The sequence below is a fragment of the Cucumis melo genome, chromosome 4 (genome assembly GCF_025177605.1).
Source record: "Cucumis melo cultivar AY chromosome 4, USDA_Cmelo_AY_1.0, whole genome shotgun sequence".
Classification (NCBI taxonomy): domain Eukaryota; kingdom Viridiplantae; phylum Streptophyta; class Magnoliopsida; order Cucurbitales; family Cucurbitaceae; genus Cucumis; species Cucumis melo.
This window is the reverse complement of record NC_066860.1, coordinates 6,351,027-6,411,974: the sequence shown is the minus strand read 5'-3', so window position 1 is coordinate 6,411,974 and position 60,948 is coordinate 6,351,027. Positions and strand designations below refer to the sequence as shown.

The 60,948-nt window shown below is 33.0% G+C and overlaps 4 protein-coding genes and 2 non-coding genes across 13 annotated transcripts; 3 read left to right on the top strand and 3 right to left on the bottom strand.

Moving 5' to 3' along the window:
* Positions 1–243: 243 nt before the first annotated feature.
* On the top strand, positions 244–2,019 carry LOC103503989 (uncharacterized). The gene is made up of 5 exons (XM_008468412.3): positions 244–487; positions 572–632; positions 718–1,053; positions 1,212–1,552; positions 1,636–2,019. The coding sequence occupies exons 1-5, from the start codon at positions 407–409 to the stop codon at positions 1,852–1,854; spliced, it is 1,038 nt and encodes a 345-aa protein (XP_008466634.2). The 5' UTR covers positions 244–406; the 3' UTR covers positions 1,855–2,019.
* Positions 2,020–17,315: 15,296 nt separating this feature from the next.
* On the top strand, positions 17,316–17,401 carry LOC127149202 (small nucleolar RNA SNOR75). Its single transcript, XR_007820606.1, has one exon. It is a non-coding gene; the product is annotated as a small nucleolar RNA SNOR75 (small nucleolar RNA).
* Positions 17,402–17,900: 499 nt separating this feature from the next.
* On the top strand, positions 17,901–17,985 carry LOC127149203 (small nucleolar RNA SNOR75). Its single transcript, XR_007820607.1, has one exon. It is a non-coding gene; the product is annotated as a small nucleolar RNA SNOR75 (small nucleolar RNA).
* Positions 17,986–18,918: 933 nt separating this feature from the next.
* LOC103503987 (exocyst complex component SEC3A) lies at positions 18,919–29,906 on the bottom strand. 5 transcript variants are annotated; one of them, XM_008468411.3, is made up of 26 exons: positions 29,792–29,906; positions 29,490–29,689; positions 28,439–28,509; positions 28,152–28,232; positions 27,893–27,960; positions 27,578–27,680; positions 26,837–26,982; positions 26,529–26,646; positions 25,551–25,655; positions 24,865–24,966; positions 24,652–24,789; positions 24,197–24,325; positions 24,034–24,114; positions 23,871–23,945; positions 22,906–23,079; positions 22,681–22,822; positions 22,472–22,536; positions 21,857–22,027; positions 21,686–21,765; positions 20,584–20,665; positions 20,254–20,351; positions 20,058–20,166; positions 19,897–19,965; positions 19,640–19,705; positions 19,467–19,556; positions 18,919–19,370 (listed from the first exon to the last, which is right to left on the bottom strand). In XM_008468411.3, exons 2-26 carry the CDS (start codon positions 29,665–29,667, stop codon positions 19,260–19,262), a joined length of 2,652 nt encoding a protein of 883 aa, XP_008466633.1. In that variant the 5' UTR covers positions 29,668–29,689; positions 29,792–29,906; the 3' UTR covers positions 18,919–19,259. The 5 variants fall into 5 exon arrangements, 2 of the variants coding, with proteins under 2 accessions (XP_008466633.1, XP_050939182.1); XR_540909.3 differs by lacking the exons at positions 18,919–19,370; positions 19,467–19,556; positions 19,640–19,705; positions 29,792–29,906 and having other exon boundaries at positions 19,926–19,965; positions 20,254–20,346; positions 29,490–29,785; XR_007819984.1 differs by lacking the exons at positions 18,919–19,370; positions 19,467–19,556; positions 19,640–19,705; positions 19,897–19,965; positions 29,792–29,906 and adding an exon at positions 21,500–21,572 and having other exon boundaries at positions 20,110–20,166; positions 20,254–20,346; positions 29,490–29,785.
* An 8,143-nt stretch (positions 29,907–38,049) lies between these two features.
* Positions 38,050–41,896, bottom strand: LOC103503985 (probable hexosyltransferase MUCI70). 4 transcript variants are annotated; one of them, XM_008468408.3, is made up of 7 exons: positions 41,311–41,843; positions 41,026–41,188; positions 40,510–40,727; positions 40,162–40,380; positions 39,891–40,046; positions 38,848–39,124; positions 38,050–38,361 (listed from the first exon to the last, which is right to left on the bottom strand). In XM_008468408.3, the coding sequence occupies exons 1-7, from the start codon at positions 41,368–41,370 to the stop codon at positions 38,117–38,119; spliced, it is 1,338 nt and encodes a 445-aa protein (XP_008466630.2). In that variant the 5' UTR covers positions 41,371–41,843; the 3' UTR covers positions 38,050–38,116. The 4 variants fall into 4 exon arrangements, with proteins under 4 accessions (XP_008466630.2, XP_050939181.1, XP_008466628.2 ...); XM_051083224.1 differs by having other exon boundaries at positions 40,162–40,338; positions 41,311–41,838; XM_008468406.3 differs by having other exon boundaries at positions 40,162–40,338; positions 41,026–41,896.
* A 3,359-nt stretch (positions 41,897–45,255) lies between these two features.
* LOC103503984 (30S ribosomal protein S9, chloroplastic) lies at positions 45,256–47,412 on the bottom strand. Its single transcript, XM_008468403.3, has 2 exons — positions 46,949–47,412; positions 45,256–45,698 (listed from the first exon to the last, which is right to left on the bottom strand). The coding sequence occupies exons 1-2, from the start codon at positions 47,273–47,275 to the stop codon at positions 45,411–45,413; spliced, it is 615 nt and encodes a 204-aa protein (XP_008466625.1). The 5' UTR covers positions 47,276–47,412; the 3' UTR covers positions 45,256–45,410.
* Between the last annotated feature and the right edge of the window lie 13,536 nt (positions 47,413–60,948).

The following is a 60,948-nucleotide window of genomic DNA, read 5'->3' as shown; positions in this document are numbered from 1 at the left end:
GTAATAATTTGGACCAAACTTCTGTGTAAAAAATTAGCCTACTTAAAACCTTTGTATAATATGTTAACAAATTAAGTCCACCGTGTAAATTAATAGGGCAAATTAGGCTATTTGAGTTAAACACCTATTTTTTTTTATTTGTTTTGCCACCTTGAAAAAAAAAAACAGTTTGATGGCAAGTTGGGAATTTCATTCATGTTTTTGTAAGGCCATGAAAGAAATTGAGTCCATTGAACCGAAGTCGGCCCACTAAGAAGGGGCAATTTGGTCTTTCAAAGAATGAGGAATTGGGACGATAATCATAATCCCCAGCACTCTCACTGTCTTCTTCGGTCTAAAACTTAGAACCATTCTCCGCGGGCTCAGGGTTTAAGGACAAATTTCTCTTCTCTAAAACCCTAAAATTATGCCCTCTCAATCCTTCTCTCGTGGCCTTACCTCCCCACTTCTCGGATTACAAGATGCCCGTTCTCGTTTTCATCAAATGGTTTGTACTTACCAATACTTAATTTTACGATTGTTCTCTCATTCATTACTAACCTCATAGTTTTGTTCTTAATTTCTTCTCCAGCAATTGGGAAACCCAGTTTCGCCAAGGAGACCACGAGTGCAGCTTGAATTCTCATCCAAGTGTACGTTTTCAATTATTTTTTAATTTTCACCATGTTAATAGTAGTTAATATTGAGTGAGAGCTGTCTGCTCCAATAATTTGGCAGGTAATGTGTTGAAGAGGAAGAGATGGGCGTTCGTGTGTGTGGCTAATTCTAACAAAAGCCCTCAGCTGGAATCATCTGGAGAGGAAAATCATGTTCTGTATGTTAGTAGATTGAATGGAGTGGAGCCCTTTCATGGGAAATGTGGTTCTGTCTCATTTCATGGTCTGTCTCACCAGTTGGTAGAAGAGGGTAAATTGATGTCATCTCCTTTTAGAGAAGAAAAGGGCTCTATCCTTTGGGTACTGGCTCCTGCTGCGTTTATCTCTTCTTTGATTCTGCCTCAAGTTTTCCTTGGCGGTCTAATTGAGGCTTTCTTCAAGAATGGAATTCTCGTAGGTATTTAATATTCAACTTAGTTCATTTCTATATTGTGGTTTCTGGGGTTTCCTTATATCTGGTGTCTGTTTCATATCACTCTGTGCGGTATTATTGGCAGCAGAATTTATAATTGTTATCTAAACTACTAACAAAATACAATTGCATGGTTCAAGCAGAAATTGTGAGTTCATTGGTGTTTGAAGTCTTGTTTTATGTTGGAGTCGCGACATTCCTGCTCGTTACAGATCGTGTTCAAAGACCATACTTACAATTCAGCTCGAAGAGATGGAGCCTCATTACAGGCCTTAGAGGATACTTGTCAACAGCTTTCTTCATTGCTGGCTTTAAGGTTGTAGCTCCACTATTTGCTGTCTATGTAACTTGGCCGATGATTGGGCTGCCTGCGCTTGTTGCAGTGTTCCCTTTTCTGGTTGGTTGTATCGTTCAGTTAGCATTTGAAACCCATCTTGATAGGCGTGGCTCCGCTTCTTGGCCACTTGTTCCAATCATTTTTGAGGTAGTTCCCTTATAGTTATTAACTCATTCCTCATTTCTTCCGAAAAGGAAACAATATATTTAACAAATTGAATCAACTTGCAGGTATATAGGCTTTACCAGTTGACGAAAGCTGCCCATTTTATGGAGAGCTTGATGTTCCAAATGAGAGGGCTTCCGACGTCTCCAGAGTTGTTGGAAAAAAGTGGAGCTCTTTTCGCTATGATGATAACCTTTCAAATCTTAGGGGTGGTATGTCTCTGGTCGTTGATGACTTTCCTTTTGAGGCTTTTTCCTTCCAGACCCGTGGCAGAGAATTACTAGTGTTAACTTGTTACATTGTGTACATTTTGTTACAAGTAGTTGTTGAACGTTTATCATAATTTGTTGTTCAATGAGCTCCATATTGTTGTATCCCCATCAATTGATATCGACAACCTTTCTGATCTCAAGCTGAAGGAAAGATAGGACTTGACGTCCTGTTTCACATGAGTAAATTTTCTTCAGTTGCAAGTATATATTACTTCTCTTCTATACAATGATTTTCTTTGATCCGTCAGTATTATATCCTTTTACCCCTTCTTGTTGATTTAGTTCGGGCAGAAGGTGATACTGGAGAGCCAAGATCTCCATGCTGCTGATTTCATTTAACAATCCTTACTCAGTGATACTCTCTGGGTTCCACAAGGCTCTTGGACACCCAGAAAAGCAGGGCCATGCAGGTTCCCTATTTCAGCATTTTGTCCATCATTTAACCGTCTTAAGTCTTTAAAAAACCACTGATTTAAGGTGGTATTTATCGATCTTTAGTCAAAATTGGTATAATCGTAATAGAATTACATTAATTGATCAATTGTATATAGCGACAAATGTCATAGAATTTCTTACCATGCTTATTTACAATTATGAACTAATAGACACCGAAACTAGTTTGAGTAATTTTATATGCCTCTCGTCAACCTTTCGGTTTGATAGCATCAATTAAAGTATCACTTTGAAAATTTTCATAAAAATTATAAGACACCTGCACATGAATCATTTCTCTTAATCTTAAAAAGATGCTCTCAACAATATTTTGAACCCTTGTAAACCTGAGGCGACTATTATGGTTTTAAAAATCAAGTAATTTTAGAATAGATCCATTATATATTGATGATCTATAAATTAGTTAGATAAAAAAAAAATTGATTTGCAATTTTTCCCAGCCCAAAAGCAAAATGAAACCTCTAAAAAATTTATTCCTCCCCTCTACCTTCAAAAGTTTGAAATAGTTTTTTTTTTTTTTTGTTTAAACTCTATTAACTATTTAGTTTCTAACACTTTATATCTTATTTTATTTTGGTCATTTGCACTTTTAAAAACTTTTGTTTTAGTTCGTGAACTTTAAAAAAATTACTTTGATTTATGTTGTTAAGATTTTGTTAAAGAACAATGACTTATATATTTAGATGATTAAACTTTAGATTCATTATATTTATTAAATTGACAAATAATCAAGAAATATTGTTATTTTATTCTATAAATCTTTTATTGTAACACAGTAAACATAATCAATACACTTGAATCAAATAACTTCAAATTTAAAATTACATTTATTCTTTTTTCTCCAAAACTCAAGTTTCTTACATCTCCTAATCTTCGACTCTCCCATTCTCTATTTAATTATTTTTTTTTAAATTGGAATTTTGAAACAAATCAGAAGAACATTGAATAGAATAAAAATAAAATAAAATAGAAATGGTATATTGCCGTTAACATCCATCATAAGGTATAAGATAAAATAAGTACAACACATTATAAAATAAACTCCACAAAATTGCAAATAAATATTTCACAGTGAATCACAAAACTCGAAAAAAGAAGAACAAATAACCGTGAGGAAGATAAAAAATAAATAAATAAATAAAAGTAGCTTAATGAATTACAAAATATTTCAAATTTGAGGTACTAAAAAATTTGTACGTGGATTAAATTGCAATTAGCATATGTAGAATGTCATTGTACCAAAATAATGACCATTAAAATTTTGAAGACAAAGTGACTTTTTTAGTTCTCCGATAAAATATCAATTTACCATCTAGTCTTTAATTAAAAATTAAAATCCAAGATTTTTAATAGTGGTGGTCATCCTAGAAATCATCTCATCCTTCCGTTAAAGAATTAATGGAACCCTAACGACTGGGACAAAAATTTGTTCTTTTTAAAAGTTGAGAAACTAAAATAAACATTTTTAAAAGTTTGGGAACCAAAATAGAATTTAAACCTAGTTTTTCTTTAAGTGATAAAAGAGGAACAAATTATCCAACAAGCCTTTACTTGTTAAAGTGAGACCAGCTTCGGTTTAATTGTATAAATGACCCATTTTAAAATTCCAAAATGGCAAATGACCTAGTTTTTGAAAAAAAATTGTGAAATACCTCTTTGTTGTCATGATCGCGTGAAGTTACGGTATTGTTCTTTTTTTTTCTTTTCTTCACCATTGCACGTTCTCTCCCTTTTTTTCTTCTTCTACGTTTTCTTCTCCAGCAAAACAAGCCTACATGAGCAACTCTAAGACGACCAACTCCAGCGAACATAGAGTTGTAATGAATGAGAGAGAGATAGCTAGTGAGAGTGAGAGATTGTGAGAGCGAGTAAGTAAGAGTGAGAATGTGAGAGAGTGAAAGATAACGAGAGAGTATGAGAGAGAGAGAGTGAGATACATCGAGAGAGAGAGCGATACCGATAGGTGAGACAAGTGACACTAAGTTTGAGCGAAAGTGACACCAATTTAATTTTGATTGAGAGTAAGCTAGAGCAACATCAATTTTGGAGAGTGAAACTTATTTTGTATGTGACACGAGCGAGAGCAAGATTTCTTTTCTACATGTGCATGAATATAATTTAGTAATTTCATTCGAATTTGACGTCAGCAAAGGGTCATTCAACATTTTTTTAAAAAAATTTGGTCATTTGATGTTTTCTCCCAATTTTTAAATCATTCATTCGACAGAGTCATTATTATTGTGGCACTAATCCTTTTTCCCGCAAACTACCGTAGTAAAAAAAGGGTCTTCTACATCAATAGCCTGGTGAAATAGATTTAATTACACATATGGTCTACAACTACCAACTTTTTTTCAATAGTAACTTAATGGGTCATAATACTTCATAAAAATCAAGTCAAAATGTCTTATATACCTTTGGATATTTTATCCGGTGATTTTTAAAAGGGTTTTTTTCAAAAATATAAAAATTGGTAAAATATTTACACTATATAGAATGATTCAAAAACCAAAAAATTCTACTGGCCCACAATGAGAAATACAAAAAAATGTTCAGGTCAACATGCGATTAATCGGCCACACGCGCGAACGAGTAATTTCCTTCTAAACGATCGTGTACTACATTCTAAGTGAATGATCTACTATCATTATTTAGGTCATGATACACAATCATTTAATTGTTTTAACAATGAGGAAAAATGCTTCAAATTTAAACGATCATGTTAACTAATAACTTGTAGAAATACAAGTTATTGTAGGTTTTTAGATAAAACAATGGAGGCAAAACGCAATAATGCACCTTACACAAGTCATCATGCCTGATTAACTATGCTTTTAAAGTGTTTTTACACGCAGGATGGCGAAAAGAAGAAACGAAGTGAATTGTAAAAAGAAATCGTGCAAGAACTCAGTGAGAAGAAGCTATCTGGCGAGTCGTAAGGCAAGATGCCAACACATCATTACGCGAGATGATTTGCTAGAAGGCAAGAATAGTAGTTGGAGCTAATGTGACAAGAAATGTCTACTTTCTGCACTGACATTTCACTACAAGAAATCGGACTTTTTCCGACGTCAAAAAAGACGTCGGCATAAAAGACGTCGGGAATAAGAGGTTCTCCCGATGCATAAAGTAAGACGTCGGGAGAAAAAGCTATTCTCGACGCATAAAGTAAGACGTCGGGAATAAGAGGTTTTCCTGACGCACAATTCATGCGTCGGCCACAAGACGTCGGGAAATAAGGGGTATTCCCGACGCCGTAAGTAATGCGTCGGGACAAGCCTCACGTGGGAAATAAGGGGTATTCCCAAGGCGTAGGTTTTCCCGACGCCGTAAGTGTGCGTCGGGAAAGACATAGGTTTTCCCGACGCCGTAGGTAGTGCGTCGGGAAAAGCCTCACGTGGGAAATAAGGGGTGTTCCCAAGGCTTAGGTTTTCCCGACGTCGTAAGTGTGCATCGAGAAAGGCAAGTAGGGCGTCGGGAAAGGCCTAGGTTTTCCCGACGCCGTAAGTATGTGTCGGGAGACGCACTACTTACGGCGTCGGGAGATCCTCTGCTTATTTATTTTGTTTCTATTTTACACAGAACTGGAAACGAAGGAGGTCATCCCTTAAGGAGGCCGGTGAAAGGACGAATATTAAAGTCCTTCGATATTACACCTCATCCCGCAAGCACCTACAAGACGCTGTATAACCTTGAGCATTTTGACGAGTTAAATGTCAAAACACTCATCTTAAGGTTTTTAAGCTTTGCTTAATCGCATGACTTCTTTAACTTAACTTGAAAAATATACTTTAGGCGATATAAACACTTAACACAACAGAGTAAGATTAAAAATATTTCTTTTATTAACTTTAACCAAGCATTCCACATCTCTTTACAACAATACTTAAATACAACACTTAAACTTTAAGTGCAAAACGTCTAGCAGTGTCTTCTCGCCTAGCAGCTCTCACCCTTTCCTTACTTGGCCTTAAAGCTTGAAACCTGGAAAATGAAAGCTTAAAACATAAGTCCAAAAGACTTAATGAGCTTTAAGAAAACCTTTCATAAAATACCTTTTGTAAACATTATTTGTTCACATCAATTCACATAAACATACATTTCATACAAACACACATTAGTCATAAACACATTCCTTTCACCAAGAACGTAAATTATTCTCTACGCAAAAACTCATCATCTCGTGTTTAGACTACTGAGATTACCTTTTCATCAACAGCATCCGAGAATATGCTGATTCATTCCTTGTTGCTCAAACCAAAGCACAATACACATCTTTTATGCATTGTCCTACCTCATTTCACCATGCACACCTTCTATATATGGTTGTCTTTACTCTTTATGTGCACATAATAGTTAGCTCATTGATAAAAATAAGACTAATGGTTTGAACACCATTTCATAATCGTTGGAATCATATAAAACAAACTTTGTTCATAGCATAAACTTTGATTTCAAACACCCTTGAAAACATGCATTGATTAAACATTATTTCAAATCAGTAGAAATTTAAAATAAAGCTTTTAAACAACCTATTTTAAAAAAAAGATTCACAAACTTAGAAACTTAATAGTCTTAGACTCCACTTGCTTCTGATCTTCTTCTTCTCGAGTAGTTCTTCCACAGCAATTCAATCACTTAGGTTTTCTTTTCATATTTTCTAGAGTAACATCCTTGAAGAATCTAACCTCAACCTATATTTATACTAGTCCTAAAACGAATTAGTCATGCTCAAACTCTTAATACTTCACCAACTCATACTCTTGGTAGTGCACGTGGAGGCTTAGTGTTTAATTTAACCATGCTTAGCTTAAACTTCTCCACGTGGCCTATTAAGTATCCTTAGGAACATTTCTAGAAATTTCCTTACTTCTTATCGCTTAGTCTTCAATCTTTAAAAAAACTCAGCCGCGTTCTAAGGTTTCCTCGCCTAACTCTTCATCTCGCAGTAAACTTCATACGTCTGTTTCTTATCGCCTAGCCCATGTCAAAACGCCTTCTCTTTAATACTTAGTCAAATTTAAGCATTTCTTAGGTACGAGTCTCACATTCACCACCTGTAGTAGTATTCATTCTTCCACCTCTTCTCAGGTCAACATCTGATGAGAGCTTAAAGAAAGATTAAAAAGAGAGAAGTTCACCCACCATTCCCCTAACTTGTAAAAGAGTCAAGGAATGCAAATCAATGCATTCTGCGACTCGACTGATCATCTCTTTACTTTTAATTTTTGTATTTGTAACCTGTTATATGAATGTTCTTAATCTTATGGTCGAAAGGGGTACATTATCAACATAATGCATGTTTATCTACGGTCTTTCTCCAATTTCTTTACTCTTTATATTTTTGAAGTGTTATAAGTAGCTTAATTATGTCTTGCGTGTTTGCTTAAGAGAGTAAGTAGCAAAGACCTAGCTAAACACATGCAGAAGGGAGTTTGAAAACAAACTTCGTTCTAGCATTTTACCTCCAATCATTTATGTCTCGAAAAGGAGAACAAGTATGGTGTTTAGGCGCCAAGAGGTTGCTCGCCTTAAATAGAGAGGTAAATATGAAGCTTATAACTAAGAAAGTCTAAATATATATCGCTTCATTTATCTTTACCATTTATGTCTCAAAAGGAGATCAAGTGTGGTATTTAGGCACGGAGAGGTAGCTCGCCTTAAATATAAGATGATCAAATGATCTATATCGCATCAAGCCGTATCTCGCATTTAAATCGCCTATAATGTAGAGACTTTCATCCATCTTTCTTAATGCAAGTTAGTTCACTTTCCATAATTAATCATCCCATTCCATTCCCCTCTATAGAATCTTTTGTGTAAATATTTAGACCAGTATACTTTTGTATTTATATTGTATAGAACTTATACTATCTGGAATTAGAAGTAGGCATTATAACTAAATTTGATAGAAATTTCCTATGTTTGACCCAAGATAAAGAAAAAAATAACAAGCATTGACCATTCTAAATGATCATGTTGACCATGCTAAACGATTGTGTTAACTATGGTAAGCGATCGTTTAGATCATATGCTGACACGATCGTGTAGTTCGTTTTAAGCGATGAGAAAAAATGCTTCAAATTTAAATGATCGTGTTGACCATGGTAAACGATCGTCTAGTTCATGTCAAAATGATATGTAAACGATATTGATATTCTCAAATATAAGGAAGATGAAGTAGCTTCATAAAATCTTGTCGAAAATGGTGAAGATGAAATAGGAGATTTAAATAGAAGAATAAATCGTTTAAAAATAAAAGAAAGAAAATCTAGGAGAGGAGATGAAGAAATCTAGAAGAGAAGATGAGTAAATTACAAAGAAGAATAAGAAAGAGAAGTGATGAATCGTTCGTAATATTCAAGAGCAAATATGAAAATTATGAAAATATTTTACCAGCTTCATAGGCTTTTATTTTATGTTACAAGGACCGTAAATATTTTTTGGTTTTGTTACATTTATGTAAATTATCATATATGGAAAGTAATTCAAATGTTGAAAAAATAAAGGAAAATAATAAAAATTAGGTTAATTTTCATTTTAAAAAAAAAACTCATGAAGCCAACATTTTTTTAATATTCCAGGTTTGCGCTTCCTTTCCATCTTCTTTCTTCTCTTCTTATTTTGCAATTATTCTTTTCCTTTCCATCGTCTTTCTTCTCTTCTTTTGCAATTTTTTTTATATTTTTTGAAATCATGATCTTTCTTTTTAATCAATCATAAATCTTGTATTATTTTTTTCTCAAAGTGTTATTTGATTCGATTCAAGATCGTGTATCAAATATAAAAGATCTTCAAAAAATCGTTGGGATTTTGGTATACGATCATTTAGATTTAAGTAACCAAATCTAAACCCAAATCTAAACGATTTTGATACAAGATTGTGTACCAAATATATTACGTGCACGAGTGACCAATTAATCGTGTGTTGACTATGGCATTTTTCATTGTAGGTCTGTGTTTTTTTTTCGTTCTCGAAATTATTCTATACTGTATAAATATTTTATCGATTTGTCATATTTTTGAAAAAATTCCTAAAAATTAAATATTTAAAAAATAAATATGAAAATAAAACTTACACCTGCATTCTCCCTTTCTCTCTCTCTCCCTCTTTCTATCATTTTCATCTCAGTTGCCCACGCTATGTCCATGGTCTCTCCTCTCAATTGTTGTCCCTCAAGTCTCCTTCTTCGACGAGTTTCCTCCCCTTAGTTGCGAGTGCTCTTTATCTTCCACACTATCGTTGCATCTTGGCAAGTACGATAGCATTTTTGGACTAATGACACAATTGGATTTTGATCATAACCCCGTTTAATTGTTGTCCCTAAGGTCTGTTAAAAGTGCATGCGTCAAAGTCAAAGTGCTTTGTTTTCTCACATTTTCTTTCGCAATAAAGCTGCTACTTTTTATTTTCAATTTCTGTATGAGTTTATTTCAAATAATTTGATAATGTAGTCTAGCTCAATTTGTACTCTAATTAATCGTGTTAGCATTGTTTTTTTTTCTTTTTGGAAATATATATATTATTTCCAAAAGGAGGTTTTTTCAAATAATAATAATAATAATAAAAGAAACCAACTAGTTACACTCTATAGAAAAAAAAATAACTAAAAAAAATCCATTACATTTTATTTTTCTATAAAGTGTAAATATTTTGTTTATTTTTCTATTTTTGACATGTTCCCTCTCCAAAACTCTAAACCTTAAACCCTAAACCCTATACCATTTTGTATATCTTGACTAATTTCGACCTTCCAAGCATGAATCTATATTCATTTTTCCAAAATTCAAATATTTGAATCTATAGTTTGTTAAACTTTGACTTTTCAAAGTCAAAAGTCAACTCTGATCATTTCCATCATTTTTTTATCTTCCGAATATGAATCCACATTCATATTTTTTATATTTAAATCGCATTTAAACATAAAGCTCTATCTCTAATCGATAGCTATATCAAATATACTTATCAGTTTTTCTCTCCTTAATTTGAACTATTTGAACTAATCCAATAATAATGTTTTAAGTTTATTTCATAAGCTTGCAAGAGAACCTAATGGACCTGTAGATATGCTCCAACGATCCAAGATTAACTAGCTAAACCCTTTTAGACCGAGTTAATCAACATTCGTTAACTAACGGACCATTCCACTAAAGTCTTGTAGTTGCACTCCCCTCACTATAGATATATTTGTGTCTATCTGATATAACCATGATTAGTAAGTTAATTCTTCACAGAATGTTCATAATCTCAGTTGAGTCAAAATACCGTTTTACCCTCAAGATTACATCTTATTCTTTAAGTCCAGCTAATCCACTATTGAATAATTTGTTTAAGGTTCAACCTATAAATCAAAATTCCTCTCTAGCTAATGAGAGGGTGAGCCCCTTATTCAAAACCTAGATTCAGTCTTTAAGGAAACAACCTATCTACTAACCCTATAATAGGTAGGAGTGAATTTTGTCTCCCCCTATCTAACCGATCTCACCCCTGAAATGAGAGGCTTATTGGACCAGTAGTGATGAGCTATTTTCACCTATACAGATCTAAGAATAATCCCATGTGAACAAGAGTTCATAGTTAGCTTGGGATTAAGATAAGTTACCTAGGTCATCAATAATTGAAATACTCAGTTTTATACAGTAAAGGGTGTTATAACGTAAAAGTAACTATTACATGGTTCCAGCCTTATCTAAACTCTTTACATAGGATGTTCCCACTTCCATGTTTTTGCATGAATGATTCAAGATCACATCATTTGTACTCACTATAAAGTGGACCACATCCACAACATCCCCAGAATAAGGTGCTCAACGTACCTTATTCATATACTATAAACCGTTTAGGTTATATACTCGAACTTGATCCATGTTTATGTCTCTATATAAAGTTTAAGTCTACATAAGATAGTCGAGATCTTAGTTTATTGTATTAAAGATTATATTCATTTTTACTAATAAGACATCAATAACCACTTTATTGAAAAAAATATGAATTTAAATTACAAACTACGAGTTTTAGGACATAAATTCCAACATATATAATACCCTTTAAATTTGTAAAACATTTGGAATAATCTCATATATATACATAAAAATGAAAAACAATTGAAAACGAAGATTTGTAAACATAATTCTACATTAATACATTGAAATTAGGGTTATGAACAATACAAAAAATCGGAGGTCTGTCGACACAGAAAACAGCATCGGAACAAGCGGCGTCGTAAGAAGAAACTTTTTGCGATACATTGAAGGAAGAGTCGACAGTATGGATCTCTGATGACATCGCACAAACAACGTCGACAGAGTGTGAGGCTTCCACGATGTCGATCGAGGAGATGTCGCAAAAAAGTTTATTTAAATAATAATATACACTTTCACGACGCCATGCATGTATGCATTGTTGTTTCCCCAATTACTACCGATGTTGCATGTAAGGCGTCGTGAATGGTCGACCTTTTGTCGATGTTTGATTGCGTCGAAAAAGCGTGAACATTTAAAAATTTTTGACAACAATATCACGACGCCGACTTGCATGGCATCATGAGAGGTCAAACCTTTGCTAACATGGAATAGGTATCATTACGATATGTGCGACGTTTAAATTACTTTTGACAGGGTTCTCACGACGTCAGATTGCATGGCGTCGTAAGACGTTGAACCTCTACCAGCGTGGGTAGTTCACGTCGTGAGACGTGTGACGTTATGACTGATTTTGATACGGTTCTCAGAACGTCGAATTGCATGATATCGTGCAAAGTCAAATTTCTGCTGATGTTGATAGTTGACGTTGCGAGATGTGTGACATTTTGGCTGCTTTTGATAGGATTCGCATGACGCCATAAGTGACTACATCGCAGTTTGGGATCCTATGTCGACGTCATAAGTGAAATGTCGGGAGTTCCTCTATAAAAAATCAACTTCACGTTCTGTAATTCACAAAACTAAGAAAAGGAGAAGGAAGCCGAGAGCTTTCTTTGAAGGGAAGGGAAGGCTGAAACAGAAGTCGTAGCCAAGAGCTTTCTTTGAAGGTGACTTCTAAGCCTTTTGTTTGTGGTATTGATTGGTGTCGTAAATTAATTTCCTAGATATTTTCTCTTCAAACAATATTTTTTTTTATACTTTAGTTACTATTGGCATAATTTTTGTTGGCCCCAAAGGAACTGATATCAATGGAAGACGTCTGATGTGACATTCTAGATAATCCATTGGACAGATATTTTACTATATTGTCTAAACTCTGAATTATTACTCCGTTCTTTCCCTTTGGTATATCTATTAAAAATTGCTTCTACTTTTACTCTATGCTCCATAAGAACAAGTGTTCTATGTTGCATTTTAAGATAGGTCAGTTCTGTCTGTTGATCAATTTGGCCTTTAATTTTCCTAAGATGGTTGTTATGTTTAGTGCATATTTTTTTTATGCTTTTTTTTATATCAAACTTGTTGTGTATTTCAGAATTACAATGGAAGAGCTCAAAGAAAGTCAAGAGTTCAACATGGACTGTAGCTAATATGATCATAAAGACATGGGTAGGATGTGTAAAAAGAGAAGTTGAACATTATTACGAGCTACATCGAGAAAAATATAAGTTTGTTTCAAACAGAAAGAACAATTACTCAGGTGGTTCAGAAAATTGATTCGGAAGAGAGGAGTAGAAAATGACAAGATCGAGAACTGAGCAGGTAAGCCATAGAAAGTTCCTCACTTGCATATTAGGTACATATGATTAATGGTTAAAAAAACTATCAATCACATTTACTTAATATACAAGTGGGAAACTTTCTATGGCTTACTGTTCAGTTATCGATCTTTGTCATTTACTGCTCGTCTCTTCCTAATCAATCTTCTGGAACCACCAGAGTAAAAGTTGTTTCTGTTTGAAGCAACCTCGTGTTTCTCTTGACGCACCTCGTAATAATGTTTAACTTCCCTCCTTGCACGATGTCCCTATGATCATACTAGCTACAGTTATGTTGAGGCAATGTGCCGAAGTTGAGAAACTAGCGTTGGCGCTTAGAACTATGTTTTAAGTTTTCATTTTTACTTTTTATTATTCATGTACTTTTTAAACCTATGAATGTGTACTTTTTTAATATTTGAATTAATAACAAACTCAATTTGGTATTTTAAAAAAAATTTTAAATTTTTACGTTAATTGTAATTCAATTTGGAATTTTAATAAATTTTTATTAAGTTTACGTTAATTAATAAATTTTGATATTTTAATATTTTTTATTAATTTTACATTAATTAATAAAAAATTAAATCGGATAACACTACCGACGTTGCGTACTAGACAATGCTAACGTATTTGGCGACGTCGGCTGTAACGTCCTAAAATTTAAGGTAATTTATTTGTAATTATCTTAAGTTTAATCTTTGAATTTTGGGTGTTATTTAATTGTTGAAATATTTGATTGGTAGAAGTTGGAACTTATTAGACATTTTGGGAAAATATCCAATTGTTGTATTTGTGGAAATTTGTTTATAATTATTTGATTGTGAAGTTAAAATAATTATATTATAAGGATATTATAATTATTTAAAGGTATAAGTGATTTGAGGATAAAATAATTATATTATAAAGATAATATAATTATTTAGGGTTATTATATTTTTGGATAATATAATTAGGTAAGGATATTTATGTTTGGAAGATAAAGGTGATTGGATTGGAGAGAGAGGGAAATTTGAGTTTAAAGAGGAGATTTGGTGGGATTTAACGAAGAGAGAGTAGGAGATTTTGGGGAATTAAATTAGAGGAAGAAAGAGAAAAGAAAATAATGATAATGTTATATTGTTATTAATTTTCTTTAATTAGGGCATCAGAATGTGTGGTGGCTTTTCACCATCTTCTTTCTCCAACAACTCCAAGAAACCCTAGCTCCCTTTGCGCCGCCGTCGCTTGCCTCCCACTTTGCATCGCCGTTTTTCCTTCGTATGCCAGCTAAAACCCGAGCTGTCCATTTTTGTTCGTCAGTCGTCACCTCCGTCCGCCTTTCGCCGCGTCGACAGACGTCCGTCAATCGACCACCGAAGCTTTCCTTCATGTGGACCCTCAACCCGAGTCGTCATCATCGCCCGTCTATAGTCGTTAGCATCGTCGTTCTGCCTCGTCGTCCTCCAAGAAGCCACCGTCGTCGAGCCGTCGATCCATCCACCATGAGTCACACAAAAGATACGAGCGTCACTAGCGAACGAAAAGTCGAACGTGCGTGTAGTCCGAGTCGGATCACCCTCAGCCCAAGTCGTCCTTCGTACCTTCGTCGAGCTGACCCGCGTCGTGCACCTGCTGACCGTGTCACGCCTTCGCCGAGCCGACCCACGTGGCGTGCCTGCTGACCGAGTTGTACCTTCGCCGAGCCAACCCACGTCGAGCCTTCTTGTGCTCATCTGCCTCCTCCAGCCGCAAGCCGCTCTTTCCTTCACCCTTGAGCCGCCAAGCCATTTATAAGCCACCTAGCTTATTTTTTTGAGTTTTTCACCTATTTTGGTAAGTTTTGATTGGATTTTTGGCATATTCATCAAAAATTATTTTTGAACCCAAATTGAATTAATTTTTGGATTATTTAATTAGACTTTATTTGAAAGTTTGAGCTGTGGGTTTTTCCAACCAAGGATAAGTCGGGTTCTACCTCAACTTCGGGTAAGTTGAAGTAACTAGATTTTTGGATCCTAATTTAACTGCAATTGAGTTATTTACTTAGTATTTTACCCTTGCTGTTTAGGATTTTCCTTTGGGAAGTTTGACCGCGATTGTTAGGAAAATCTCAATTTTAACTAATCTCCAAGTAAGAGATTCTATTACTAGACCCTCGAATTGAATTTAAGAGACCGCATGTATTTATGGTTATGCATTAATGATAATTAAAATGTATAACTGGATGCTATTGATAATGACTTTCATGGTAGCTGTTAACATGATTATTACTGGTAGTATATTGATGATGACGACTGTGTTATGTCTTTAATGACAATGTTTGATTAGAAATGTTATGATCGATACTTATGTCATGTTTGTGATGATGTATGTTATGTTACATGCTATGGTTACGTTGTGTTGTTAGCTTTAGCCATTAGAGTCGTATCCATATGAGTGTCCTTCGGGATCACCATCTTTTTGTGATTGTGTAGTCCGACAGGATCACCAGTCCAGTATGACATAGACATAGACATGATTATGAGTGATTCGATGAGGTCACTCACAGCCCGATTGTCTTAGTGTTTCCTTCGGGTACACTAAAGATCAGTTTGTCCTAGGTGTTCCTTTGGGTTTATCGAAGACCATATATGTTCCTACGGGATCACAGACCTGCATGTGCTCGAGAACGTGCCAATTTAGGGTACCACTTTACAGGACTCTAATAAGAAGTTAACAGGCACCTAGCGGGACTAGTAGTGGGTCCTTTACTGAGTATGTTTTTATACTCACTCTTTCTTGTTTTATTTTTCAGGCAGAGGTAGAGGTAAGGGCAGAGAGAAACGGGTGAATAACAAGAAGTGATCGGGGCGAGCCATAGGGATTTTTTGCTTTCGCCTTAAGTCATTGATCAAATGCACTTTTATTTTATTTATTTTTTTTCTTAAAATTAGATAGGGCCCGAGTTAGGATTTTATTTAATTTTATCTTTACGTACATTTGTTTACGATTTTTAATGAGTATTTGAGGTTTTGTTTTATTTTTTATTTTTAAATTTAAGAAATTTTATTTATCTTTTAATTAGTAATTACTTCAGCTTAGTATAAAAAGTTGGGTCGTTACATCGGTAGTAAGGTATTTGCGATGCTGTTAACACACATCGGTAGTTTCCCACTATCGACGTGTTGATCATGTCGGCGAAGAGTGCGTCGACAGTAACCTTTTGCCAACACCGTCCCGTTCACGCGTCGGAAGAGCCTTTCACAATGCTTTTCTCACGATGATCTTGTGAATCTTGCCGACCCATTCTTGGCTTTTGTTAAAGCATTTCTGCATTGGCATACCCCCTTCTTGTTTCGTTAAATCAAAAATTGAAATATCTAAGAAAGGAAAAATATATATATTTGCAAGATAACTAAATATGCCTGTATATATAGGAGAAACATATGTGGAATATATATCTCAATAGAAATGATAAAGTTAAAATATGAATTATATATTATTATCAAAACATTACGTTTGAGCATTTAAAATAGGGAAATTGCATCAAATGATAAAAAAAAATTTAGAAAAAAAGCAGTCCATAGCATCTCTTTTTTGCATATTTATTTTTGCAATTTAGAAAATGTAGTAACATGAACTCTATTATCATAATTTTTTTTGCTATTGCTGAAAACATCCCATTAAAATAATCCCATATATTATTTAAACAAACTTTTAACATAAACGATTAATGAGAACCCATAATTAATTAGGATAAATAAATGTCCCCTATTTATGTTTGGTTTTGTAACCATTATTATTAGATCCTATAAATTGAGTTTAATTGTTTATTTACTTTCTCTCTTCTCTATTCCTTTTTTTTTTTTTTTTTTTTGTATTCTTCTTTTTTGTTGTTTATTTGTTGTTTATTTGAATCTATAATTAATTATGATATACAATATAATTAATGATTATTGAGAAAATAAAATTGAATGAAGGGCTCTTTTGGTAATTTTAGTGCATTTAGTGAGCCCATTGGGCCGAAGGTTTTTTAATAGTTAAGCTCGCATCATAAGGACCTAATTCATAGACCTAGCCGCCCTCCCTCTTTCTTCTTCCTTATAAGTACTGAACGAAGTGTTCAACAATTCATCCATTTTTTCTCCGCCGCGCTTTTTTATTTCTTTGAATTGTTTTTTTTTTTTTACTTTTTTTGTGAGCAGATCTCTTCCGTGGGTGAGATTGGGTCTTTCTTGGCAATTTGGATTCAATCTCTTGTTTTCAGACTCAGAATTCTAATCCAATCCCATATTTTTCTTCTTTCTCTTTTTTTTTTTTTCTGGAAAATCGATCTTTTGGTAAAAACAAAATTGAAACAATGTAGAGGTTTTCTTTTCTCGGTGATGATGAAAAAATGATGACGAGTCCGATCTCTAATCCATTCACCCCTGACGACAAAACGAGGCATTTGTCTGAGAGAAATCAAACCTCTTTTCTTGTGTTTTTCCTTCGTTTTCTCAATATTTTGTCCGCTTATTTTGTTCTCGCAATAATATATTCTTTACGATTATGAAGGATCTTCTGCATGAAAACCTCTGAAGGAAGATTGAAATACTAGTTAGGAGTGGAATAGGGACTCTGGATAACAGTGTGAGTAATCAACATAACTTCATGAAGAATAGTGTTTATTAACTAAATAATCTTTTCAAGACGCTAATTAATTTACAAAACGAGTCTTTGCCTATCGTTTTGTTGAGCCATTTTCCTCAAAATTTGGGCCTTCGGCCCACTATGAGAAGGGCAATTTCGTCTTTCAAAGAATCAGGAGGATTAGCCCTAAGCTTTATTCTCCACCTATAAATATGAAATATCTGAGCCTGAAACGAAGGAGAAATAATCTCACCGTCTTCGTCGTTCGTTCATATTTTTATTTTAATTTTAATTTAAGTTTGTAATTATTCAGTTATGTGGAGGTGGTTTTCTCTGTGATGATGAAAAACGATGACGAGTCTGATCTCTAATCCATTCACCCTTGATGACAAAACGAGGCATTTGTCTGAGAGAAATCAACACCCCTTTTTCTATCGTTTTTTTTCTTTGCGATATTTTTTTAGGGTTTTTGAGGTTTTGGATGAACGCTTTTCTTACCTTTGCAATATATACTCTTTCGTTATATATGAACAAGTGCGGCGATGATGAGAAAGTAGACTCAGATTCAATCGAAACTGAGATTGTTTCTGTGATTATTTTTCAAGCACTTTTGAGCCGTTTCTGATATTTAATTTCCGTAAAGACTTGGTTCTTTTGAGTTGATAAGTTACGCGACGCCTATTTTTGTTATTTTTGGCGATATTACGAATTTGTTCTTTTTTTTTTTTTTAATTATTGGGTTTCTTTGGTGTTGATTTGGCTGATGAGAAGTCTTTCTTTTACCAAGTTGTTAGTCTTCAGGTTGAGACCTTGTGGTTACAGAAGTTGGTAACAGAACTTTTTTACGTATTGTAGCTGAGAAGTGCTTTGTAAAGAGTAGGTCCATGAGATCACCGTACGAGATTTTAGCTTGGAATGGCATTGTAGAGAGGAGCATTGTGAATTGCGGAAATGATTCTAGTGTAATTTCGTTGTTCAATTGGTGGGGCTGTAAATTCGTGTTCTTTCTTCTTCATGTCTAGTATATAACATTTTGAAATTCAAACCAACTAATGCCTATTGCACTGTGTTTATAAGCTCCAATTATTTTTGAAAAGAAAGTTGCGTTACCAACGAAGCACCAAAAACATGAATGTGCATATGAAAATCAGGCACATACATTTCATCTGAGGGTTTCTCAGAGAATGCATACGTTTTACGCCGACTATAAATCCTTGGAAGCATCAAATCTCATTGCTCTAAGTTTAGTATTTTGTAAATTTAGTAAATTACATTTAGTATTTATTAATTTTATAAATTTGGTAACTTGCTGCAGATATTGTTATATTTAACTGAAAGAAACTTGGGATCATATTGAATTTCTCCATTCTTATTATCACATTTCTTCAATAAGAGAAACATAGAAGTAAAGAGCTGGTATGAACTTTCCCGCAAGTAAATTCGATAGCAATCGATAGAAGAGGTCACAACACAAAACAACACCGACCCGAGAGCTCTTATACAAAGAAATACAATACCTAATATGGCTGAAGACAAATTGGCTTTTCTACAATCTTCTCTGGAGTCGATAAATGAAAATTATTGAATGAAACAAAGAATGGCTGACCTCTTCAAAATTATCTATATCCAAAAAATGAAACCAAAAAGATATACAAAGATTATCAGGTTCCCATCATTTTTAGTTCAACTTTACATAGAAGCTAGAAGATCTCTCATTTCTGTCACAGAGAAAAACGTCTCCGTCGGGTAAATTTTAGCGACGAGTTGTGCAAAACTATCATACTTATCCAGAAATTCCTTCTGCCAAACAAATTAAAAGAATTTTGTGAGACACCCTTAACCTAATATGTTCTTTTAAATTTCAACAAATACTTGTTTTTAGAGAAGAGACTGTACCTTGCACTTGTCCCACAAAGAAGGAAGTAGTTCCTCTGATGTTAAGTTCTTTTGCAACTTCTTATACATGGCGCTAATGGATTTGTCAACCTAACAACATCCCATCTGGCATTTAGACACAGAATTCAACATGGAAATATAGAAATGTATTGCCCAAAATAATTGTTACTTACTCCAGATAAACTCGATTTTAACATTTTTCGAAGATCCATTTTGGACAATCCAAGTTGGAATGGAACCTAAAATATATACACCAAAAGAAGAAACCTTGTGTTAAGAACTTGACAGGATTCAAGAATCATCATGGACCAACTGAGCAATACATAGTTGATTACTATGATGCATTTTATCTGGGTAGTTAAAAGAGCTTTCTTAGAAAGGAAAATCTCAGGCACCAAACGGAAAAAAATAGTAGCAGCAAAATACAAACCTCTTCTGGTGGGATGGTGTAAAGCAAGTCTTCTATTCTTCGAGCAAATTGGAACAACCGTTCGAATTGCTAAAAATTAGAAGGATCAAATTTCAAAGATATTTCCAGAATTCAATCTATTGGGGTGGAGGTGGTTGAAAAGGGCAAGGCGAATGACTTACATAGTATATAATCATACTTATATGTCGTGTGCAAGCTTGCTCATAAGCTTCACTTGCCTGGTGATAGAATTTGGCTAGGGTAGGCACAACGTTGGCTAGATCATAGAGACTGCATCCAAGGTATTAGAGTAAGCAAACACACACAAGTACATATATTATTCTGATAAAAGTTGAAGCTCGACTTGGCAATACATACCTATTCTGGAAAGCTGCATAGTTTTCTAAAAGAAAAATGTCTGCATATTTTGGGTCTGTTTGTGCAATTTTCTCCAGAGTAACAAACATTATACTGACCTATCAAAACAAGTTACAATAAAGGCATCCATTAGATATTATGAAATATGCATGTCAATTTGTAGACTCCAGCCATACAGGCAGATTGCAGCTACAGCGCACGACCAAGAGAAGAATAAAAAAAACCTAAGGATAAAATTTTCAGATTGCTGACAGTCACATTGCTACAACAATCACAAATATGTATTAAAAAACTTGAAAACTTCATAGTTTCTCGTTAGGGAAAACTCACAAATTTCGTATATGCTTGATCAACCAAATCCCTGGATTGTCCCTGGATGTACTGTTCCATCCGTGTAGCAAGAGTCGCAAATCTACGCACAATAGCAACAAGTAAAACATATGCCCACAAGAAAACTTAGACCTTGATATAGTTAATACCACTGCAAAATAATGATCCTTTCCATTTGCCAACATGTGTGGGTTGCATGAGCTATAGGAATAGTGTATAGACGATTAAAGCCAGAACACTATAAGAATGTTTAATCAACGTAGTACAATTCTTATCCCTATACCAACTAGCTTAAAGCAAATTGAAAAAATCAGGAAAGAAAAGGTATTTTCCAGATTCAGAAGACGAAGCCAAAATATTGTTTCTAATCATTTAAGTAATAGGAGAGAGGGCAAAGAAGGTATAATCATCACCATAAGAAGATGATTAATCTACAGACAGGACACAATAAAAAAAATGTCATTGAAACGAGTAGATTTACTACATAAGAAATTATAGCCCCCATCAACTAAGTGTGTGTACTATCTCCTAGAGTTCAATGACAAGCCAAGAGAAAATATAGGTACACCAATGCCCAAAAGAATGGAAGTAGTTATTGTTCCAAATAATTTTAGAATAACTCATCTTCCGCGTTGAATCACTTCAATTTACAAAATCTCCAGTGATCAACTGTAACAGATAGGAACTCAGATCAATACAAATATGTATTAGTGAAAACTAGAACATTATCTTTTCACTCATTTCACTTCATTGCAATTTACACCATCTGTAGTAGAGAAGTGCAACAAAAGCTCAATGTTATCCCCAAATCCTTTCCAAGATTATCAACATATGACTTCGTGTATTTTATTGCAAAGATAAGGATTCATTTTTTAAATTTTTGCAAAGATAAGGGTTCATTTTTTAAATTACTCACTGATGAAGTGAACGTATATATCACGAGAGTGAATGTATCAGCTAGAACTAGAAGCTGCAGCTTCAAAGTTAGGCTACACAACCAAAGATGCCAACAATTAACACTTCCAGTATCCTATTTCCTGATCCTCAAGATTGACAAAAACTTGTAAGAAACAAATGCATGAGCCTTCCAAATGTGATTTACCTCGGAATATAAGACAGTACACCCATCTGCCTAACATTTCTCTCATTTCTTTCTATCTGGTGACAAGCTTCATCCACAAACTGTAAAACATTTGAACATTCAAAAAAGGTGAGCAGTGTCACAAAGCTCAGAAATTAATACTGCTAGCATTAGCTTCAAATTAAAACTTACGCGATTGAACTGCATGGAAATTCTCGACTCCAAGTCACCAAGCAAAAGGCGGACAAATCCTGCTGCATCAGCTTTCTGTCCAGAAAGATAACGCTCGGTAATGCCATGCATTGATATGCAGCGCAACGGGTCAATTTTGTATGCCCAGTCCACAACAGCATAAAAATCTTCCTGGTTCACATTTCAAACAAATTGATTGAATAAACAGCCGCCATGTTGATATTTATTCTATGAATAATGTCAGGTTTGTTAGTTTAGGCAAAATAAACTACATTTCCATTATACCATTTTGACTCTAAAAATCAACACGGACAAATGACCTTGGTAACACCAAACACATAGAATACATAATAAAGGTGATTATTTAGGTTTTTAACTACGCCAAGTAGCTAACCTCATGAACTCGCATTGTTTATACAAAGTATGGAGCTTATAAGTTCTAGAAGGCACGCCCGCAGTTAAAAAGATGAGTAACATACACAAATAAAATAATGATATTGCTAAGGGCTAAGCAATGGATATCCAAAATCTGTTAAGTTCACTCTCTTTTTGAATTTATGGTCAGATTTCAGTACAAAGGAAAAAAGGTGGGGAAAACAAAGCAGTAGATATTACCTGAATTCCATCAAGCAAGTCCTGAAGTGATTCATTTAATGCTGCAAGCTCGGCAGAATTTTTCCCTACAACATCGAATGTTGTGTCAAAAGAGTACAAACTAATACAATATATTTCATTACTTATACCATGACCCCCCCCCCCCCCCCCACCCCCACCCCCACCAAGTGTGGGAGGAACAATAATAATGATAACAGCCCGTGGAATACCAGATTTACTGTCATTCTCATCTATATCCATAATTCCCAAATCATCGTCGTCGTCGTCATATCCTGCTTTACCACCATTAACACCACCAGGAGGCACAAGGGCAGGAACTTCAAAGCACATAAAATGAGCAAAAAATGAACTCTGCATTTGTAATTATGGGGAAAAAATCATTTACAGAACAAAAATAATCACACGATCAGTGCATGTAGAACCAGAAATTTTACCTCATCCACAAGAAGAGGGATAAAAATGGTTAACATCTTTCCATAAGCCTCCGAGACAGTAGAGGTGTCAGCTGCATTCACATTCTGACCAGATCCAGAGGAAGCTTCAAGCCAGACAGTTGGATTTCTTGATGCTTTGGTGCTGGCACGAAGCTCATTAGCAAATTCACGAGCCTAAAAATGAAAAAAAATATCAGATTAAAGAAAGTAAATAAACGAAATATAATCTACATAAGTGAATCCAGGTTAACAGGGGAGAACACAAAACTTCCAAAACCTATAACAAAGAAAAATGAGACATGACAGACTGTGGTGGATATGGATGAATTTCGATAGCAGATAAAGGGAGGATGTTCTAGAGAAAATAAAGAGATGAAAAAAGAGGTAAAAGGAAACTTTTAATTGAAGCATCATGAAGGAAAAAAATTGTGAAAATTATTAGAAAACCTATCAGTTCATGATTGCTTTTTTAGTATTTTATTTAGCCACATCAATAACTACTTAGGTAAGTATGGGCTGGCTCCACTGCTTATTCAACATTGAAATTATCCCAGACAACTATAGTTAAGGGACTTCAGATCTAACCATATACAAAGAGGGTAAGGTAAACTACGTTACTCTTTTCAAATTTAAGATCATGGCCAACACGTAACCTTTGAGGCTTTTAGCCATAATTCAAATCTGGATCTTTTGATATTGAAGTTATATTAGCAAGGCCTTAAAAAATAAACTACCTTAACTGTTAAATTTTAAAGATGAATGTGAGATTATGAGTTGCCTAAATAATTTGGATAAAGATGAAGCCTTCCAAGAAATAGGAAATTCAGCACTACTCTCTCGTCTACCCCTAGTAGCGACATAAAATTTTAATTGATACTTGTTTAAAAAGGTGAATAAAATATTGAAAGAATTAATGTATTTTTAAAAAATGGTAAGAAGCTAGGTAGTAAGATATTTTCACTCACCTCCCTGCGAAGAAGCAAGTTGAGCGAGCTACAATATGCTTTTCTCAACAGACCCAAACAATTCTTATCAAGACTCTACAAGTAATAAAAGGAAAAAGACAAGTTAGTACAAAAGGAGGCAATAGAAGCAATCGCATTAACAAATCCTTTCGAGCAATATGACCTTTAAATGTTGCAAAAGACGAGCATAAGTCCTGCATTTGTACCGCAGGTCAGCATGATCAGGCCTCTTCAGTTGTCCCCTCTACTTAAGAACATAGAAGTCAGCAGTAATTCACCTTCAACCTTCAGATTTATGACTAAAAATATATAAATTGTGAAAGTACCTGAGAAAAGTAACTCTTGTCACTTATCATAAAATCCACCAAACTAGCAAAGTAGTTTCTTAAGAACTCCGAAGCTCTTCTAACAAAGGTACTTTTCAGCTTCTCAAGTTCAGCACGCTTCTCCCTTACCTGGAAGGGTGTAGCTTCGACACTTGAAAAGGGTTTTACTGATGTTCTAAAGACTAAAGAGCTAGCAACTATTACACCACATGGTAGTATCTTAATTGTTAAGGTTTTGCAAACGTCTAAACCACAACCCACAACTCTACTTTAACAAATGCTATCACAAAAACTTATGATCACGAAAGGAAAGTGTGTAAACAGAAAAAACAATAATTACAAAATAAAATAAAAATCAGCAACTGCAACAGCTAAACTTTGGTAGAAATTATGATTCGTGGAGAACAAATGCTATCACAAAAAATTAAATCACAAAAGGAAAGTTTGTTACATACAGATCGCATGTTTGCATATGTGGGATCCAGATTGGGTACTTCAAGGCCGCGCAAAGCACCAGTTAACCACTCACAGGCTTCTACATTTTGAATCATGCGTGCCTCATCAAATGATCCCCCAGTCAAACATGCTGCATACTACAACCAAGGAAACGTGATTTGAGATTTTTCATAAAAACCTCACTTCCTTTAATATCTGATGGATAAAAATACCTCAGAAGGGACACGTAACCGTTCAAGGAGTTTATCAAGCTCCTCTATGAGTGCTTTATTATTCACAGATTGCATCTCCAACTTATTGTTCCGAGTCTCTATCTGCTCATCAAAAGAGTCAAGTTTAAGGTAAGAGGTGTAAAAATCTCACTTACACGACAATTACTTTTTAATAAATGAGACATCTATCTAATCACCATATTGTTATTACATCTATCTATCTAATCACCATATTGTTATTATCCAACAAAATTAAAAATTTTAAATCATGAGTTATCCAAATCATCCTTAATTTATTTTTTAATTTAAAAAAAGAGGTGAAATACATAAACACATGCATACATCTGTATGTATGTAATAAATGAAGGGATTGACTAATTGACAGACAAAACAAACGAAGATAAATAAAATATGGCAAAAATGAGAAAGCAAAAATATTACAAGTGTTTATATACAAGCAGAAGAAGAAGCATGAAAATGATGCTAGCAAGGTTATTCTACATACTTGGCCACAACAGTGTTTGTATAAAATGCATATTACAATCAGGAAAAGATAAACAAAAACAAAGGAAAACAAATTCATCCAATATGCATTCAGCATTTGCATCTGGGCCCAAAAAATTGAAGGTGATGACGGGGAATTTTCAAAAGAGAACTACAGATAAAATGTATGTTTTTTTCTTTACCGATTCAATGTCCTCTCTCATGTGTCTAAGTTTCACATTGAAGATTCCCAACCATTCGTCCATGTCATCAACACAATTTGTTGCTGCCTCAAGCCCTTGCAGCACCTAAAAGAACAAGCAGCCAACATTTACATATACTGGTTTCAATCATGAGAAACTTTATAACATCTGAAGTTGCATCAACAATCTTAGTGAGGGCAATAATCCATACTTAGAGAATATGTAAAAGTTGCTCGCAGTAAAACAGTTATACTAGTAGTAATAGTGGCAAGTTTAATGTTAAGCATCTCAGCTACATGTGTCATAATCATCCAGAATCTGCTCTGCATCTCTTTATGCATTGTCCTTTTGCTTTGCAGTTCTGCCATACCATATTGCAGGCCTCCAGTTGGTTGACTGTTTTTTTCTTGTAATATGTGTGGCAGTCTTGCTTCTTTGTTGGTTGGTTTCATGGCACTAAGAAGACCATCTAACCATTTTTCGTGCTTTTTGTTTGGATCTTGTGGGGAAAGCGTAATAAGCGTCTTTTCAAAGATCTTTTTTCAAGTTTTGACCTATTCTTAGATTATACTCTCTCTTAGATTATAATCTCTCTACTACTCTGTATTGGTGCAAAACTAAACCACCTTTTAATCATTTGAGTCTTTCTTATCTAGTTTCCAATTGGAAATATTTATTTGTAATCACCTATTGGTGCTCAGGGGGTCCTTCCTATTTCATTTGATCAACGAAATGTTTCTTCTCTAAAAAAAATGTTAAGCATCTCAGATGCCATTGAGATTAATAGTGGTCCAGCGGAAGTATGTTGTGCTATATATCCATAGATTTAAGGCTTATTGTTTTAGGAAATCATAACCCAGATGATAAGAGGCTCTAAAATAGTGACATGTTCTCTTCCATAAAGCAAAAATTGTTGAAAAGATGCGAGGGAAAATGAAAAATTGAATAGTAAAGAAAAATAAATAAACAAGAAATTACTTCATCAATCAACGGTTCACTTTCCAAAATAGCATGAACATTTGCTGCCTCCAAAGCAAGGAGCTCTCTTTTCAACCTTTCAGAAAAGGCCTCAGCTTCACCAATACCCATCACATAACTGCATACCAAAAGTCATAAACAGCAAAACAATCATTGTCTGTCTACCATCAATCAAATATCAGCACACAAGAAACTGTCCCAGTATTCTAACATTATCACACAGACTCATCACAACTCACAAATCACAGTTGACATGAAAAATATGTATTGCAAAAAAACACATGAAAAATGTGGGAAGTCAAACTCACGTGCCCAGAAGTGCCTCCATGTCCTCTTCCTCAGCTTGAGAAACAAGTTCCTTTTCTACCGTGACTTTAAGGTCACTCTCTGTTACTCTAGCCACGGCAGGACCATCCTGATGACTCCTCTGGGTAGGAACTGTAGGTGTATTTTCCTACATTAATTTCTATATGAGCATCAGAGGAAAAAAAAAACTAAAGTGTTTGTAACCAATTACTTTATTTGATTTTCAGAATGAAAATCCTTACATATACTAAAATTCTTACCTCTAAAGAATCAAAAGTAAATAAATATCAAGAGATTACAAGAGCAGGGAAAGCACATTTCCTCAAGCATATATTCACGCATATTTCACAGCAATGAACTAGTAGTAGACATTTCCAACCAAAAACAGAACCAAATGTGCAAAAAGGAAGGTTTTCAAAAATAGAAAAATGAGCGAACTTAATTACATCTGCAGCAAAATGTCAATGTCTATTAGTATTCATATTTTGCTATATTTGAAAATATTTTTCAGTTTTGCTAATTAAAATAATTACCCAAAGAAAATCAAAGCAGTTGTAATATCTATTCATCTAGAAACAAATGAAAGGGATCAAGCCATAAATTATGAACAAGAAGTTTAAAAAAAATACAAAAACAATAATTACAAGGTTAAGTTTCAAAACTTCCCCCTCCAAAAAAAAAAAGGAATCAAAACTGCATTCTAAGATTAAGTTTCAATATAAGAGAAGGGAAACCACATGCACCTTTGCCCAAAGAGCCATCTCCACAACATCTATACCAACAACTTTTGGAAGTCGTTCCAGTACATCTTTGCATATGTTTAAGATACAAAGTAGAAGCCGATTCCTAGATGGAAAAAATACAAAATCAAAATAGTTTAACTTTATTAGAAATTGATGTAATGAAAATTAGAAAGATATAAATAGGAAGTTCTAATAGATTACAATCTGCGTATGTGCAATGTCACAGTACGTGCAATCAATTGTTTAAACAATGTGCAATGAGCTAAAAACAAAAACATCAAAATAATTATAATAATATCTTCTCCAGAATCTCACCTGTCATCAATATTACGCATAGTCCACTGGGGAGGGGCAACACTTTGACTTCTTAGATTATCAAATCCCTGCAAAAATCCAGTTTCATAGAGACGAATGAGCAAAATTTAAGCAGCACCGTAGCCCCAATCTGCATTTATTAGAGACCTAATCATTCTGCCAAGTCTAAAAATTAGACCATGAAAACCAACTTGACATTAACAAGATAAAAATAAATAAAAACATAGGAAGGAGCATTTTTTGGATAAGAAAACATTACCAATGTAAATGTACATCCACTGGGGTCATTTGCTATAACTTCCACCTTTGAAAGATGCTTTAGTTTGTATAACTTTGCAGGCTGCACATGGATTTGATTATAAATCAGGAAAGCAAAGAGACCAATTTTGGCCACCAAGAAAATCCTTGAACTTAGAGAAGAGTTAAACCAACTAAAAAAACATGCAAGGAATACTCAATATGAAGCGCATGGAAGTTTCATTATAAGAAGGTTAAAAATTGAAAATTTTCATAAACCAGAAAAATTAATTAAAATTCTAAAATTACCTCTAGAACTCCACCTGTGGAATATTTTAAGACTCGTAGAAAAGCTTTTGTTCGTGGACCTTTTTCTTTTGCTGCAAAAAGAAAACCACAAATGAAACTAAAATGACAGTCGTCACGCTTCTAAGATGACAGAAACTACAACCTTGCCAGAGGATCTAATGTAATTAATAATTTTGCAATATTGAAAATACAGCAATGAATGGACAGTGGATGCAATAGATGTTGTCAATAGGAAGGAATTCAAGGAGTAGCCATAGATGTTGTCAGAGCTAGAACTTCAATGGAGGCCTACATTGCTAAGGAATAATAAAAACAAACAAACAAAAATGAAACTATGTTCCCTTCACTAGTATTGAACTTAAGTATTCAATAACTATGAAAATTTAGAAGTGTACATTTCAAATTCCATATACAGCTAGCTTTGAAAATGTATGGAACAAAGGACTGGATCACGGGTGCAAGCAATGTCGATGTCAAAGAATATTAATCATTCATCTATCCAGAGTGCAATCGTGTAATTCCCTCTTCCCAGCACAAAGCATATAATCTCCATCGTTCCGTGGCAAAAAGTTAGTCCTCTCCGGTAGGACCTTTTAAATGTTACATTGCAAATTTCCACTAACTACACGTTAGAAATCATCTTTCGCATTAATTGTTTCCCTGCCGTGCATAAATAATTACACAGTCGCACTCGACCCGACAAATCCAGTAAAAAAAAAAAGAGGGGCAGAGAGAGAGAGATAGTCCATATCAGTAAGAAACGACAGTAAAGGAAAGAGTAGTCGTAATTCCAGAGAGCTCCTGTTGTGTACGTGAGGAACTTAGCATATAAACGAAATGGGTTCCAAATTTAGAGAAACCAGAGACTGGAAAAGGTAATCAAATAAAAGAGGCAGATATAGGAAGAAACAGTAGAGGCTGATAAATTCCATATACTCAATTAGAAATTTAGAATTCAAGGAGCGAATTGAGAGCAGGGAGATTATAATGAGTTGAAAAATGAAATTCAAAGTATAGGTAAAAACAATGGAATTAAACATTAAGAACGTACTGGAAAGAGCAAGAACCCTAGGTTTAGCCATTTGTTGACGTCCTAACATGCCGGATTTTCCCCAGATCCCTCGGCTCTTTGCGACACGAATCGACATGACAACCTTCTGTTTAGTGCCTTCAATGGCAGCCTCACAAGCTCGCCTTAGCTCGGCGTCATCGGCACTAGATTTCGCCATTTCCGAACGCGCAGCTCCTGATCTGAACCAATATGGAAATGGAACTCACAGAGAATAGAAAGAGAGAGAGAGAGAGAGAGAGAGGAAGAAGAGCAGAAAAGTAAAAATGGATGATGATACGCACCGTTCAGCAACGTACTTGGCACCGGCACACGTATTTCCCACAACCTCCTCTTTTTTTTTTCTTTTTTTTTTTTTACTTTTTCTCTCCGCATATATATATATATATATATAATCAATTGAAGAATTATCAAAGTAAAAACCCACAAATGACGCAGCTTAGCTTTGTAAATGTAGTTAGAATAAAACAAATCATTACTTCCTTTTGTGAACAAAGCAAAGAAATAGTATAACTTACCAATCTTGTTTTACACTTTTACTAATATACTTTGGCTTAAAAAGGTTGAATATCCCACCAAATATTTACATCTTCATTTTAACGAGATTTAGATTACAATATTAAGAATTATAAAAATAAATTTAAATTAGTAAATAAATATTTTGTGATTCTTAAATCAATTAAGATGTCTACTATTTATATTAATATATATTTTATAGATTTTTCTATAATACAATAGAAATATCTACTCACGTTATTATGTCAATTTTGAAATTTATGATAACATAAAAATATTAGTATGTCCATCAAATTTAATACTATAAGTATAAGCAAGTTTTATAAATATGTTAAAACATTTTCATATTTTTTAATGGAGAGAAGTTTTCTTTTTCTTTTCCAAAATTGATGTGCACGCCGACAAAATGAGCTTTTCCTAAAAATAAAATATTTTTTGTCAAATAAAACCACCTTATACTCATATTTAAAAAAAATAATCTAACATATTATATTTTTTACCTTTTCGTGTTTTTGAATTGTATACGTTTGAATTTAAATTTTCAAAACAAAGCATTCTCAAATATAATTAAATGTTTTAAAATATAATATAATTTTAAAATTTATTAATAATACATATAGATAGACCAATCTTTTCAAATTTTATTATATTTATAAATACCTTTTAATAACTTTTATCCTTTACTATAATTTTTTTTATAAGTGTATTTAATGGTAAGTTTCTTAAATGTATACTTTTTGGTTCAAGTTTTTAAAAATAAAATCTTAAAAATCTATCTATTTTATATAATTATATAACATCTCATATTACAAAAATATATTCTATAAATAATTTTAGAAAGAAGAGATAATTTTGAAAAACTATTTTTTAATTTAAATCATATATATATATATATATATATATATATATTATAATGCTTGTTATTGTATTTTTAAAAGTTTAAGAATGATAGAGAATTCGAAATTTGAATTATATTTGATCCAAAAAAAGGGTGTTTTTATCTTGGTTCGTAAGAAAACAAAGTTTATTGCTTTTGTATGGTGGAATTTATAATTGAGAATAATAGAATGAGTATAAAAAATTATTCTTATAGTTAGTTTTAATGAAATTTTGATAGTACTTTTAAATAACTATGATTGAATAATCAAATCATAAAGCACAAACCATCAAAATGTAGGAGAAAATTATAGGAAATTGTACCAAGTAGCAAAAAAGCAAATTAGAAAAATAAGATTTGATGTCACCACTTGTATTAATATTGGAAATATGTTAATAATAATTAAAATTTATTGAGGTGCTAAAATAGAAGTAAAATAACGTTAATGAATTTTCTTTAGTTAAAAAATTACCCTCTAAAGAAAACTCAAATTACCTTTTTCTTCTTCCTTTGTTTATGCAACACAATCCTAAAATCAAGAGAAGTTTCATGAAAACCAATCCCAAAATCTTATTAGCCATCTACCTTTCTTCTTTCCTCTTTTCATTCAATTTTCTTTGTTTCGATTGCTAATTTGCCCTATTCTATAATATTACTATTTTGATTTTGAAAATCCCGAATCAAGTTAGTTTCTCTTTCGTATCTACTGATTTTGCTTTGTCAATTTTCTTTATTTGTAGTTTGTAGTTTGTGTTTGTATTTTACAACTTCAATTGGAGTCTCTCTCCTAATTGTAGTTTATAGTTTATATTACTTTTTCTACCATAGTTTTCTATTTTCATCTAATTGACGTGTGATTGGCAACTGATTTCTATCTAAATTTAATAAGATAATATCTTATGGAAGTAAGGGAATGGATGGCGAAGAAACTTAACCATAGTTTTATTTTTTTTCCATCTAATTAGCATGTGATTGCTAACTTATTTCTATCTTATTTTAATGGGATGATATGTTACTATTTTGAGTTATATCTTAATTTATTATATATATATATATATGGAAATTGTTAAAAATGGCAAATTTGACAAAATATTTATAAAATACAACAAAAATTTCAGATTTTATTAATGATACACATTGGTAGAAACTAATATGTTTCTATTAGTCATATTGATAGACAATAATAGAAGTCTATCGGTGTCTATATATCATTAATAGAATCCAAAATTTTGCTATATGTTGTAAACATTTTATTTTATTCAACCATATTTAAAAATGTCCTATATATATATATGTGTGTGTGTACACATTTTGTAGGTATGGTTAAGCTTCCAATTGTCGTTTTCCATGGTGATCAATGAGATGATCAACAATGTTACGTAGGTGACAAATTTGTTGATGTTTTGGTTGAGGAAGCGATGCTTTTTGAGTCTTTTGTTAACTTGATGGTGAAGAAACTTCAACTTGATTCATCAATTGAACTTTCAGTTTTATTGAATTTGGATAATATGGGGTTTCAACACCTTATTAGGATTTTTTAAGATAAAAATGTATCTTGGTTTTTTATTATAGTTAAGGATGAAGTTATGAAATATATTTTAGTTGTTCACATTCTGAACACACTTTAGAGGTTGAAATTGTCTTTCCTTCTTATATACTTGAAGCTGATTTTGAAGGTAATTATAGGTTTTTAGGGATTTTCATATTGACAATATGTCTTCTACATTGTCTTGGAAGAAGAATAACATGTTTGGTAGTAAGAAAATTATGTTGGAATCGTTTTAAGTTCATAGTTGTAAAAGACAATTTTGACTTTAAAATTTTAAGCTCAAATTTTAAAATGTACTCAAAATGGTTGTTGCGGATATGTTAGAGCATCACATTTATATAAAAGAATATGGATGATTAAGAAGTATATTAATGAGTATAATTGCTCTATGATAGTTTGTGCTTCTCATAATTAGTATGCATCTTCTCAATTTATTAGTAATTGTATGGTTGGAAGTTTTAGATATAGCTATGATCATTAAACACTAGAGATTTTACACATCATATGTGAATGAATTGTGAGGTAAATGTTAGTAATTATAAGTTGAGAGGGTAGAGGAATACATTATATGAAGTTGTTGAAAGAAGATGTCAGTGATTCTTATTACTGGATTCTCAAATTCTTTTTGAAGTTAAAAGAAATGAATTTAGGTTTGTTTACTAATCTACTTATTTATTAGTATATCAATGAACAGCTCGTACATGCTTGCATAGTAAGTTCCTTATTTTATCTCCTGTTTTTTACGGGGCCATTTAGTGAATATAAATTAGATTCAAATAGTCATTTTAGATTTTGTTTCCTGGCAATGGGGCCATCAATTGAAGGTTCAAAATACTGTCACTATAAGAAATCGGGGGGGTTTTCGACGCACTAAACGACGTCGGAAGAAGGAACGTCGAGATAGATATCTATTCCGACGTCGTTTTGTGTATGTCGGGACTCATGAGAAACATTATTTTAATATTACGTTATTCTGATGTTTCACGAAGGATATCGGGAAACAAGAAGACATTTTTTATGTCTAGGTTTACGGCGTCGAGAATAGTTCACAATTAAAATAAATATTTAACTTATCCCGACTTTTCATGCAAGTCGTTGGGAATGGTGACGCTTGTTCCCGACAATTCTCGTCCAACGTCAGAAATTGGTAACATATATTCTGACGACTTGCATGGATATTGGAGAACACTTGAATATTTATTATGTCAGAGTAAGGGTTCCCGACGACCCATGCATAGCGTCGAGAAATATGTTACCCATTTTCGTCGCCATTAGTGACGCGTTAGGAATAGTTCGAAACATTTTTGACGCGTCATTAATGGCGTCGGGTATACGGTGGAACTCCTGACATCTTCATGGTGCATCGAGAGTTCTCCTATATATTTCGTTTCATCTTTGTGGTGCGTCGACCGTCGCCTTCTTTGCGACCAAGCTTCCCCTCGCCATCGCACCATCGTTCTTTCTTTTTTGGTAAGTTTAAACCAATTTCTTATTAGTTTTGAAGTTAGTTTAAGTTAGAAATTAGTTTAGGTTAGTTAGTTTATAGTTTTGTTTTTTGAAGTTAGTTTAAGATTGAATATTGAATTATTTTTATGATATTGAATTAGTTTTGGAATGTGGGTTGAAAATTTGAGGGGGTTACTTGAGAAATTGGGTTGGAGAATTTAAATTTTGGTTTCAAATTTTGAAAATTTGAGGGTGAAAAGTTAATTGAATGGAATGGGTTAAGAATTAGAGGGTGTTGAATTGGAATTTTTGAATGTGTGTATGGTGGAGGAGGTTCAATTGGAATTTTGAAAGGAGGATTGATAAATTGAACTTTTCAAGGAGGTGAGATAGGTTTAATTGAATATTTGAAGGGGATGGATTGAAAATTGGGGGAAGGGTTATTACTCCTTTAAAAATTATAAATTATGTAATTTGTGTTAGGATTCGTTTTGACTATCATGTAGTTATGGCAGTATTTAGTTAAATTATAGTACTTTATTTCTTAGTAGTTTTGAATAACTTTGCTGTTGATTTGGGATGATAATTATGGTAGCTTTTTTTTTAATTTGATTGTATTTCTAAGGGTTTGAAGATGTGGTAGTAGGGTAGCTTGTAAAGTAGCATTGTTGAAAGGGGTGAGTAAGATGCGAAGATTGAAGTTGTTTGTGGTTAATTAGGTTGTGGTGGCTATCCTGCAGTTATAGTAGGACGACTGGTGCGAACAGTGCCACGACCTCATGTTCGTAGTCCAGAACAGAACTCCAATTACGGGCTGCGCTTGATGAAGCTATATTACAGATTGAAGAACAGACAAGAAATCACGATGCGTTAACTTCAGAAGTTAAACGAATGTGAAAGCTCATAGAAGACATGAGTTGGACACAACAAGGACCACCACATGATCTCTAGTTTTATAGTACGTATATATGTTTTCATTATTCTTAAGTTCTTGAAATGACAGTATCTAGTGATAATATGCATTATATACTAAACTTAGCCACTTTTGTATCTTTGTAGGATCCACAGTGTAGAATGGGGAGACATATAACTTTATTTGCATTTTTTTAACGAGGAATATTTTTTATTTCTATTATGAACTTTATTAAATATTTTTGTATTTCTTTGTATTATGAACATTTAATTTTTTTCTTGAATTTCTGTTTGTATCTCATAATTTATTAATTTACTAATTTATTTTAAATTTTTTTAATTGAATTGAAAACGAATGCAAATATTTTAGGGAGATTAATCTTACAGGAAAATATTTCAAAAAAAATAAAAAATTACATATTTAAAATATTTCCTGACACAGTATTTACATCAGAAATATGGTGCAAACGTCACGTCAGGAATGGTTATTGTCGACGCATGGATAACGTCGAATATACAAACGCCGGGAATAGTTATTTTGACGCATAGCTAACGTCGAAACTATGGACGTTGGGGATGTCTTGTCGTCAACCGTCGTCAGTAACAATAACGTCGGGAGAAGTGTATTATCGACGCCTTGTTGGTGACGCGTCGTGAATCTCTCTCCTGACGCGTTTCTTTTTACGGTCTTCTCGACGTCGCATTTTGCATTGAAAATTCAGTTCCCGACATTATTAACACTTACATCGACGTATTTATGCGTCGAGAGTCGTCCCAGTTCTTGTAGTGTGTAGACTAAATATTTCTGTTGATGAGACATTTTTAAAGTGTAAATTAATTTGTTGAAACCCTATTGATTGCCTCAACGATGAACAATAACGATAAACTTTTTCCTCTTGATTCTAGTACAATATATTTAGAAAATGATGCATCTTTGGACGTGGCTTTTTTAGAAGCTAACGGTTTGTTTCGTTCAAAGATTTTGACTAAATATTGTGTTTAGTTTCTTGGATTTGCAAATTTTGACTAAATTAATTTCGTTCAAAGGTTTGTTTAGTCAAGTGGGATTTTTTAGAGATTGGATCAATTACTAATTCATGATCTGGCATGTACAAAATGAAAACTTCATTCACGATTCTACGAGAATTGTTTCAGAATGTATCCTAATTTTTGTTCAATTCTTCTTCTGATGATCAATTCAACCTCCTTTGATTATATTTCATCTCTTCAACAAGTTTAAGTCAATCCTCCGAACCAATCTCAAATAAATTCTTTTTCTCGCCTCAAATTCTTCTCGTCCTCCGGACTAGTCTAACTATTTTAGTGAAATCTTTGACTTAGTGGATAAAAGAGGTCTGACTATTATATTAATGGAATACACGAGTCCTTCAGATGCCTTAAATTCTTTGAGCCTCTGTGCGCTCTTCATTTTTCAACATATTTCTCGTGGCGGGAAGAGAACAAGAGGAGGTTTTGATAGTCAGACTACAAGAATTTGAGGCATCCGGATGATAGGCTTTCCACTTTCATTCTACTAAAAGAATTTGACAAAGGACTCTTGAATTCCATTAAAATAGTGAGACCTATATGGAGAACTCATGAATTTCACTAATAGATTTGACGGAGGACTTATGAATTCCACTAATAAATTTCCCATAAAAAGTTAATATGGTAGATTTCAGAATCCTTTGAATGGTCCAGAGGACTCATGAATTCCATTGGACAAATTTGAGAGGAAAGGGGAAAAGAATTTAAGAAGAAAGCCCATCATTTAATCCTTAAGTTTATACTTGAAAACGGGGTTTCCCATTCCGTGGGTGCTAGTACTGGTCCATTTACCTAGAGGAGGTTTTCTTTTAGGTTACCACTTGCACTCCCATAAATAAGAGATGCTGAAAATCAATCTTTCTACCTTTCTCTGTATTAGAGCATAGAGGAATCACACTTGACTTTATAGACAACCGGCGCATCAACGTACTTCATGGATACTTGAAGCCAATTCAGATAATTCATTTTCTCTTGAAATCTACCGTTTGAAAGAATTGAATTTTGATGGGTCTCGCAGTTCTCTGATAACTCCATACTTCCTTCCTAAGGCTCCGCTCCCTACTCTTTCTTCTTAGTTATGGCAGCCTCTTCTCTTGTACTTCATTATTATTGAGTGACTCAAGGAAAATACTCAAACTCAAGGGAAATACTCGACTTCTCCCTTCTCTTGATCATGCGAAGTGGGAGTCTTCCGAAACATGAGAGTCAAGCCTGCTTCTAACCTCAAGCTAAACGAAAAGTCCTTATATCCCGACTGATTTATGGAATGTTGCAATAGGCTTTTCTGGAGATACTTTCTTTTCTTGGACTGACTTGTTCCACTTTCTCAAAATGCATGTGTTACGCAATTCTAGATGAAAATGAATAAAAAAAAAGAAAAAAGGAGCAAGAGAAGACAAGACTCCTCTATCAATAATCAGACCTCTTTTCCCATATTCTTCATTTTATGTGATTTTCCCTAGACTGCGAACTTCCATAGATACTTATTCCGACCCGAATCCAATCGAAATTGAGTGAGATAGGATAGTGATTATCTAAATGTCAAAAATAGCTAGGGTGTAACAAGTGGCATTTGCAAATTTCAAATTTTGAGAGAATAAAGGACTAAGCATACAACAAAAGTGGTACAAGTTGAAAATTTATCTACATGGAGAAGAAGAAACCTATGGGATGGGGGAGCTGGAGAAGAAAGACAAGAAAATGAAATAAAGAAACACAAATGGATATAAAATTATTAAAATAATTGCTATTTTACTGTCACTTCATTTTTTCGTTAGTTAACTAACTGTCATTTTTAACATAGGAACCATTTAAAACTATTTTCCTAACCTTAGGAACCAAATAAACAATAATACCAAACATCAAGGACCAAAAATACATTTTACCCAACAATTTATTATTTACAAATAAGTAGACATATCTATTATCGAGGATACATAATATTAATGGCATTTTGATGCACATTTTCATAGATTTGAAATGCCGAATAACCCATTACGTGAATGTGAAAATATCCATGAAAACATTCACATCCATGACAATAGTCACATGTTAAAAGATGAGTTGTATAACTTAACCTGATTTTTGACAACGTGTGAATAGCTTAACAAATAAGAGCATACTTTCTGTTCAAATTCTATCTTTACCTTAAAAATTGATTTCTATAGGCTTAGGTCACATAACTATTAAAAGAATTAAAGAAAGAATGAGGTAAATACGAAGCTTGAAGGCTTCAAAAAGAGTGGGGAATGACAAAGTATCTCAAGATAATCGGCTCACATTCAGAGGCTTAGCCTTACTTATGTGACCCATACTATTGACAAGATCTTTGCGAATGCAAACTGGGAACATATTAATTTTCTTAACAACTTTTAGCCGCCATAGAACGTATGGAAAGCTAAGTTGATCTCTGGAAGTAAATCGCACCACCTCATTAAACCACAGGCACATGAACAGATTCACCACCGGAGAGTGCTCCCTAACAATCACAGACGCCTCTGCAAGGGCTGCAATGATGAAGTAATTCAAATATATAAGCTTTCACACCTATTAAAATCAGTGGTTGATAATAATAATATATTGATCTAGGTCAGGTAATATGGAAATGATAGACTCGAAGGCCCTGAAAATAATACGAGCTGCCTGAAAATGATTGAAGTTAGTTGGATAGGAAAAATCACTGACTATAGTTGTTGGTTAATTTACCAATAGCAAAAATGAATTATTTGATACTATAGATGACTAGTTACAGAGAGACCGAATCTGTTTTTGTTTGTACTTTGTAGGTTAGTTTGGTCTTCTTTTTTTCCCCTTGAAACATAAAAAAATTATTTCCCAATTTAAGGATACATTCTTATGATAGATAACTAAGTTAAGACGTTTTCACCCTTTTCCAAAGAAAAATGCTTTCAGTCATCAAGTAAACTGTAGATTATTATTGTTATTAGAGCTACTTAATTATAAAGGGTGATCTAGCCAGAGTTTATAAATACCTTTATGGCCATTAAATCTCTTGTCATCTGGGAACTGATCATGACGGTATTGTTTTATCTGCACATCAACTTCTTCTGGGGTGGCTTTATGTTTCTTGACCACAGCTCCGGCCTCATCGTAGACACTACTACGAGCTCCATGTTGTGATATTGCAAGTTCAGAATTTGAACGCCAAAGAAGAGCTTCAAACACTCCTAGTGGATCTCTCCGGAACTGAGACTTTGAATCTACCCAAATGGAGTACTTCACATTAGGGAAGAGACGATGACCCAACATCTAACAACAGCAGCACATGGTATAATAATCCATATAGTTTATGAATGTAACAAATTGAAGACATGAATTCCAAATTACAATGCCCAGTAATAAGATAAAACTACATTACTGTGAAATAATCAACTGACGAGAGTGAGTTATTTGTGCGAACATGAAAATGAAAATAAATATGTTCAAAAGCGATCCAACTTCGCGTAGAAATCTTTTGAATGTCAAGAAAATATCCTATTTGCGTTAGGGCAAAATTTTCAACTTGTATAAAGCCAAATGCAAAACAACAACAATAAGTGTATGTGGCACAACGACTTCATAAGTTGGTATTAAATAACTCAAATCCACCGACTTAAATAATATTCACTATTAAAATTTGCACAATTATCAAAGAGCTTCATCTCTTTCCTTTTCTCTCTTTTGCACAATTATTGAGGAATTTCATCTTCTACCATCTCTCTTTTGCACATTTATCAAAAAACCTCACTGTGCACCTCAAACACTTACTTCTCCTAGGTCCAACTGAAGTTACTAAACAATTTGGCATCCCAAATACCGACTTTCTACCTCACACATATTAACTCCAAATTTGAACTCAGCTCAACACTCCAAATACTCTTTTAATGAAAAAAAAATGGTATGTGGGCTGTCATAAGTCCAGCAAAGGGAAAGGCAACAGACCCTAGAATAGAACATTTTTCATGTCAAACAAGAAAGGCTTCCAAGGGAAAAGAAACAGGTGAAATCTAATCAATTTCACTCTACAACTTATTACCTTCGGAATTTTGCCATTCAATCTTTGATCAGCGAAGGGAAGATCCCTCACAACTACAACACGCCATTTCCCAATAAATCCACCCTCACCAATAACACGTCCCGCTGATTCTTGAACACTTAAAGTGACTTCATCCCAAAACGCAACATAGCAAACCTGCATCAATTATAGACGCCCTTACTAAGTGCATTCTTGAAAAGATGATAAAAGAACAAACATAAAACTTCAAACAACAGGCAATTCAAAAATAGCACTGGCAATATATAACAACCTTGCGAAGTGAGGCCTCTGACATTCCAATAGGTTGATAAAGATCATCTCCACCACCAAATGCACATGTCGACACCACAAAGGTGCATGTTCGCATGAAAGTTTTGTCTTCATTAGAAATTTTAAAACCCCCATCATCGCTGTAAAAACCGCAATGTACCTCAACAGTTCTATTTACCTGTACCAACGAATTCCTAGAGCTTGTTGAGAGCCACCAAGACTAGCATTTAAGGAGGCAAACAGAAAAAGGATAAACTTGAAATACCCAACACTTCTGTTATAGAGAGGGGAGATTCCATAAATTTCATGGAAGCAAGGAAATTAAAATTAGTGAGAAGTTGACCATCACCTTATAACTGTTTTCTCTTTGCTCGAGAGTCTGGTATCCAGTAAATAGATTAAATCTTGTTGAATTCATACTTTGTCGTGAGAAGGAAGTTTTATCTACTGACAACGAATTGTCACTATCAGATATGTAGTTCACATCAATCTCGGGAACTGGCGAACCTTCTAGCACAGGAATATCCAATTGCTCAAGTTCTTTCGGAGGCAGAATTTTCAAGCAACCTAACACAACCCAAAAGAATTACATCAAGTTCAGTTCTACTCGTGCATCCGTAACATCTCGATAAGTTGAGCTTCTGTCCCTCTCTCTTCCATACATAAAAACATTTGAAGTGCCCAAGGAGAGATGAATTTCCAGCTAGAAGTTAAATAAAGAATTGAAAAAACAAATGCATTTCAGATTATCTCATCTTTTGAAATTCCAACCAGTCTAATGTAAAATCAGAACATATTCTCATTGCAAGAATGTGCAGAGAAGATGAAAAGACAAATAAAAATTTCAAGGTTGATAATAACTTACGTTCTCTTACTCCGTTAACCATCCTAGTAACTGGATCGAGTCTATTCAAATTTCCATCTGGTTTTTTGTCCAACCCCGACTCCTTGACAGTTTCAAGTTTCGAATCGTCTAACTTTGGCGTCGTTGTGGCAGCAAACTCCGATTTCGTCTCCAGCCTTGAATTCTGACCAATTTTTGTTGCCTCAAACAAAAGCAAGCCAACGGCAAGAAGGAAGAAAACAACAAGCCAATACTTCAACATCATTTTAAAAACTCGAGGAGCCAACTCGTTATTGACTCGATTACCTTGTTTTTTCCGCTTCCTCCGAACTCGAACGCGCATCCTTTCCATGTCGTCCAACTCATTGTCGGAAACTGGAATCGATACACTGTTGCTATTGTTGGACATGTAAGATATAAGTGATAGAGATGGCAGAGAGCAAAAATTTTGGTAACTGAGAGTGGATAGGGGATATGTTACAAGAATTATTGAGTTAATTGAGAAGATTCAGATTTAGGGCTTGGATCTGGGAGAAGCGGTGGGCAGATCTGAAGAGCAGAATCAAACAGTGGGCAAATAGATGACAACATTCACGGTTACCAACAGAAACAAACAGATTGGAGACACTAAGAGAGAGGGAGAAGCCATCTGAAAAGGCGGTTCCGAGCGGGAGACTGGCGATGTCGAAGATAATATGAACGGCGGGTACTGTTCGGTCGATGAGCCGATCGGAGTGTAGCGTATTCAAAATAAAACTAAAAGTTGAGAAAAACCAAAACTTTTCCTTACCCAAATCTCCATATTTCAACATAAATATTTTAGAGAAATGATGGAAAATAGAAATATCCACGAAATATTTAGGCAGTGTAATGAATTTCGTTGTTTTTAGTGGTTTTTCCTTTCACAGGGTGTGATTGGTTTTTTTTGTACAATAAGATTAATATGAGAAAATTGGTCTTTTTTTTTTTTTTTTTTTTTTTATAAATTTAAATAATGTTATTTAAATAAATATCGTAAAAACTAAAAAATAAGGTGACACGCTAAAGTAACGAACAAGTAGATGGAGTGGTGTTCTACTTGCATCTTAGTAGTGAACAAGTATATTGTTAATACATTCATAGATATTTGACCGACTAATACACATTTAGATAACAAAATAATATACCAATATATATTACATGTTTTTTTTGTCGGTTATTTTTTTTTATATCAAATTAAGTCATAGTGTGACATTTAACAGATCATGTGCTTGGTATGCGACAAGTCGTACCTTCTATGTGTTTTACGGACCTAGCAATGCACCAAATTGATTTAAGAGGTAAACACAACCAAGACTGGTGTAAGAATGCATGAAGATTATATCACAAATGCAACATACACGTCATGATTGTTATGTATGAAGAGAAGCAACACATAAGTCAGCTGTATCATATAACTACCTTTTCCTGATACAATTCAGTTACAAGAATATTTATCACAAATTCGATGGTGTTTAATATTATTACATGGTAGGAATTTTAATATAACATGTTTTTCAATTAAATGACATAAACATTATTTAATATTCTTATATTTAATTCCACGTAATAATTTTGTTGAAGACTTATACAATAGTCGGTGCAACACGATTTATCAGATCAAACCTTGGAAGTCGTAGAACATATTAGAAGCTTAAAGAGAAAAAAAAAAAGAAAAAGAAAAAGAATAAAATAGGAGGAGTTATGTATGTTGAGGTAAAAAGAAAAAGATTAGAAAGTAAGGAAGAAAAGAACAAAATTGGAGGAAAAAAACCAATTGGCATAGAGATCCATGGCGGTGGGTTTTTGTGAATGGCAAAGCTTATACTTAGATGAAGATGTACACTACTGCTGAGAAGATGGGAGAGTCCAGCATCTGTAGGCTCTCTATGTGGGCTACACTCATAAATTGATTTCGACTCCACTTTTCTTAAGAAAATAAATGATCGACCACAATCAAATAAAAACCAAATAATTATATAACAATTACATAAAAATATGTATCAAATAGTACTACAATAACAATCATCATCAAATTTTTGTAACTGACTTCTTTTTACCTTCTACTTTTCATTCTTAAAACTAATTTAAACTACTAATTATTTGGCAAAATAAACCGCAATTGGAAGACAACCATGCTAATTAATTGACAAAAAAGAGAAGATAATTATACGTAAAAGATTACATTAGATAATCAAATATCTCATAAGACTAACTAAAATTGAAAGGAAAAAGTAGGAGGTAATCATATAGACAATCAAATGACTATCTCATGACACTAACTAAAATTAGAAAAAAAATGAAAATAATCAAATGACAGCCAAAAAGTTATCAAATGATAGTACGAACATAATCAAATTAAATAACCATGTCAAAATAACTGAAATTGAAAAAAATAAAATAAAAGTAGAAGATGACAATTAGGAGGTAATCAAACTACTAGTTATGTGTAAAAGATTACATTAGATAATCAATTATCTCAGAAATCTAACTAAAATTGAAAAAAAAAAGTGGGAGGTAATCAAACGACAATCATAATGTAATCAAATGACTATCTCAGTATTTTTTCGTTGTGGTTAAGCTTCTCATAATCATCTTCCATAGTGGCAATGAGATGATCGACAATATTACGTAGATTAAACTATAGTTAGTAATCAGAAACTACCTAACAATTGACCAAAAAAAAAGGTAAAGTAATCCAATGTTAATCATAATGTAATAACAAAAGTCCCTAGTAATGACAAAAATAGAAGATAATAATTTGATTAACAAAAACTACTTAGTAATTATAAAAAAGAAAAGTAATACCATTAAATAACAATCGGTATTGGTATCATTTGTAATTAAATACAAATCAATATTAAATTAAATAGCCATGAGATGGATAATCGATATCATGAACAATCAGTATAAGATAGCAATTATGCAACAATCAAATAACAATAATTCTCATTGATATTTGGTAATCAAATAACAACCTGATAATAATCAAACGATAATCCAATATTTTTAACTGAAGGTAATTTGTTGATTTGGCAAATTCAATTAAATTTGGCTGGTTAATTTGTTATTCTTGCAAATTTTGAGGTGTTAGGTCATGGATCAATTTTCGTTTCATATTTTGCAACCAGTGCAAGTGACCTTTTTTGTTTATTCTTTTCCATCTACTATATTTTTGTCCTTAGTTTGAAAAATAATATTATTCTTAAACTTCCTTCTACTTCTTGCCTTTTTCTTTAAAAAAGAAACTTGGTTTGATAATCATTTAGGTCTATAAAAATTACAATATATAAGTTTTCAACGGTTTTTTTTTTCTTTTTTGATTCTTATCCATTTTTAAGCAATGTTTTTCAAAATTTAAAACTTTAAAACTTAAGAATTTAAATGCTTTCTACCTAAACATAAATTAGATTCATGTTAGAAAAAATTTTTAGATCGTAAAAAATTAAATATGAATTCAAACATTAATTATATGATGAATATTTGAACTTTTAAATTCATGAGAGAGGATGATGTCTTTTTAATTTTTTTTTGCCTACAATAATTTTAAATACCTACATATCTTTGTCATCGTGAGATGATTAAATATGTTTAATATGCAAATTCAAACATAATTTAGCAATGCATGTTTTGATTACTATTTTTTCTTTTAGGTGGAATGTTAAATTTTCAGGAAAAAAAAAAGTTCTTTTGTAAAAAGATAAACTAAATGAAATGAAACAAAGTAGAGTGGAATGAAACAAAGACTGCAAGAAACTTGATTCTAAATCTAAAAGTTTCGAAGTTGACTGCATAGACAAAGTAATGGTAAGTGAGAATGTAAGAAATGTTGAGTTTTGCAAAAGTATCAAAAGTGTAGTTGTCAGTTCAAATATTAGAGGTGCGTTGTTAAAAAGAAAATGCAAGAAATATTGAGTCTTAGCAAAATATGAAAGGTATGCCTATGCCACATGAAATCGTTCACGGAATTGATAGAATGTTTTTGGTTTCTAATCTTCCTAATTTGACATATAAAGTTTGGCACACTTAGTTAATTTGTGTGAATAGTTTAATACTCTTATATAATAGATAATTATAATATAAATGTAACAATTTTTGACATAATGAAAATTTCAAGTTGTGGATATTAAAATTTTTTGATGTTAATTAATGTATTCCAATTTCTCTATTACTTTTGTGCTTGTTCACGAGGGCTATTCCAACGAGGACATGTTTATTTTAAAAGAATTACAATGATTAATTTTGGGTTGACTTTTTTTTTAATATGGAGAAATGTTGGAACGACACTACATTAGAGAGAGAAAGAAAAGTAGAAGAAAACATCTGGGTTGTACAAATAAAGTAGGAAACGAGGGAACGTAAAACAATTGAAGAGGAAAAATTGAACCTCAACGCTTGGAGAATTGTGGGGCTTTACGAGCTTTCTTGAGACCAGCCTTCTTTCTCTCCACAACTCTGGAGTCTCTTGTCAAAAGCCCCTCTTTCTTTAGAGGTGATCTGTGATCATCACTCACCTTTAGCAGAGCACGAGCAATGCCAAGGGAAATTGCCTGAGCCTGGCCAGACAGCCCGCCTCCTTCCGCTTTCACGAATACATCGTAGCTACTTTCATATCCTAATGTTACTAAAGGAACTTTCACATATTGAAGCCACAATGGATTTCCTTGAAGATATTCCTGCAACAAATTGTGTATTCCAATGTAGAGGTGAGTAACGGCTTAAATACTTCATACAAAACCAATTGGTTGTCATAACAAGTTGTCTTAAATAAATAAAAGAGCTACAACCTCAGTACAAATTGTGAATCGTCTACTCAACTCCAAATAGAATTTAGAAGAAGTCATTCAAGCATCAATACTAGAAAAACCTGATCTGACCGGTAATAAATTTTCATAACTCCACTTATTGTACACAACAAAAGAAAAACCTTATAAACATGTAAGGGAAAGTGGCATCCTAACAAGAAACGTAACACGTTTCTTCAATATGAGCAAAGCTTGAAAGACATATACACTCGAACAAAAGCTTTGAGGTTCAAATCCCGCCACTCCCTCTCATCGGAAGAAAGAAAGAAAAATTGTACTAAATTAACTTATTTAAAGGTGAAACAAACATCTTTAACATATTAAGGAACAAATGTAGGCATTGGTTACACCCGTACAAGACTTGATACTATGATTTTCATCTCTTTAGAACTTAAAGGAGAGAGTTGTACAACCAACAAAACAGATCTTGTTTAAGTAAGGTCGTAAGATTATGGTTGCTATCTCCAGAAACACTACGACAAATGAACACTGGCAAATGGCAACCCAAGGATTTGCAACGTGACCTAATGTTCTCAGATGTTAAAGATTTCCATATGGCACATTTTCCCTCCCACACCCACTTAGAAAGAAAGGGAGCTACTCAATCCCCGAAATAGATATGCGTTTTGGCATTATGAACCATTTCACTGGAAGCTCAAACTCAAACTTACAAGAAACACTAGATATATAGATACAGTCGCATCAGTCCTTTATCCAATTTAGCACCAACCGATGGAATCCTATGATATAAATTCACCGTATTAGATGAAGAAACAATAGCCTTAGAATCTAATTCTAGAATGCAAAGAATGTTATTCTCAAGTTCATTTCCAATTCAACATAATAAACGTCGCAGATCGATAACAGAGTCGGTGGGGAAAGATCAAAGAAAAGAATCAGTTCCATCGCATATAGAAGAGGGTAATCAGGAACATATAATAACGATTGTTGGTTTAATAAAAAAAAAAACATTTGCATTGCCATCAAACGAACCTAGTCGAATTCAGCAAAAGGAACAAAAACCCTAAATCATCGAAAGAACATCCAGTACCAAAAATTTGGAGGGGTGAAAATGAATTAAAATAAAGGAAAGTAGGCGAAGAAAGGAAAAGCTAGAGAACCTTAGCGTCGCGGTAATTGATAATAACTTTGCCAGTGCCTTCTCGAAGGACAACACGAGCTACGGCAGATTTGCGACGACCAGTACCAATAAGCGTTTGAGCGGCAAAACCACCAGGGAGGCTGGATTTGACGAAACTCTTAAGGTCGGCGGTCTCGACAGCGGCAGCGGCGGAGGCAGATACGAGAAGTGGGGAAGTAGAGGAGGAAGGGGAAATTAGAAGAGACTTTGAACGGGGAAAGGAGAGGGCAGTTGGCTTGTGTGAGACTTGGGAAGAAAAGGAGAGAGAAGAAAGAGAAAATGCAAGAGAGGATATAGAAGTAGCCATTGTCTATCCAGAATGAAGGAATTGTAACTGCACTGTATGCAAGAATGGGTGAGATGATGAAACTCGAAGGGGATAATGCGTGTGAATTTACTATATCCTCCTCTCAATTTAGAAATTGAATTTTGGGTAAACCAAATAAATTAAAATTTGAAAATTGCATTGGCTGTACTTAATATACACATTTGTTTAAATTTTGCAAATTCTCATTTTCTTTTAATACTCTCGTTGAATTTGTTATTATTATCGAACTGCCCTTTAATAATTTATTTATTTTCCTTTTTAATGCCATGATTGTTTCTTTCTTTCATTTTTTTAAGGATATAATCATTCTCTCTTACAAGAAAAATAATTTGTTTTTTCGATAACATATGTATTTTTCTCCTTTCGTAAGGCCCCAATCATCCCTTTTTATACGAAAAGAGCAATTCATTCTTCCTATCTTAATCTTGATTTTAAAATACTAATGACATATTATTTTCAATATGAAATATAATGGTTATTAATCAAAGTAATTTAACTCTATTGTGATTTTTCTCCACTTTCTTCGATGTGTATTTTGAGTTAAATTTAATTTCAAATGATTTTGTTTTATTTTTTACGTTGGTTTTGCTTTGATCTTACTTTATATTAGTTTTGTATATTAGTGTTGTGACGTGCTTGTAATATATGTATTATTTTGTTGATATACTTATTACGTGATTTTCATTTTTTTTTAATTTTATGCAGTTTATTGTAGTATTATTAAACATATGAATAATATAACTCAATGTATCATTACAAAGTATATCACCAATATATTATTTGTAATGATCCAACTATTTATACTAAGTTGAAATCATTACTAAAAATAAACAATAACAAGAGACACTTTCTTGAATAGAGGAAGACTAAATTTTCATTAAAAAACAAAATACTGAAACACTGATACATAGAAGCAGAAACGAAACTGAGTCCCCATATGACATGTCACAGATCCTTTTCTATCACTCGTCAACTTTCCTCTACCTTAACCTTTGCCTGAAATATTAAACATAAAAAGAGTGAGTATAAATATATACTCAGTAAGGGACCAACTACTAATTCCGCTAGATGTCTGTTAATTTTCCATTAGGGTTCATGTAAAGAAGTACCCCTAAACCGATGTGTTCCCGAACACTTGCAATCTAATGATTCTGTAGGAACACATCTGATCTTCGATAAACCTAAAGGAACACTTAGGACAAAACTAGTCTTCAGTGAACTCGAGGAACACCTAGGACAAAACTGATTTTTGCTGAAGTCAAAGGAAAACCTAGGAAAAATAGGTCTTCAGTGAACCCGAAGGAACACTTAAGCAATTGGGCTGTAAGTGACCCCGTCGTACCATTCATAAACATATCATGACAGACTGGTGGTCTCGTAGAACCATACAGTCATAAAAAAGGTGGTAATCCCGAGGGACACCCATATGGGTACAACCCTAAGAACACCCATCATAAACATGGAATGAATATTAATCTTAACGTCTTTAATCATGAGATTAATATACCATGCATGATCATCAACATCAACACATTATGCATCTTAGCTACATCAATGCATAATGGAAAATTACATGCAAGCTCTTAACTTCAGTTTAAATGTCTAGTAGGAGAATCTCTTACCTGAAGATTTTAGCCAAACAAAGTACTCTCTAGCTGATAGTAAAAAATCTTCAGTTAATTTAATCATAATCATAAAATGAAATTTTAGTATCTTAATTAATAAAATTAGCGATTGGCTATCATCCAAAAATTCTCCCAAATTAATTAACTTCCTAAAAACTAGGGTTGAAACCAATTCAACATTGATTGGGAAAAAACCAAGATTTAAATCTTCAAAAAGTAACTAATTGAACTTTTAAAGAAAGCCCAATTAGATATAAAATTAAGGGTGTGTTTGGTTAGAATTATGAAGTGTTTAATTTTGCAAAAAAACTATTTTAAAAAAAATTGTAGTGTTTGGCAAATTAAAATAATGCATTTTCTTGGACAAATCCTTAAAAACCACACTTTACAAAATGAGTTTGAGGGTGATTGACCGAGAAATTGAGTTTTTTTTCACCTCATATCAAAATTACAAATATACTCTCCACATTACTCCTCTTCTCTCATCTTCCTCCCCATTTTTTACCTAGCCGTCGAAAGCACCTCTTCCACCTCCTCCGTCGAAAGTGACTGAACTGCTCGAGGTTAGTATGTTATTTCGATTTGTTTTAGTTTTTAGTTTTTAGTTTTTTTTTTTTGTGTAGGATCATCTGCATCGATTTTTTTTTTATTGTTCATCTAAGTTGGAACTAGTTTCTATTTTTCAATTTGAGATTGTTCATCTGAGAGTTACTGGGATGAGAGGTTTAGGAAGGCAATAAGTAGTCCAGAAGAGCTTGAGAAGCTATTTAAATGCAATGGAGAAATGACCAATGAGTTTTATGAGAAGGAGAATATGGGGAGAAGAAGGGCAACAACCATGAAAGACGAAAGATGGAGATGAGATGGAAATGAGAGGCACTACTACAAAAACAGACTCTTTTGACGATTTTAAACTGTCAAGAATGATTATTCTTGACGGTTTTAAAATCGTCATTGAATCCAGTGTCAAGAAAGACAAAGTTCTTGACGTTGACATTTTATGACTGTCAAGTATTCAATTTTTCATGATAGTTTATAACTGTCAAGAGTATAAGTGTTAATGACAGTTTAGAATCGTCAAGAGTATAAGTGTTAATGACAATTTAAAACCGTCAAGAGTATAAGTGTTAATGACAGTTTAGAACCGTCAAGAGTATAAGTGTTAATTACAGTTTAGAACCATCAAGAATGTGAGTATGCATGACAGAAACCGTCAAGAATACGAATATTTATGACATTTTAAAACCGTCAAGAGTACATTTTTTCATGACATTTAGGAACCGTCAAGAATGTCGTTGTTTATGACATTTTAAAACTGTCAAGAAAGCTATTGTTCATGACATTTCAAAACCTTCAAGCAATTTTCCATTTTTCTAAATTGTAATTTATTTATATTTTTGTTCTTGTATTATGCTTCCATTGGTCCAACAAATTTTCCATTTTAAATACATATAAACGACAAATACTCATCAAATGACAGCTCAAAATCATCTATTCATATCATTTCCAAAACTTTGCATCATATTCATATCATTTACAAAACCAATATAAACAATTTCATTAGATTTTCAAGAATTCAACTAAACATCATCTAATTAACTAACTTAGCCCAAAAGTATATCATCTCCATATATAAAGTTTCATAATGACAACCCCCCTACATATGTACAATTCACTTATCAACAATTCACCTAAACCCTAAACCACAACAAAGTCTTAAAAGTATATCAATCAACTTCCCCCTCCATATGAACAATTCAAAAGATCAGCCACAAAAAATAGTTTCCTGCTTCAGAATCACAAATAAGTCGTAGATCATATGTACGAACCCAAAAACTTAGCCAACTCAACCCGCACCTCATCTAACTCAACCTGCGAGTATGGTTTTCGTGTATCAATCTGTAAACATGCAAAATAAATAAATTAGTATTCATGAAAATTATTATACCCACAAAAGAAATTGTTTGATATATAACATACTGAATCCAAGATGACAATGCTTCCCCTATTTATAATTTCTCTCATAAACTTTATGACATAGTATCCACACGCGGTGCTCCTGATTTGTAGTGGACTAATCCTAATTACTAGTAGTCTAAAAAATACAATGAATTTAAATATTTATATTTACCTTTACTGTTCGCCATAAAGTTTGTTTTCTGCTTTTCTTAATGTTCTTTTGCGAGTGAAATATCGTTATTGCTCTGTTTTGCCACGATAAGATTGCACATATTTTAGAATATTGTACATGCATTAGAATTAATAGCACTACATGATATATAAGATTAACTTATGTGTTGCCTACATATCTTGTAGTTGTTTTGGATGTCGTCCTTAGCGAGTCAAGGTAAAACATTGTATCCTCATACGCAATTATGGCAAGCAGTGCCCAATGACCCTAATTATACAAAAATGTAAGTACTATTTTATTGTCAATGCAACCGATAAACTAAACTGAACTTACCCAGGATTAAAAGGAGCAAGAACTACTTGGTTTTCTTTTGACACCATCAATCTACTACACAAGTTTCAAATTCGAGATTCTTATGTGTTTTTAGAAGAGATGAGGGACGGATCTACAAATACATATTGCACATTTTCTTTCGAATCAAGAATAGATGAATACAAGTACCTACAACATATATAAACTCCTAAACGAGATACATAAATTTAGATGCAAATAAATGAAATTGACTTACATCATATAAGCCACCAATGTAAACGTTTTGACTTCATTCATGTTACAAAGATCAATAATATTCACTTGAGCACTAACTCTTTCGACTAATACCAAAACTGTTAGCGGGTAGTGGAAAAGTGATGCTGGAATCTTTCTCCATTACCTTCTCAGCGTATCTGAGAATCGACTTTAACGCTAATGGCAAAGTTGATGTCGACTCACATACAACTTCTCTTTCCGTAGGCATTTTTATTAAGCCTTTCTCTTAATTCAAGAACATCCACATTCAGTAAGACGTACATATTAGACATTCCAGTTTAATAGTGGATTACGTACCTTGAAGATGTCAAACTCTAGTTTATTCATATGTACCACCTCCTTCCCTTTCTTTTCATTCTCTTTTGGTTTGTCCATCGATTTCACTTCTACTCTCTTACTCTTCTCTTCAATCCCCTCTAACATTATTGGCCTTGAACAACTCCCGTGTGTAGACAATAGTGTAAATAAGTTTGAGTGAATTTGTGCCTCTAATTCACTAACTCGCCTTCAGAGTTTTTTATTCTCAACTAGAATGTTCGCCTCATCTTTTGATGTTTTATTAACTGAATGAAAGTACGTTGTCTGAGTAACGTATCCACCAACCCCACGCATACGACCATTGTGCTCTTTTATACTCAATGCTTGGGTTAACACATCATTCGAATAGTGTCTATTCATATACGATGAATCTTTATTCATTGATATCTCACCCTAAAAAGATAGCAAAATTAATGTAAGTTATAGAAATGCTTATGTAATGGATAATTGAAATGTGTAATCTACAAGTAACGACTTACTATTTTATGGACGACTTGTTGAACGTCGTCGTTGTCGTACTGTCCTTATTTGTTAACTCGAGCTTTCTTCCACTTTTTAGCTCGATCAAGATCAACTTCATTTGAACCCTCCTTTTACATTCGAAAACATGGAGTTCAAGTGGTAAACGTATTAGCCTGTATTCCATTTTAGCTATATTGCTACTGGTTCAAGAAAAAGAATCAAAACAAGAAAAAGTAAAAAAAGAATGCAAACAGTAACAACAACTTGGTAAACAAAAACCCTTCTATGGAGACATGGTGTGTTCATAACCATTTTCAAAAACCAGCCATGTATATCTATACAAAATTTATGTATATCTATATAAAATTCACTCAAGTTCAATATATCCTCAAAGTAACAGCCTAATTAATAAAAAAAATCAAATAGAACTCCAAAACTAGTGCATAATGTGAGAAAGAATGAAGGGGAGAAGTAAAAAAGTCATCAGCTCATTGTGCTTCAAAATCTAAAGTCATTTCCTAGGATTTTAGGTTGTTAAGGTGCCAACATAAGCCAACTTTTCTTTCATTGTGCTTCAACTTTTTCGAAGATTTTTTCATTTTGATATGAGTAATGATATGACATTACAATTTAATTTCATTTGGAGGCCATGCAAAGCATTGTGACCAAGCTGTTTAGACAGTAAATGAAGATTTGAATTTTTCAGCTAAAGTTAATGGTTTAAAAGTGATCTTAAAGCTAAAACACTACTTTATACTAGGATTTAAGTTCATCGTTTTACTACTTTCTTTTAAGAATTTTGGATGTTAGGTTTTGAATTCTTTGAGTTGCTTTGCTTGGTTTGAATTTTAGGTACAAACACTACCATATGAACCATATAAAAGTGTAGAACTCATATACATAAAGTGCAGAATTTCTCCAGTGGCAGAACTAAAGTGCAGAACTCATATACATATACATAAACACATGTACTAAAGTGCATAACTCATATCAACTTCATAAACATAAATATCTAAACATTTTCAGCACAATAGCAAGCATCCTTAAACATCTAAACACCTAAAGATACTACATAAACATAAATATCTAAACATCTAACCATCTAAACATACTGCATAAACATCCTTAATAATATGCATAAAAATCCATAAAATTCTCTCACCATTTCCTCCTTAAGATTGACATGCCCTGCTCTTGAGATTCTATGATTGTATTTGTTCTTCGATTGTCTATCTTGTTACAATTGTATTTTTTCCTATATCCAAATGTATTTATTAATTAGAAAGTAGCAAATATTCTTACGAATGATTTTTATGTATAAAAGTTATTCATACCTGAAAGGTCTCAGATAACCTTGACCTTACAAACTCTTCCTAATGATTTTGCTCAATGAAAGAATACTTTTTAGGTGGAACTTGAAGCAGTTGTGGTTCATCTTTAAGCGACATGATGTATTTCATTGTTAGCCAATTCTTAAACTGACGAAACGAAATACCTGCAGTTTGGAGAACATTTTTCCTAGATCTTGGATCAATGATGAATGTAGCCTAAAATAATTAAAAGCACTTAATCAAGTGTTCGTACAGTAAGAATATTACCAATATAAGCACATTAAACTTATATATACCTCAACTGTAGTGAATATCTTATCTTTTAGTTCTGCAAGCACATTTTTCCAAGACGTATATGTGATAGGGATATGATAATGGTTTGTAGACCCTATGAAAGACTTTAACTTGGCTCCATTCTTACCAATAGGTGCCCAGTCTTCATTGTACCTCACCACCTTCTTGTCTCCCAAACTTCTAATGGGAGTTACATCAAACATAATAGTAGGTCCTCGTCGTCGCTTCAACTCTTTTGGGGTTTCATTTCTAGTACTAATCTCCAACTGTTGCATTTAACTCACCGACACCAAGTTCTTCATTAAATCGTCCATATAATATTATGCGAAGGCTATCAATCAAAATGAAGAAACAATTAGCATGATATACAAGTTTTAAACAATAAATAATGAAATGAGATAAATGAACATAATAAACTTATGGTCTAGTTGTCTGAAATTTTGAAAACACACCATTATAATATTTTGTAGGTATCCATGTGCCGTCACAATTTGATCTTACGTACGTTGAGATATTGACATCCAATTCATTGTTTAAATTGACATCTGGCATATCATTAGGTATTCCTTCACACTGTAGTATTGTATCACCAAGTTCGTTGCTCATTATATCTATCTTCAAAGTCTCTTTGTGGTGGAGTGAGTAAAACTGACCATCTAACATCACTTGGATCCTCAACATAAAACACTTGCTTTGCTTGACTTGCTAGTATAAAGGAGTCTGACTTGTGTCCTATTCTATTTAAATCAATTAAAACATAACCAAGTTCATCGATCCGAACACCACCATTATTCTGAACCCAATCGCATTTAAACACAGGAACATTAAACGTATTATAATTAAGTTCCCATATCTCTTGTATCACTCCATAGAATGACATATCTCCAATGACAGAATTTTTATCTTTAGAACTAGACACTAGCATTGTTTTTACAACTAAGTCATCTCCACTGTTTTGTACACTTCGATCCTTCTCATAAGATTTTGTGTAATAGAGACATCCGTTTATTGCATAATCATTATATGTAATAACAAAAGGAAGAGGGCCATGAGCAATCCACCTTAAGTTATCTGAAACTCTAGTATTTCCAACTTCAAGCTCGTTGATACTTACCACGAGTATTCTTATTTCAAGTTCAACACATAACATGTATAACTAAATTACAAGATTCAACATTATACCTCTTCTTGTAGCCAATGTATAAAAGTTCGATTATGTTCCTTTTGAAGCCATTTCTGATTTTTAGACTTATTCCGATATTATAGTTGCAAAGCCTTCATATGTTTTCTTTGTAGTCATCATTCAAACATTGTAATATAGTTAGATTAATTATATAAAAGTCAATGAAACAATAAAGAAAGCAATGAATAAACTGACTCCATATATGGTTGGACATCAATTCTATTTTCCAAGACATATTGATGAGCTTGATGTGGAAGTTCTTGTTCAGGTTTGAATGAAACTCCCATGGACAACGACCTATCAATGTTTGAAGTGTCTAAATGGTCTTGTGACTTGCAAGTCCCAAGCCCAGTGGGATCTACTCTAGATAAGAAATCAGAACAAAATTCAATAGCTTCTTCTATTAAATAACTTTCAGCAATACAACCTTCTGGACGATATCTATTCCTCATAGAGTTTTTAATGTTTTTCATAAATCTTTCAAAGGAATACATCCATCGAAGAAATATAGGGTCACAAAGTTTGACTTCCCTAACTATGTGTACTGTGAGATGAATCATGATTGTGAAGAATAAAGGGGGAAAATACTTTTCAAATATACACAATGTTACCACAATATCTTCTTCCAACTTGTCTAATTGTTGCGCATCTAACACCTTGTTGCATACAAAATTGAAAAAGATGCACAACCTAGTTATAGCATAACGAACATGTTTCGATAGCACCGATCTTATCGCAATGGGAAACAACTGTTGTATGAGCACATGACAATTACGAGATTTTAAACTATTAAGTTTTAAATCTGTCATTGACACAAGATTTCTAATATTGGAAGAGTAACCTTTGGGAACCTTTATTTTTTATAAAGTCTTCAAAACACATCGTTTTTCTTCCTTTTTAAGAGTATAACACGCAAGAGGAATGAATATTTTCTTCTCACTACTAATAGGGGCAAGCTCTGGTCGAAGTTTTAGATCAACTAAACCGCATCTAGCATTCAACCCATCCTTACTTTTACCAGAAATATCAAGAAGCGTACCTAAGATATTTATGCAAACATTTTTTTCAATGTGCATCACATCTAAACAATGTCTAACATGAAGATCTTTCCAGTATGGCAACTCAAAAAAGGAAGATAACCTATTCTGAGAAATCTTTTCACTTCTGTTCATCAACATCTTCTTATGGATCTTCTTTCCTCTAGGAAATTCAAGATCTTTCAATTTTAAGTACATAACCTGCCCAGAAAGTGGTTCTGGAATTGTACCAAGTTCTTTTTTTACCGTTGAATATCTTTTTTTTTCGTCGGCACGAATGATCGCATGCTTGAAATCTTCAATGTCCTAGGTATGCTATTTTCTTCCCATGTCGTAACCTTATAGAATTTTTTTTATCTCGTAACCTTATAGAATTTTTTTATCTCCACAAATTGAGCATGCCTTATACCCTTTAACACAACATCCACTGAGGTTACCATATGCAGAAAAATCATTGATTGTTCACAACAAAACTGACCTTAAGTTAAATACTTCTTCTCAACAAGGATCATAACATTCAACATTATTTTCCCATAAAAGTTTTAAGTCTTCCATTAGTGGTGCTAAGTATATGCCTATATCATCCCTTGATTGTTTTGGCCCTGAAATTAGCATTGATAGCATCATGTACTTTCTTTTCATACATAACCATGGTGGAAGATTATAAATAACCATCACTACCGACCAACAACTATATTTAGAACTCATGTCACCATGAGAATTTACTCCATCGGCTGACAATGCTAAACGGAGATTTCTAGGTTCAGAACCAAAATCTGGCCATTTAGGGGGCGTTTGGGGCGTGGAGTGAGTTATTATAATTTGTGGGTTATTATAGTCTGTGTTTGGGGTGTAGATTATTATAGTCTGAGTTATTATAATCTGTGTTTGTGGTGCTGATTATTATAGTCTGTGTTATTATAATATGTGTTTGGGGTGTAGATTATTATAGTCTGGGAATATCAAAAGTGTTTTTTTCACTTTTTTTTTTTGTAATACACATTTTATTTCAAAATTATTTTATTCAATCTCGTTAATTATGTAGTTCGTTAAATAAATTTAACTATAATCTCTATAATGTAATTTTTTCATTAGTTAATTATGTAGTGTTCACCATAATTAATTGTAGACAATCGAAATTACATATTTAGTAAACATCACAAGAATGACATAAATTAAGAGTGTTTCTAGTGCATACATTTCACAACACGTTAGCAGTTTAGAACAAATAACAAAATAATTTCAAGCGATGATAGTAATTAGAAGAGTATTAAGGCAACAAAGTTTATGGGCTAAATCCATTGATATATAGAAAGAATTAACAAAGCAAGATTGCCTTTTGAAAAAACGAACATATGAAATTGAGTCTTTTCTTTTTTATTTTTTCTTTTCTCTTTCAAATAACTTTTTAAGTCGGGTTGACTTATACAAGTTTAGGGAATGATGTAAGTTTAAACAAATGGTTATTAAAAATGAATGACCGATATGAAATATAACCTAGCAGAGAAGTTGCTAGTCAATTCCATTTACCTAAAATATTGCATCCAACAAAAAATTTGCTTTTAGGAAAAAGTTTAATTATTAATTCTTCATTTTCATTATTTAATTACTAGTATTTTTCGTTAATTTGTGTTTTTTTTTCAAAAATGATTTTTAAAGCAAGTTATAAGTTTGTTAATTTTGTAAATTTTTTTTTAAAAATTTAAAAAATTATATAAGTTTTTGCATGATTTTAACCACTATATACCGACATTTTTTTCTAAATGCATTTGTCATACTATCATTGATTCTTTATTTTTCCTAAGTATGATACAAATTTATTCTTTTTATAATAGAAATTTTTTTCTCTTTTATCATGCTATCATTCTTTTGATAACACAAATTGTCTTTAAAAAAATGCATTATGATGCATATCTTTTCTTCTTTAGATTTATTATACAAATTTGGTTATTCAAATTTTGTTTTATGCTAAATCTTTTCATAAAATAGATTTTTAATGAAAAAAAGTGGAATCATATTTTTTCTAAAAATTATTCCTTTGATTTATTTAGAAATAAAAGCTCAAAAAAAAAAAAAAAAAACGATTCAATGAAATTACATGTATAATTTCATTTTACCCCACCTAATTACCAATATTTATTTTTATTATGTTTATTTATTTCTATAGCAAACATTGTCAAAAGTTATTGATTGTCTTATTTATTTTTTTCTTTTTGAAAACTTGAAATAAATTGATAAAACTATGAATTACTATTTTTCTTAAGTTTAACACAATTGATTTTTTTGTATTATGTTTATGCATTAACCGTTTAACATAATTTTTAAATTTTTGCAAGAAAATTTTTTCTAAGATATTTTTCCAAGTTAATTTTTCATAAGTAATTTTTTCTACGTTATTTTTGCAAATATATTTTTCGTAATTTATTTTTCCCAACAGGCCATATTCCTAAGTTATTGTTGCGAAGTAGATTTTTTCTAATTTATTTTTTCTAACAAAATTCATTAGATGAATCTTTTTGTGGCGTAATTAAAATTTGTGAAATATATAATAACCCTTGGAGGAGTGAGGGATAGTGATAAAAGGAGAAATGGGGGAGTGAGAAATAGTGTGAGAGAAGAAAATGGAGGAGTAGAGAATAGTGGCAGAAGAGAAATAAGGGAATGAGTATAATAATCCTAATCCTAATCCTCGGGTTATAATAACCCTAGGGACAAACATAGAGTGGGCTAAAATAGCCCACTCCACTCCTTCATAGTCTGAGGGCCAAACGCCCCCTTAAAGTCTACTAACTTCCATTCTGGAGAGTCTGCTGGATGTCGTAACTTACCATCATGAATTCTTTCACTAGCATACCAAGTCAGGTTTCCAGCACATTCAATACTTCTAAATATTCTTTTGAATCGTGGAATGGGTGAGAAATACCGTATCACTTTTGAGGAAATTTGCTTTCTCTCTTCATTTCTATCCTTAATGTTTTTTCACCTCGATTGACCACATTCAGTTGCATTAGCAAATTCTTTCCTATAAAGACAACAATTATTAGGTAGTTGGCAGAATTTCCTTCAAAGTTTTAATTAATTCTGAAAAACTGGTATCACTCCATTCATACCTAACTTTTAAATTATACAATTTAACTAGAGTAGACAACTTGGTGTACTTTTTGCATCCTTCGTACAATCGTTTTTCAGCATTAATAAGCAACTTCTCAAATCCATTTGGGTCTTTTGAATACTCCTCGTGAGCAACTTCAATAATTTCTTTTACACTTCCCACATCATTCTCTTCACATGTATGTGTGTTAAACTTTGAAGATTCTCCATAGAAAGATGAGTTAGGAAGTTCTTCACCATGCAAAAACTAAATTTTATAACTTTCATCAATACCATTAACATATAAATGATCTCTAAAACCATTTCTACTATGCTTTTCACAATTCCCACATTTCAAACAAGGACAACGAATGTAGGAGGTACTTGTATTCGAAAATTCAAATTTGATGAAATTTTCCACAATCAACTCATATTGTTTGGATAATCTATTTTTGTGCATCCATGATTTATCCATAATTGTAAATCTATTGACAAATAAAGTAAATTAAATTAGTTGAAAAATTCTTGTTGAGATAATTAAAAGAGAAAACAAATATAGAGATCGAACAACATTCGCTTAATAAGACTAAAACAAACCATAGTTCCTAAACTATCGTGACAATATATAAATTTTGTTCTTTAACTATTACTTTGTAATTTGTTTTTCCTATGTAAATAATCTATATACATAACTGTGGTAACAAAAAAGGTTAATTAATAGGAATAATGGGTACAAACACAACTAATTCACAAGGATGAACAAACTAATTCTACCATTTAATTTGCTTAGTTTAGACAGAACAAGACTTTTCTCAAAGGACAACCGTCTTTCCTTTTTATATTTGGATGTCAAGAAGACTTGAAGAATATTAAATCTTAAAATAGGTAAATGTCATGGCTTGAAATCATTTATTTATTATTTTCATGTCCTTCATCGACAACTAGGCCAACTCCCAAATTTATCTCTAATCCTAAGTTGTATAAGCAAAAAGAATACCACAAAATAGTGATCATGAGTAATGACAATTACGAGCACCCATATGAAGGACTCTATATCTCAGGAAAGGTATGGATGACAATACAAGTATCCTATTGAGGATAAAGTCAAATCAACCATAATGTTCACCTAACAGATAAAGAATACTTCAACAGTTCCTTTCCTAACATATACACCAAGATTAATAATTCAAACACTTTACCTGGGAAAAAACTTAAGTAAATCTAAGACATGTATCTAAGGAAGAAATAAATTAAATTCATATTACGATTCTATCAAGCCTTAATTGGTATTGGTCCTGACAATGATCTGGTAGGAACTACTGAGGTATTCTTTATTGACTTCACAGAGAATGCTAGTAAGCAAATTACAAAAACACTTCCACTCTATAAAGAAACTCATTACAAATATTAAAACTTCCTTATCCTCTTCTGACCTTTCCCAATATTTAGACGGTTGTCCTAAACTAAGTAAGTTTGCACATATTTAATTTATTTCAAACACATAAGTGTAATGAAATATTATTTATTTATAATTTCTTTAGAAATTCTATATTAGTGCAACTAAGTTTTACCTTTGTATTAGAAACAATGAGA

Excerpts from the sequence above, each read along its gene's own strand:
- LOC103503989 (XM_008468412.3), top strand. The coding sequence starts at position 407 with ATGCCCTCTCAATCCTTCTCTCGTGGCCTTACCTCCCCACTTCTCGGA. Across the intron at positions 488-571 it reads GTTCTCGTTTTCATCAAATG|CAATTGGGAAACCCAGTTTC; the intron begins GTTTGTACTTAC and ends TTTCTTCTCCAG. Across the intron at positions 633-717 it reads GCTTGAATTCTCATCCAAGT|GTAATGTGTTGAAGAGGAAG; the intron begins GTACGTTTTCAA and ends ATAATTTGGCAG.
- LOC103503987 (XM_008468411.3), bottom strand. The coding sequence starts at position 29,667 with ATGGCGAAATCTAGTGCCGATGACGCCGAGCTAAGGCGAGCTTGTGAG. Across the intron at positions 28,510-29,489 it reads TAGGGTTCTTGCTCTTTCCA|CAAAAGAAAAAGGTCCACGA; the intron begins GTACGTTCTTAA and ends TTCTTTTTGCAG. Across the intron at positions 22,537-22,680 it reads TGAGAATGACAGTAAATCTG|GGAAAAATTCTGCCGAGCTT; the intron begins GTATTCCACGGG and ends TCGATGTTGTAG.
- LOC103503985 (XM_008468404.3), bottom strand. The coding sequence starts at position 41,413 with ATGTCCAACAATAGCAACAGTGTATCGATTCCAGTTTCCGACAATGAG. Across the intron at positions 40,381-40,509 it reads AAAGAGAAAACAGTTATAAG|TCTTGGTGGCTCTCAACAAG; the intron begins GTGATGGTCAAC and ends CTTAAATGCTAG. Across the intron at positions 39,125-39,890 it reads TGAATGGCAAAATTCCGAAG|ATGTTGGGTCATCGTCTCTT; the intron begins GTAATAAGTTGT and ends TGCTGTTGTTAG.
- LOC103503984 (XM_008468403.3), bottom strand. The coding sequence starts at position 47,275 with ATGGCTACTTCTATATCCTCTCTTGCATTTTCTCTTTCTTCTCTCTCC. Across the intron at positions 45,699-46,948 it reads TCAATTACCGCGACGCTAAG|GAATATCTTCAAGGAAATCC; the intron begins GTTCTCTAGCTT and ends AATTTGTTGCAG.